Genomic DNA, 71347 nt, shown 5'->3' with positions numbered 1-71347 from the left:
AATAAGGTATAAAGAGATAACCTTCAGTTGAATCAGCTGGAAGTATCATTAGAGGTGGGTCTTTAAAGATGAGTTTGACTAGGACTTTGGAAATGGGGGCGGGGAGTATTCTAGGTGGAAGGAGGACAATTATACATTGTCCTCCATTTTCTATTCTTAGAGCAGAGGTTTTCAAAGGGTGGTATCACCTGGGAACTTATTAAAGACTAGAGGCCTGGTGCACCAGATTCATGCACTGGGAGGGGGTGGTCCCTCAGACTGGCTTGTGCCCTCTCGCAGTCCAGGACCCCTCGGGGAATGTCTGCCTGCTGGCTTAGGCCCGATACCCCAGGGGATTGGCCTAAGCTGGCAGTCAGACATCCCTCTCGCAGTCTGGGGCTCTTGCAGTTGACCCTCACTTACTACTGCCTGCCTGCAGAGGCTCCCACCACTGCTGCTGCACTCGCCAGCCAGTCGTGAGCCTGGCTCGCTGCTCCTTAGCACTGTCTCAAAGGCGGGATGCTGCTGTGAACCCAGCTTCTGACTGAGTGGCGCTTCCCCTGTGGGGACTCACTGATCACCAGGGGGTAGCTCCTGTGTTGTTTGTCCCCTGGTGGTCAGTGCACGTCATAGCGACCGGTCGTCCACCATTTAGTCTATTTGCATATTATGCTTTTATTATATAGGATACAAATTCTCAGATCTACAGTGGTTCTCAAACGTTAGCATACATGAGAATCACCTGGAGGTTTTGGCAAAACATTGCTGGGCCCCGCCCACAGATTTCTGACGCTGCTGGTCCAGGGACCACACTCTGAGACCCTTGTCTTGAAAAATCTCTGTTATATCTGCACACAGGGCATGATACTTAGCAGAGCACCAGCTTCATTCCATTTAGTGTAGGTGCTCAGAAAGGGACTTTGAGCCGTTGTAAACTGGTGATGACTTTTTTCTTTGGGGCAAGAGCCTGTTAGGCTCACCTACGGAGGCAGCAAGTCCCTGTGATGGCTGTATGGTTGGGAGGAGATTCCCTTCTGAGTCCTGGTTCCTGGCACACATTCTGTCTTGCTCCTGATATCTCCATACACATTCATTTATTCCTCCTCACTTGGATTCACTCTCATATATGAATTACTATGCCTTGTTCTGGTATATATTTTTGCCACTGCTACAAAATGGTCCCTCTGCATTATGCCAGGGACTACCTTCTTTAATTAGTGGAGACAAAAGACAGTGTTTCTATTTTACCTTTTGAATTAAATGACTTTTAAAAGTCAGATGTGGAGCTCAGAGAGGCTGAGTGGAGGAGGGGGTAGAAGAGAGAGAGGACACAGAGGAACCTCAGAGGAGGCTATAGGCAACCAGACACAGGAGGAGTCATTAATCTGGCAGACAATGAAGGGCAAAAGGCAATTAGCTTGCCGGGGGTTGTAGCAAGCCAATGAAGATGCAGTATGATAACTGAGGGTCTAGTGTAAAGGCAAGGTCATTACTAGGGAACTCAAAAGGAGGACAAGGTAAAGGAGGTTAGAGGTAGGAAAGCCATCTGGTCCAACAGGAAGGGAAAGGAAAGGGCTCCTGGTCGCATGGATATTAATGATCCAGTGGGAGTGTTCAGGTGTAGCTGTACACTTGTCAGGGTTCTACATACAATCTTGAAAACGAACTACTTCACCTCTCTCTTTCACTCTTGATCCCCCTGCCAAGTCTAACCAGGCAGAAAGTCTGAGGATCGGCTGGCTGAATAATAGAAGGACCACATGCCCAAACATTGGCAGTTTTCACAGACACAATTCTAAACTTCAGTTTGGGGGCTCCCTTCCACATTTCAAAGCATGCTTGTTTTCTCTGTCACACGCCTCATTCCCATGAGCATTCTCACATTCTATTCCTCTCAGGCACTCTGCAGGCATTCGAATGGATTCCTCTCTGCCTCTACATGTTCTCCAGACACATTTATTTATCCTCACTTGGGGTAATTCTCATATATTAAGCACTACCTCCTGCTTCTAAAAATCACTTCAAATGTCAAAGTTGCTTCCATAGCTTCTGTTCCTGCTGTCTGCAGGAACTGCTAGCTTTGTCATTCTTATAAAAAAGGAAAAGGTACCAATATTGGCTTGACTGCATAAAGAGCCCAACCCAAAGCAGATTGTCCTACCGTGGGATGCAGGTTTGTGGCTGTGGTGTCCCCGCCTTCAAGGCCATCCCATTTATCTCTTTTTGTTCCACTCCCTCTCTCTTCCTGCACAACGCTGCGATCACACACATACTCTGGGTTGGGGGAAAAAAAAAGGGCAGCCTAATTTCCTGATGATTATGTTGTTACCTAGCAACAGCCAATCAGAGACTGAGCTTTTTGCCTGCAGTATTTCATGCAAATAGTTTGGAGAAATTGCAGGGTAACCCAGACTGCTTACTCTGTCTTCCCAAGGGACATATTACCGAATAAAATCAACCCAAGAGGGGACTATTGGAGCCAGGCCCATGCCTCCGAAGCAGGCCATCTGATCCCTGTCCTCACCCCTCTGCCCTGTGCCTCCCTAACCAAAGCATGGAGCTCCACAGACACTCAGGGAGGCCAGAAAGTTATGAAGAGGCTCAGCAGCAGCCATTCTCTACCCTGATCTCTGTACTGATAACTGGAGCCCAGAGCAACCGCTGATCCTCTGGAAATCCTACCTTCCCGGGAAGGCAAAGAACCCTGCATTCTCAGTAGCTGTCAGTGGAGGACATGGAGGAGAATCCTCCACAGCCATTCTGTTCAGAAAGAAGCTAAACCCTGGCACTTCTAGCCTGATTCAAGAGCCTCATCTCTGCCCCTGCTGGCCGGTCTCACAAGGGGAAACCCATTGTTTACAACTGCATTCCTCCTGCAAATCCTAATTCTAATGGTTGAAAAATGAGAGAAGACCCCTTAAAGAGATGTTGTTTCCCAACAAGCACTGAGCATTTGATGTAACACACTGGCAGGAGCCACACATACCCACTCTCTGCAGGCCCAGGGGGCAGCTCACTCAGATCTGGACTGATACCATAAAAGGTAGACTCAGAAGACCAAGGGTTCAGGCCTGTCTCCTCTCTGGGCCTGGCCAGGCTTCCGATTGTAGGAATCAGATTTCAGTAGTTTGCTTTGTTGTTGTTGACTCCTTGCTCAGTAATCCAGCACGATGGCAAGAAAAACTGTGGCCTCAGCTGCTGGATAGCTCCTCACTGTTTCTTAATATGGACTCTAGCCAGCAGTTTTGCAAAGGTGTGTTTTGGCTACACAGGAACAGTGAATAGGCCCCTATCCTATTAACTTGTAATTTTTACATATTTGTAAGACAAGAAATAATTATAGGAAGGTGACAGCTCTTCAGCCTCTGACATTCACAGTTTAGCCATCCAGAGCCGAATTATGGAAACTAAGAAAGGAGCTGTCAATCTGCTTTGTTCAGAAAGGCGGAGCTAAGGAATTCCACCCATCTGGAGGGCTGCATGCCTCCATCCCCACCCTGGTCCTGTGGTAAATTCATAAAATTCATGGAGTTAGGCACTCTTTCCTCATAACCTTGGAATGCATATTATAAACCTCATTTTACAGAAGAGAAACTGGTGAGTGATGTGGCAAAGTGGCAAAACTGGGGTTAAAAAGCAAGTCTTTTCACTCTAAAGTCTGTATTGTGATGTCCAGATCATTCTAGATTGTGCCCAAGTCTTTTTTATTTTTTAAAATATATTTTATTGATTTTTTACAGAGAGGAAGGGAGAGAGATAGAGAGTTAGAAACATCGATGAGAAAGAAACATTGATCAGCTGCCTCCTGCACATCTCCTACTGGGGATGTGCCCGCAACCCAGGTACATGCCCTTGACCAGAATCGAACCTGGGACCCTTGAGTCCGCAGGCCTACGCTCCATCCACTGAGCCAAACCGGTTTCGGCTTTTATTGTGCCCAAGTCTTTAGAGCAGTAAAAACGAGACAACAGAAAGCCACTTTTACAGTTAAAAAAAAAAAAAATCAATCTTTTGCATTTATTATTGGTATCCAAAGATCGTTCATCTGTAGTTAAACGTTCAACCTTGAGTGGTGACTCTTACCTCTGGCCGCATATTAGAGCCACCAGACAAGCATGTCAGAAATATTCATGCTGAGTCCCACTCCAGACCAATTACTTAATTAGAAATTTCTGGGGGCAAGCAGAGAGGCAGTGCTTTTCTCCCCCACCCCTGCTATATTGTTCCTTTTTTTCTTTTCTAATACTCACCCAAGGACATTTTTCTTTTTTTGTTAATCCTCAGCCGAGGATATTTTCCATTGATTTTTAGAGAGAGTGGGAGAGAGAGGGATAGACAGAAAGAAATATCGATGTGAAAGAAACACGTTGGTTGGTTGCCTCCAGCATTCGCCTTGACCAGGGCCGGGGCTGGGGGGGAGCCTGCAACTGAAGCCTGCCCTTGACTGGAATCGAACCAGGGACCCTTCGGTCCACAGACCGACGCTCTATGCACTGAGCCAAACCAACTAGGGCAACATTTTTCTATTTTTTTAAAAATATGTCTTCATTGATTTTAGAGAGAGGGGAATGGTGAAGGAGAGATAGAAACATTGATGAGAGAGAAACATTGATTGGCTGCCTTCTGCACACTCCTCCTTCCCCAACTTCCCCAACCCCCCATTGGAACTGAGCCTGCAACCTGGGCATGTGCCCTGACTGGGAATCCAACCAGCGACCTTTTTGGTGCATGGGACGATGCTCAACCACCTGAGCTACACTGGCAAGGACAAAGAAGTGTTTTTAAAAGCTTCTGAGGCCTAGCCAGTTTGGCTCAGTGGATAGAGCATTGGCCTGAAGATCTAAGGGTCTCAGGTTTGATTCCAGTCAAGGGCCCTGGTCAGGGCTCGTGCAGAAGGCAACCAATGTGTTTCTCTCACATTGATATTTCTCTGTGTCTTTCCCTTTCTCTTCCACTCTAAAATTCAATGGAAAAAATATCCTAGGGTAAGGATTTAAAAAATAAAAAAATAAAGCTTCTGAGGAAGAACACAAGAACTTTCTTATAAAGCTAAACATACACCTACCCTAGAACTCAGAAATTTCACCCCTAGGAATTTCTTCAGGTGAAATGAAAACATAGGTCCATAAAAAGTCTTGTACAGCCCCAGCCGGTTTGGCTCAGTGTATAGAGTGTCAGCCTGCGGACTGAAAAGGTCCTGGGTTCAATTCCAGTCAAGGGCACATGCCCGGGTTGCAGGCTCGATCCCCAGTAGGGGGTGTGCAGAAGGCAGCCAATAGAGGATTCTTTCTCATCATTGATATTTCTCTCTCTCTCCCTCTCCCTTCCTCTTTGAAAAAAAAAGTCTAGAAAAAAAACCCACTGAAACCCTGGAATAAATGTCCATGCTGAAATAAAACTTCCTAGAGTCTGGCTAAATCTCATGGCCACACTGTGGCAGACGTCACACTGGATTTAAATAGGACCCATCGTTTGACATATGGTCTGATGGGACAAAATATTTGAAATCAGGACAGTTCTGGAAAATCTGGGCATTATGGTCATTATACAATAGTCTTCTCAGACTTTGTAATTTTCTTTAGCTCCATTTCCTCCTGGCAGACCACAAATCCACAAGGATAATGCAAGTCTCTAAATATGTAGAGAAAGAAGCTGGTGTGTGGTACCCCAAAGGATCTGAATGGACAATTGATTTCAAGGTGGTGGGGAAAGAGTGAGGGGAGGAGTGAAAGGGGGAAATAATGCAGTCAAGTGCAATATGGAGCCCCTATTCCCTGAGCTGCCCCATTTATTCTGCGTAATTGCTTCATTTCCACTGGCAGTGCATCTCAAAATGAATTTCATTACTGGTGCCTTGGATATCATATTGATTACCAGTTTCATCGATTCTTATCTTGCTAATTAGCATATAAATTAGCCATTTGGGGGAGGCATTAGGCAAAATTGAATTTTCTCCTTAATCTTCTTTCAGAAGGTAAATGAAAATGGATGTGGACTGTGAAGGCCCATGGCCTTCCTAGGACACAATCTAAGGGCTGTTCACAGCCAAGGAACCCTCTTGCCATTAGACTGGTGGCAGTTTTAGAGTCTGAAAATATCAAACATTGGGGAGGATTTGGAGCAATGGTCACTCTCATAAGAGACAGCAGAAGTGTAAATTTATATAACCACTTCAGAAGACAGTTTGGCACTTCACAATAAAGTTGAGCATATCCTTATTCTATGACCCAGCAATTCTATTCCTATGTATACACCCATCCTAGAAAAACTCTTACATAAGTTAATGAGGCAACTTATATGTTATGGTGGTATTGCTTGTTGAGCCAGAACCTGGAAATGTCCAAGTGACCATCCAAAGCAGAATGTAAAAATAAATGGTACTATAGTTCGATAGAATACTATACAGCAGTGAAAATGAATGATGTACAGTCACATGTATCACCACGGACAATTCTGAAAAACAGAATGTTGAGTAGCAGAAAGACCCAGGAGAACGAATTCAGTATGATTCCATTCATACAGAATTTAAAAAATCAAAACTGAAAAATATATTGTAAAAATAATAGTATATTGTTTACGGAATTACTTATATCTGGTAAAACTATAGAGAAAAGCAAGAGAGTACTTATCACAACAGAAGATACCTCTGGATGGGTGAAGAAGGTAGATGCAACTAGGGAGGTGATCAGTAAACATTGTTCACTTCATAATTATTCTTTAAGTTATATTCATACATATTATACATTCTTATGCATAAACACTTCACAGTAAAACCAACAAAAAAACATCTCAAGTGTCTACTGACACAAAGGCACTGTAGATGCCAAGCTGAGACTGGCTCATATCTATCCCTATTCTGCTAAAATGACTTACACTGAGGTCAAAGACTGTAATGTCACTAAATCTAACGCACATTTTAATTCCCCTTTTCCTTGACATCTCATCAGCAGCATTCAACACTGCTGACCATCCTCTCTCCTTGAGAAAGTGTTTTACTTCGGTTTTCATGAAACCATATTCTCCCGGCCATTCCTTCTCAATCCTCTCAAAGGATTGTCTCCTACACCTAACCATTAAATGTTGGAGTTTCTCAAGATTCATCCCAGAATCTGTTTTTTTTATCATATCCTATTCTCCCTCCTTAGACATTGACACCCATGCCCATGACTTCAATTACCATCTATACACCAAATATTAGGTCTCCTGCTCAGACCTCTCCTCTGAGCTCTAGGCTGATGTATACCATTATCTAGTCAAGATTTCTACTTGGATGTTTCAAAAGCCTCTAAATCTTAACCTGTTAAAAATGAAACTCATGATTTCCCTCCAAAATGGGTTTTCTGATATTCTCTCTCAGTGAATGGCACTACCAGCAGTCTTAGACAAATATTACTCCAAGCAAATAGCATCCCCCTCTTTTTTTACAGAATGAAAGAACTCACTCTCTTTTCTTCCTAGAAAAGGATTAAAAGCAAGGACAACTATTATGGTTATAGCTCTATGTAGGAATGAAACCTTATAAAATACCAACATTATCTGGCAATTTGGGCTTCTTACATAGAAGGAGCTCAATAAAGTTAGTTCCTTTCCCTCTAATAAAGAGTTTTGCTGAACCACAATACACTATTATATAATTACTAGAGGCCCAGTGGATTAAATTCGTGAATGGGTAGGGTCCCTAGGCTTGGCCGGTAATCAGGGCTGATCAGGGCATTCTGGCTGCTGGCCGGGGCCTTCCTTTGTTTTGCGCTGCCCCCTGGTGATCAGCGCACATCATAGCAAGTGATCAAACTCCCTATCTCCTGGTTGAACTCCCAAGGGGACACTTTGCATATTAGCCTTTTATATATATAGATATTCCTCTCATCTCCTTTTAACCCACTGTACACATTTTCTTTTCTCCCCCCCCCCTTTTAAAAAATATGTTTTATTGACTTTTTACAGAGAGGAAGGGAGAGAGATAGAGTTAGAAACATCAATGAGAGAGAAACATCAATCAGCTGCTTCCTACACACCCCCTACTGGGGATGCACCCACAACCAAGGTACATGCCCTTGACCGGAATCGAACCTGGGACCCTTCAGTCCGCAGGCCGACGCTCTATCCACTGAGCCAAACCAGCCAGGGCTCCCCCCTTTTTATATTATATTTTTTGTACACAATAGGTTTTTAAATAGTTTTATTTTTCTTCATTTTCTGTTTTTCTCCTTATTTCCATCACTTCACCTCTCCATGACTCACTCTGAAGATGGTATTTCAATCAACAAGTATTTATTGAGCACCACGGTGTGTACCCTGGGACAGAGTCTTGAGCAAGACAGAGTTCCCATTCTCATGTGAAGACAATAAAAAAGTCAGATAGTTGCCCTAGCCGGTTTGGCTCAGTGGATAGAGCGTCGGCCTGTGGACTGAGGGGTCCCAGGTTTGATTCTGGTCAAGGGCATGTACCTTGGTTGCAGGCACATCCCCAGTAGGAGGTGTGCAGGAGGCAGCTGATCGATGTTTCTCTCTCATCGATGTTTCTAACTCTCTATCCCTCTCCCTTCCTCTCTGTAAAAAATCAATAAAATATTTTTTAAAAGTCAGGTAGTCAAATATGCTAATTAGGGAATGAAAATTGGGAAAGTGATAGAGAATGACTGCTGGCTACTTTAGATTGGTGGTCAGGAAAGGCCTGCTGAGGATGCTATGGTTAAAATTGAGATCAAGCTACAAGGACACAGTCATTGCATCCCAGAAAAACAGAGTGAAAGGGAGGGAGGAGGGGGGATAGAGAGAAACATCCATGTGTGAAAGACACATCGATTGGTTGCTTCCTGCATGTGTCCTGACCTGCCCCAACCAGGACTGGGAATCAAACCTGCAACTGAGGTACATGCCGTTGACTGGGAATCAAACCTGAGACCCTTTGGTCCTTGGGACGATGCTCTAACCACTGAGTAAAACTGGCCAGCATGAAGTAACCCCTTTTATCTATAGAAATGTTTTCTGAATTAAGATAGTTCTGCCTATCATTCACATAGCTACACCAGCTTTCTTTTGGTGTGTATTTTCATGGTATTTCTTTTTTTTCACAATTTTTTTTAAAATTTCAGATATTCTGTTTGCTTATATCAGAGTTTCTCTACCTTGGCACTATTGACATTTTGGGCCAGATATTTCTCTGTTGTAAGGGGCAGTCCTGTGCATTGTAGTTTAGCAGCATCCCAGGCTCCCAGATGTCAATAGTACACCCCACACCCCAGGTTATGACAATCTAAAAATCTCCAGACACAGTCAAATGTTCCTTTGGGGGCAAAATCACCCCCAGTTGACAACCATTGGCTTATACTTTAGGTGTGTTTTCTGTAAATAGCAGACAAGTGAATTATTATGCATTGTGACAATCTTTGTCTTTTAATGGAAATATGAAATTCATTCACACTTTATATGACAAATTCTCTCAGTGTTTTCTTGCCTCAAAATGGCTTTCATTTCCCTTCTGGGATGTCCATCTAAGCTCAGTGTTCCTCTAACTGGGCACACTGATGGGAAGAACAGAAAGAAGGTAAAACTTCAAAACTAGAAGAGACACACTGAAGCCATCTTACTCTTTTCGACATAAATGTTCCAAGCTTGTCTGGTTATGTCAAGCAACTTAAAACAGGGCACCATCTCTGAGCAGATGCTGCTCCACGGGCCCATGTCTTTGCAAGTGGAAAAGATCTTTTGTGGGAATCAGAAAAAGGCGTGCTTTCTCTAGGTAGAAGCAGCCCTGAGCCAGTCATAGGTTCTGGCAACTGCACTAGGTTTGGGTTCCACTCACCCCTTGGCGGGAGGTCCTTGTAAAACAAATAATCAGCAGAAAAAAAAAATTGTGGAAGCCTTGATCTTTCAGTTTCCATTGTTGTTATTGAGAAGTTAGGCACCAGCCTGTGTGCTTCTTCTTTGAAGGTAACCTGTTCATTAAATATTTATCTGTCGTTTCACTATGATATGTGGATTTCTTTTCACTTACCATGTTGAGTCTGTGGATGTTTTTGTATGTTTGAAAAATTCTCAGCCATCATCTCTTCAAATATGCCTCAGTCATAAACTAATTCTCTCCACCTGCTGGGACTCTCATTAAAAGCATGCCAGGCCTTCTCTATCCTACATGTCTGCTATCCTGTCTTATAGATGTCCTATCATTTTAGCTCCTTGGCTGCATTCTGGACAATTTCCTTCAACTCGATCTTTCAGTTCAGCCATGTATAACCTGCTAATAAGTGTGTTCACTGAGTTCTTAAATTGGGTTATTGTATTTTTCAGTTTTAGAAGGCCTATTTGATTCTTTTAAAAATGTTACACTTTTTATAGATTTCTGTTCCTGCATATATTTTCAAGCTCATTAAAGAAAACCTCCTTAAATGTAGTCAGCACAGCGGTTTTATAGTCTGTCTAATAATTGCAATATGTGAAGTTTTTGTGGGACTCTGTGTTTTCTGCTGTGTCTGTTGGTTATTACTCAGGGTATCTTGTTATTTTGTAGAACTGGTTATCTTTGATTGATTCCTGTCTCCTTTGCTCTGTAAGGCCACCAGAAACTCAGTTTAATTTCACAGGCATTTCTTCTAGACTAGCAAATATCTTTAGAGAAAAAGGGGCTTTGGGTGCTCAGCTTACGCTCTGAGTTCTTGCTTTACCCTAGGTTTTGGCCCAGTACTATCTCACTGTTCTGTTAGCTCCTCAGCACATGTAAGAAAATTAAAAAGACTATGTCTCTCCACTTTTCTGGCTGTCCGCAATGGCCCTCATTAGCCCACTATCACCAGAGATAAAAGCTCCTAGATCAAGTGTGATGGGAAACCTATGACGACTTTGAAACAGGGGTGAGAAGTAATCAACTAGTCTATTTTGGCCACATTCTGCCAGACTCTGTTGACAAGTAAAGGGATAACCTTTAAAACAGTGACCAAAAAGAAAATAATAGTTTGAATTATGTGGATTTGTTTTGTGCATGTCTGCTTTACACAGATATGTGTTTGTTCTCTTGCTCTCTCCCTGATAGACAGTAAGCTCTTGAAGATTAGAGATCAAGAGATTAAAATGCCTGCCCTTGCTCAGTGGTTAGTGTGTCGGCCTACGGATGGAAGGGTAGCGGGTTTGATTCCTAGTCAAGGGCACGTACCTCCTACGTTGGTTGTAGGTTCACTGGGGACTCGTGTGGAGGCAACCAATGAATGTCTCTCTCGCATCAATATTTCTCTCTCCCCCACTCTTTCCTCTCTTCCTCTCTCTCGCTTTCTCTCTTAAAATCAATGGAGGAGATAGCCTCAGGTGAGGTTTTTAAAAAAAAGAAGAAGCTAGTCTTGCCGTGTTGGTCATCATCCTGGGGCGAACCAGTTCTCAGGAGTTCCACCCCTTCCCTCATGGTGGTATGGCACCGCCTGAACACCGAGAGCAAAGAAAACTACTCCACGTCAAGTTTGAGGATTTAATCAGAGTGCCAGGACCTACGGGCAGGTAAGCACAAATACAGAGTGCGATACTATTCAACAACATCCAGCTTAGGAGTCAAACGCTCCTCATCCACCCACTGCTGACAGACGTATGAATTGGGGGGAAATTAGAAAAGTATGCATCAAGAGCCATAGCAATTTATACACCTTTTGTTCTAGTAATATTTATGAATTTGTCTTAAAAGTAATCCTGGGTGCCCGCAAAGATTCAGCTACCTAAATGGTCATCATAAGAAGGAAAATTGAAAACTTAAATCCCATCAGAGGGGACTTGTGACTGTACCTTCATATAGAATACTGTAATTAATGATACAAAAATGTTCACAATATGGTGATAAAAGCAGTTTATAAAAGAATGTATGTGGCAAGATCCTTTAAAAAAAAAAAACCCCACACACCAACATATGTACTCATAAAAACTAGAAGAATCTAAAACAAAATGTTAGCAGCATTACTTTGAGGTGGTTGGATAATGTTTCCCCCCCCTTAGCTTTAATACTTCCTCACCACCAAATCTTCTATAATATATTATTTGTATAACAAGAAAAAATGGATTATTATAGAATAGTGGATATATCTGATCGGCCATCTCAGACCAGCCATTCTAGGTTCAATCCATCTATCACTGATTAGCAGAGAAGTCTATATTCTCCTAATTCCATTCTCCTCTCCACACTGGGTCCATACACAGCTTTTCTCAGTTTTTTTGGCCAGCTTGAATACAGTAACGTTCATCCATTAGCAGTATGAGTAGGAGGCTCATAATATATATTTGTTGAACTGAACTTATGGCTAAAAGCCAAAAATTTAATGGCAACAGAATGTTACATACTTAGAATGTGATTGTTTTCTGTTAGATAATCTCCATTTAAACTATCCTTATGGCATTACAGTATCTCTCACAACCAAACTAAATAAAAGTATTTTGAGAGAATACCCAAAGGGGAAGTTATTATTACTGACCCCATGTCTTTTCCGGGAAGGTCTGTCTGGTGTATATTTAGTAGTTCTGTACAGTGCTGGTCAATAAGGCTTAATTGCCTCTGCCTCTGAATTGTCTCTATTGCATGGAGAGAATCTAACCTGCCCCCACTCCTTTACACAAAAAAATAAATGCCTGGAATGAGCTGGAATTTCCAGGAAAAACATAGCTGCTCAATTGAAGTCCCTGTGGGATTACTGCACTGATGTCATTTTTAATATGCCTTACTCTTCCCTTCTGGCTGGCACGATTCGTCATCTGCTTCCTCACTGGTTCACTGCTTTTCCTTAGAGAGCAGGCTGTCTTTGTGAATGACTACCTCAGGGAGCATGTGCAGGACGAACCCAGAGCCTCACTCCATGGGATCGTGAGAGAAGATAAAAAACGGGCTGAGAGCGGCAGCTGAATGGGGCAGGTCATGCTGCTTCTCGAAGCTGAAAAGGGCAGCTCTGTAAAAGAGTAGATGAGAGCACCTAATTGGGTTTGGCCCCACAGGCTGTGTGTGCCCAGGGAGGGCTGGGAAATGCAGCTTTGCACTTGAGAAGGGTAGTGAGATTCCAGGACCGCTATTCAGACACACTTATTCACTCAGCTGCTTGATTCAATTTTATTTGTACAAAAGGTCTGTGGGGGCAACGGGCAGACTAAGCCTTGAGAGATCATGGGCTATGCAAATAGAACCTTAATGGAAGGTTAAATCGGCGGATGTTCCCGCAGCGCTGTTTCCATTTGTCGGGCTGGAACTGGCAATAGGGAGGATGAATCACTCTTACTATATTTACATGCTTCTTGACAAAAATGCAGTCACTATAATAAAACAGGCCCAGTAATGCTTAGTACTAACAATAAAAATACCTTCCTATAAAGAGAATGAATGTCATATTATGGTCATCATAATTATGGCTGAATAGCCAGCATGATAAACCAAGGCACCAACGACGGGATGCCTCCTTTTTTAATTTTTTTTCTTTTTCTTTTCTTTTTTTAATTTTTTGTTAAGGTATTACAAATGTGTCCTCATCCCCGCCTCCTTTTTTAAAATTTTTATCACCAGGGGAAGAACCAAGCCTTTCTTTACCTGGTAGCTTCTGCTTATTAGGATTACTACTCCAAAATAATTTCTAAACATGCAGTGAACAATTATGTATTACCTATTTAAATTAACTATCTAGTACATTCATTTCTTAAACATTAAGATCTCAAAAGAATTGATTATTTTTTTGTGTACTATGGAAAAAGTAAACGATAAGGAAGCTGAGCAGAGATCAGAGTGATGCAGCCACAGCAAAGGAATGTTGGCAGCCACCAGGACACAGATGAGTCCAGGAACGGATTCTAGAGGGAATGCAGCCTTGCTGACCCCAGCCCAGTGAAACTGATAGTGAACTTCTGGCCTCCAGGACTGTGAGAGAATAAATTTCTGCTGTTTCTAGCCATGAAGTTTGTGGTTATTTGTTATGCTAGCCACAGAGAATTAATACATTGAGCATAGTCATTTCTTATACTGCTTAGTTCATTTTGATGACAAGTATCATGACTTAATAAAGGTGACAACTAGTATGCCATGTATACCAGTAATAATAATTTCAGCGAGCACTTGTGTAGTGCTTACAATGTGCCAGGCACTAGGAAGCATTTGAAATGTATTTACTAATTCAGTCTTCATAATGAGGGAGTTCTATTATTATCTTCACTTGTAAGTGGGAACTTTGAAGCACAGAGAAGTTAGGTAACAGCCAAAGCCACATAACTAGTAAGTCGTGGGGCCAGGACCTGAACCCAGACAGCCTGGCTCCAAAAGTCAATGCTATTAAACACGATGCCACATAGGGCTTTGCACCTATGAGAGACTCAACAAAGAACACTGTGACAATGTCTAAAGTCCTTTCAAGCCTCTGGCCACTTCCTCTTCTCCATGTTTCCTGCTGTGTTCACTGTCTTCCAGTGAAAGTCACCATGCACAATACAAAATTCCAGTACATTAGAGCATACTAGTAAAAAGAGACACTGGCTGGTGGGTATCAGATGTGGGCCAATGTTACTCATTTCAATCCAGAGCATTTTACAGCCAAGATTTTATTTATTTTTTATTTTTTGTTAATCTTCACCGGTGGATAATTTCCCCACTGATTTTTAGGGAGAGTGGAAGAGAGAGGGAAAGATCGATGTGAGAAACACATCAATTGATTGCCTCCTGCATGAGCCCCGACCAGGGCCCGGGCTGGGAGGAGCCTGCAACCAAGGCATGTGCCCTTGATCTGAATCAAACCCAAGACCCCTTGATCCACAGGCTGATGCTCCATTTGCTGAGCCAGCTAGCTAGGGCTCAAGATTTTAGATCTCATATCATCCATCATTTATAGCTAAAATATGAAGGCTCTCTTATGATATCTCTGAAGTCAATAAAAATATATTAAAAAAAGAAAAAAGAAAGAGAACAGAGAAAAGGCAGGTTGCATTGTTTTCTTGGGTCTGTATAATTCCTGTGAGGTTCTCTCTTCTGTCAGGAAAAGTTTTCCTGGCAACCATATTTACAAACTCACTTAATTCTCTCCCTTCCTTTGATTTGCCGGTTGGTATAAAAATTAGTTTGCACTGAATTGCTGAAGCTTACAAGTTTATCAGTTTAAGACTCAAAATTTTAGAACTTGGTTTCTGGCCAAAATTCACTTCTTAAAGGGCCTGTCCCCTTTCTTTTGCAATTTGAATCTAATTCTCTTCAGTTAAAATGTTTTAAAGACACATTTCTTAGCTATAGGTAGAAAAAAGAATATTCTCCTAAGGGCATCTGGCCTTCTTAGTTAGGAAGATTAATAGCGAGGAGGTACCTTAGTTCTGAGCAAGCAAGGAGTGAAATTCCCCAAGATGAGCCATGAAAAAGCTAGAAGAGAAGAGTCAAAGACTAAGACAAAAAGTCTGGGCAGCATGAAATGATGAACTCAGGCTTAAGATTCTGGGTGGTCAGAGCTCAGGACCTGAATAACAGATATGGGACATGAATATCAAGAATGGAGTGTCTGCCCTAGCTGGTTTTCTCAGTGGTTAGAGCATTGGACAGCGGTCTGAAGGGTCGCAGGTTTGATTCTGGTCAAGAACACGTACCTTGGTTTCAGGCTTGATCCTCGGCCCCAGTTGGGGTGTGTGCAGGAGGCAACCAATCAATGTATCTCTCTCACATTGATGTTTCTCTCTTGTCTCTATTCCTCCCTTCCACTCTCTCTAAAATCAATGGGAAAAATATCCTTGGGTTAGGATTAACGAACAAAAAAGAATGGAGTGTCATTAATTAATTCACCAAATGTCTATTAAGCATTTAATGGCGCTTGGTGCTGGGATAATATGGCAGTGTATAAGACAGACCCAACTCCTCCCTTCATAAAGATTATAGTCAAATATTTAAATAGTGAACCAATGCTGGCTTTGTTATTGAACCATGTATCTTTGGGCTAGGGGCTCATTATATGATTTCCTACAAGAGCCAGAACTGGTTTCAGAGCACGGTGAAGCAGAGACTTATAGACAGAAACTAGTTCAGTAAGTCCTCTTTGAAGTAGGGCACATGGATCGATACTTTTCAGTATACATAAGTTTTCTAAAGTACAGAGTGTAAAATATGTAAAGGTATAGCTATTCTTAAGCATATTTACCAGAGAAAGGTCAGGTTACATTGCTTTCTTGGGTCTGTATAAATTAACTAGAGGCCCAGTGCACGAAATTCATGTACTGGTAGGGTCCCTAGTGGTTCCCTCCCTTCCTGTGGCCAGCAACGCCCTTTGGTCGAACTCCCAGATGGTAGAGGGAACAATTTGCATACTATGCTTTTATTATGTAGGATGAGCCTCCTATCTACTATGTTCAAGGAGTGGTTTGAGGAATTGAAGCTATGGATATAAAAAATACATGGTCTCTAGCAATTACAACAATGTTGTAAGTGCTATAATGAGATGTTAAAGTACAAAGGAAGGTCAGAGAGGAAATACACTAATTTATTAAAAGCAAGTTGGGAAATGCTTGAAGACAATCTTAAAAGATAGAGAAGTCTGTCGTTTCAAGCTGATACATTTGGGGGTAATTTATTATACAACAGACGATTGCTACAGTGCCTATGGAGACTATACTACCTACCAGCACAAACAGGCAGCCATGGAGAACGCCTGATCATTTAAACTTTGTTTCGTGACATGTACCACAGATTATGCTCTAAGTCTCTTCACATGTTTAATCTCAGGCATTCTTTGGCTCCCTTGGTCCATGTTGGGCGTGGAAAGTGAAAACAAGCATTCTGAATGGGAATGACACAGATATCGGAGGAAGCAACACAGTCCAGTCTTGTCCGATGTCCTCCACAAAGGAATCCAGGTTGGCTGGTGTTAGGACTTGATCAAATGGCCAACTAGTACCAAGTGGTGTCAGGACTTGGTTGTACCTGGTCAAAGGGTTACTCAGAGGGACGAGGAGGATGAGGAGCAAGAGGATGAGTAAAAGTTGTTTTTGAGAGAGCAGTAACCATGAAAACCAGAAAAACTTATATATATATATTTTTTGCCAGTTACACATAGTAATAATAAAGCCAAAAAATGAGACAACATAAAAAATTAAGTTTTTCTGGTTTTCATGATTCATACGGATAGATTAAGGAATAAAGCAGGAAACAAAGGCAAGAGTGGAATATGAGCATTCAAAGCAAATGTGATAAAGATGGCCACATGGTTCAAAGCTGCTGGATGGTCCCTGATATGGGGGTGAAGGGGTGGCATCAGCCTGCTAAAAAGGCATCAGAGCAGGGCAGACAAGATGTGTTATACCTGTTCAACCCCACGTTCTGTTTCAGCAGGTTGAAAATGGTCTCCGTAGCTTCCCATAAGCAAATGGGAATATATGACTACAAAAGGAATAAAAATGAAGTCATTTCTTATTTAAATTGGGAATAACAACAGATCAGGCCTGTAACTCTATCAATAATACGCTCAAGATATGATGCATGTGTTTCTGGAAGTCATTCTGGGTAAATAATTCCTTGCCCCAGCCCAGCTGGCATGATTCAGTAGTTGAGCATTGACTTATGAACCAGGGGACACGGTTCAATTCCCGGTCAGGGCACATGCCCAGGGTTGCAGGCTCAATCCTCAGTGTGGGAAATATAGGAGGTAGCCAATCAATGATTCTCTCACATCATTGATGTTTCTATCTCTCTCTCCTTCTCCCTTCCTCTCTGAAATCAATAAAGATATTTTAAAAAATAATAATTCCTTACCTCTTTATTCTCTTCATACTGGCTATCTACTTGATCTTCAAATTATCCCTCTTTTGCCCTTTATACCAGGAGTCCAAAATGAGAGGACTACAGGAAAATGTAACTGTGTACCATGACACAGCAAGGACATAAAGCTATGCAACCAAAACAAAGGATACAGCACTTTCCCAGCTTCAGGAGGCAGAACCAGTTCATATTTGCGGGGACCAGTGCAAAATGAAAATACAGATCCCTTGTTAAAAAATTATTCAGAATATCAAGACAGCAACAATGGAGCATTAAACCAAGTATGGGGCCCTCATATACGCAGGGCTCTGGAGATTGAACAGGTCACATGGCCCTGAAGCTGGTCCTGTTCTAGGGACAGTATAGCATGGTCCTTTAGAAGAGCTTTAGAATCAACTCTGGAGCTAAATCCCATCTTTGCCGCTCATTAATCATGTGATTTTGGGCAATTTACTTAGTCTCTCCATGCTTCTAAGAGGTTGTATGATTGTAATCCAGTATTGTGAGGATTAAGTGGGATAATGAATAGATGTATAGAAAGTGTTTAGCACAAGGTTAGCAATAAATGGAAGCTGTACTATTATTGTTCAATGAAATGCACAGGTAATTATCAAAGCAGTACGTTTAAGAACTGAATTGCTGAACTGCTACTCAGGATATGAAAGAATGAGAATGATATTTTAGGATAATTAAAATAATGAAGCAGGCAGGGAAGATCAAATCTTCCACCTTCTCTAACCACTTTCCTATTTCTTTTTTCTTTTATTGCCAAACATACAAAGGGTGACCTACATGCTATCTTCATTGCTTATCAGCATCTCCTGCCACAATCCTCTTTAATCAGGAGTTCAGTATCTCCACTGCCATCCCCTGCTGAATTTAAACTATTCTTTTCAAAAAGTTACAATGACTCCCTGTTTACTAAATATAATTAACCTCTCCCACTTTTTCTGTACAGTTTCATACTGCTGACCAATTCCTCCAGCTTGAAACCGTTTCTTCTTTTGACTGCAGAGGTACTACACCTTCATGGCTAACAGCATGTCTAACCAGGTACCCAAATGGTCATGAAGAGAATGCATTTGTTGGGTGAATAAATTATTCTATGGCTTCTCTGATTCCTTATTTTCTATCGTACTGACCCCATTCCTCCTCCCTACCTCGCTAAATAAATGTGGGAAATCTCCAAACTTCAGCCCTTGGTCCCCTATACTATTGGTTCTATTTCTATGCCGTTATCACTGTTGAACTAAGCTGATCATATGGCTTCAATGCTCACCTTCTGAATATAAGACCCCCTGACTTCTCTCCTTTGAACACTAGCCCCCACTTCCAAATACTTATGGGATGTGTCCACCTACAATTTCCTGTGTCACCTCAAGATATCTAGCACTTACTCCTCCACTTCTCCCCCAAATCGGCTTTCCTTTCTGTCTGTCCTATTTCTGTTAATCTTGTCACCCGTGTTCAAGGCTATATTTGATTCTTCCTTATTTCTTGTGCTCCATAACCAGTTAGTTACGCTTCCTTTATAATATTTGTTAAACCCATCCTTTTTTATTTTCACAGACATCACTCTAATTCAATTCCATATCCCCTCATACCAGACTATTTTAATAACTACTAACTGATTGTACAGTTCTCTTTCTATCTCTACTAAAGTTCATTCTCCACACTGTTGAGAATCTTCTTAAAATACTACTTCCATGACCTCACATTTTCCTAACCAATCATCTTTAGACTTCCCATCATACAGGATAAAGTCCTAACTCTTTAGTTTGGTAACAATGCCTATTAAAATCTGGCTTCAACCAACCCTTCCAATCCTACAACTACTTAAACTTTCTGATCTTGTCAGATTGGTCAGTCAGATCAATTGGCCTCTGAAAACTTTCTTCCACATCCTGGCCCTATGTTTTATGAGTGTTATTTTCCCTGTCTGAAATCCCATCCACATTCATTCTCTTTATATAACAAAATTCACCATGTTGGTAGAAAAAGTCTTCCTTGAGAATCAGAGACCATAATGACCTTTCTCTTTTTACAACTCCTATAATACCACAGTTAGCACTTTGAAAATGTACTTCGTTTCTGCTTTACCTGTGTGGTTTCATTCAATCTTCACAACTATATGAAAGGTAGGTAGCATTAGTACATATGAAAAAATGAAGTCCAATAACTTGCCCAAGTCACATAGCAGGTAACGGGTAGAACTGGGATCTGAATCCTCATTTAGCTCTCTCATTTTCCTGTCTCTTCCAGAGCAGGGATACGGCACAGTATTTGCACACAAGCAGGAACTTGGTAAATAAGTTGATTGAGAAGACTGTTTAAATAGCAATGCTGGTGACAGAATTGTCCATCTTAGCAGTGCACATTAGGTGTTACTGCCCCAAGGTCACCTTCTTTATACGGCTTGATCTGTAGTATAGTTCAAGACAGGGATTTGCCAAAAATTCACCACAATCCATTCTAAAAATAAATTTTGGTTTGAGCAAAGCTAAAAAAGTCCTTGATCTGATTCAAACAGGTGAGTTTGGGGGATGAGGTCCACTTTACTACCTCTGGATCCATCCATGTTGTTTGCAAATGATCAGAAAGTAAAAACAGGCCGGCTAGTTGATGGCTTAGAGGGTAAAATGGACCACTTATAGTTCTAGAGGTGGATACTAAGACAGTAGAACAGGATTTTCTTGGCTCAGATGGCGAAAGACCTCAGTAAAACAAGCTCAATAAAAGTGAATCATGGGTGGAAACAGATCAAAAGAGGGTAACAGTAAGGAGGGAGAGAGAACAGAAGAGAGAAGTACTGAAAATACTCCTAGAGATGGTGCTGTCCTTTTCCACAGTTGCCGGAAGCTGTCAGAGCCAGCCCGGCCCTGCGCGGCTGGTGCCATGTAACAGCAGGCTCTATCATTTCTGCCTGGTTCCTGGTGTCAGTTCTCAGCTGCTTGCCCTGACCCACATCACAGTCCAGACCTTCTCTTGCCTCAGATCCTTTTAGCTTCTGATCTAATCACTCATTTCCCCAGGTCTCACAATTTGACCAAATGCAGATTTCACATTCAGCACTGCCTCCCTAGTCATGACCTTTATTTTCCTCTTACTGTATGAGTTAGACTGCCCTCCCAGATGATGCCTGTAATGCCACACATGCTGCCCAGTTCTCAAGCGCTCTTCCTTGGAGCTACTGCACACTGTCCCTTGCCCATGCCCATATGTTGGCTCCTTACTTGGGAAGATAGGAGAGAGGCTCAGAAAAACTGATGAGGGGGAAGAGCAATAAGAAGGAAAACACCACTGGAAAACTGTGATGGGAATTAGAAGTTCTAGGTTACTTTTGGAAAGTTACTTTATCAAGAAAGGAGGTGCTCTTCTGAATAATAAATGTAATTAGGTAAATTAAAAAAAAAAAGAAAAAAAAAGAAAGGAAAAGGGCCGTGGCTGCAATTTAATGCCATTGCCTAGAGATACCACACTTTTTAAGTCTCTGAAAGGCAAACTCCTATTCATCCTGCAACACCTTGTTTAATCGTGTTCTTCTCTGGAAAGCCTTCCTGGACCCTCTCCGACAGCTACATGTTCCTTCCTCTCTGCTCCCACAGCTCTTCACACACACACATCTATATTCTGCTGTCATTACTTTTGCAGGCAATTGTACTTGTCTCTCCCACGATTTCTTTGAAGACAAGGACCGATTATCTTGTTCATCTTTGCATCCCCAAGCCATAGAGTGCCTGGCATTTACGTAGTGGTGGTTGTGTGATCACAGAGCGACATGAAAGTGCAATTTGCACTTCACCTGCAAAACTCAAATTGGTTCCTGGTCCTTTTCATGTGTGACCACGTTTTTCCTTGATTTAGACGAAATGGCTTCAGACTCAGAGAAAAGTCTATTGATATCGCTGGCACATTAGCCAGGTTTTCATCTGCACTTGTGATAGAAACATCTCCCCCCCCCCCCCCCCCCCACACACACTTCGGAGAGGCTCTCAGAGCAAGCTTAGTATTAGTGGCACACGGCGCCTAAAGCTGCCACCAGGCTCCGTGAGCTGGTGATGGTGGTGGCAGCCGTGGTGTGCAGAGGGGGCATAATTAAAACAACACACTTCCGTAGCAGACCCAAGAGGAAAGCAAGGGAGGAAGGTGAATTTAAACCTTCCTTTATTTAAAAAACAAACAAAAAAACAACTGTTAGAAACTCACGCAAAACAGATGCTTCCTCTGGACATGACAGCCCCGATCCACGTGTCCAGCAGTGACTTTCCCCCATGAGTGTCAGGTCCGCACCCAGCACGGAACAGAGGCCAGAGCCTTTGGGGGGCATATTCCTGCCCAAACCGGGCACACCTCGGGGCCTGCTTCTCCTTCAGGGGACTGTCCTCTCCTTCCAGCAACGACAAACCCCAGTTCCCTGGGCTGATACCCCCCCTCCCCCCACTCCCACCCCAGCACCAGCCCTGCCTCCTCCCACGGGGGCCCCAGCGTGACTCCGGGTCAAAAGTGCCAGCGGCTGCGGGTCAGACCCGATCCCCGGGCTCCTCGCGCTCTGCGGGGCGAGCGGAGAGGCGCAGGCCGCGCAGGCCACGGGCGGCTGAGGCGCGGGCCTCTGCGAGACGGGGGCTCGGTGCCCCCGGGGGAGCTGTGCGAGTAGCGGTACTGCAGCCGGTTCCCCGCAGCCCCCCGCACGCAAGTCTCGGCCCCGTCGCCAACCCCGATCCCCCGTCGCCACCGGGTCCCCGCCCGGGCGCAGCGCGGCCAGTCGGACCGCCGGCCAGGACTGCACGGTCCCCGCGCGGGCTGCAAGCCAAGGCCCCCGGGTCCGGCCGCCCGCTCCCTGCTTGCCGGTGTCTACGGCAAAGTCCCGCCCCGCGCGGCCCGGCGGGGTCATCCAGCCCGGCCCGGCCGTGACAGCTGGGTGCCTAAAGGGTTAAGCCGGCAGCGCGGCGGCCCGAGGGCCCCGCACGCAGCCGGGAGCGCCGCGAGCCTGCCCCAGCGCGCACGCGCCCGCCCGTTACCTGCGGCCGCGTTCGCGCTCCTCCTCCACCTGGCCGCTCTCTCCCGGGGGCCGCCCCTCAGCCCGCCCCTCGGCTCGGCGCCGCGCACCCTGCTGGCTACTCGGACACTGCCCGGGGGGGAGGGGCGTTGGACAATTAGCATATATTAGCATACCAGGGAGTGTCACGTGGCTTCTCCAGCCAATGGTCACTCTGGAGAGGCGGGGCTTGGTCTGAACACGCCTAGGTGCTGCTCCGAGCCTGAACCGGTGGCCATGGCAACGGTTGAGGGTGCGGGGGAGTGGGGAGGCACTGAGGCCGCGTGGAGCATCTCCCCTACCTGACTGAGCTCCACGCGGAGACACCGCGGGCTTTTCCCATCCGTGGAAGATGAGGGACTGAGCTCAGAAAGATTCAGATTCAGCAAACACTTATTGAGCGCTCCACGTACCTAACACTTTTCTGCACAATATGATTCTCTGGATAACCCAGTGATGTCGGAACTGTTAACCCCATTTGATAGAAGGGGAAGTGGAGGCGCAGAGAGGTTAGGTCACTCACCCAAAGTCACACAGCCACGCTAAAGGGCAATGTGGAAATCTGCGCCCATTTCTGAGTTCTGGCTCAGGACTCCCCTGAGTTATTTTCTCCAGCAGGGGTCTCCAAGCACCTCCCCACCATTCCAGGTGTACCAAGCAGCTGAGAAAATCTTCATGCAAACTTTGTGCTGTGCTGTAGTGTTTCTTTACAACGACCTTTGTGATTAGTAGGCAGAAAAGTTATGCAGGTGAGGAGAAATGAGGCTCAGAGAAATGATGTGACCTGCTTTAGGTCAAATAGCTACTAAGAGCTAGTGCTTAATAACTATAATTTACATATATTCAAGCTTGCTACTTTATAAACTTTTAAAATTAATCTTCTCAACATGGTGGTATTGATATGACCATTTTACAGATTAAGAAACCAAGGCTTTGGGAACTTAAGCAAATTGTCCAGTTATACAGCTAGTAAGTAGCAGATTTAGGGTTCAAATCCAGGTTTATCTGGCTCCAAAGCTAGTCTCATGGCATCTCGTTGTACCAGGTTCATTTAATTTAGACTTGGAATATAGGACCCCTTCTCTAACAGGAATTTCTCTCCTCCTCTCTTAAGATGTAAATATGTTTTCTCTTAATTCAGCAAAATACCACATGACAAAGTGATATGTGTTAAAGTGACGGAGGCTAACTACTAAAAGGAGAATAGTCATCCCTGCAGGTGGGTAAGAGTATCTTATAATTCTCTGCCCCTTTATTTCACTTCTTAGGGATTTGATAGTTCTCTTGGAGGTAGAGTAGTTTAAAAGCATAAGCATCTGCATATGGGCTTTCCTTCTGCTCTTTTCTTTAGTTTAGCTCAGTGGTTCTCTAATTATTGGACAAGACCATATGCCTCAAACCAAATGTACTAAGATTTTTAGGTATTTTAAGGGATTATCAAAGATAATTTTGAATATATGTACATTTTAATGTACTGGGTTGATTTAAAATCCTGTTTCCACCTAAGCTCTGTTTGGTGTTCAAGATTACAAACATGGAGGCAGAACTACTTGGGTTAAAATCCTGACTTGACTACTCACTACTGTGTGACCTTGGGCAAGTTAACTTCTCTGTGCCTCAATTTCCTCATTTGTAAAATCGGATAGGAATGGTGTGAGAATAAAATTAACATATACAAAGCATTTAACACAAGCCCTGGCTCAGAGGTAAAACCTCCTTAACGGGTAGCTGTTATTGGCCAGGGAGCTTTCATAGGAACAGACAACTTACAGGTTCAGAATCTCTCAAGAGTTCCTAGCTGGCTTTGGAATTCTGAAGCTGCCTCCCATCCCTCGTGGCATATTAAACAGCCTGTTGTGCTGGTGAAGGCTTGTTATCTCTCTAAATGACATTCACTCTTCTTAGGATCATAAATAATTCCTGGACTCAAAGGAGTTGGTTTCCCCTGCATGTCTCCTCGCACCAAATTACCAGAGTGCCTCCTTGCAGAAGGGCATCTTGACAAACAGAGGAGCCATAATTCAGGCTCCTTGAAACACTTTTATGAGCGTCTTAATGAGGGAGATGAGCTGTTATCAGGAACTCCTCCCGTCCTTCCCGGCCACAGGAAATGAGCTCTTTGTGCTCAAAGAGTTTCCAAAGCTGAGGCGCAAAGAGTTTTCAGGAAGTGGCCCGGGGATGAGAGGCTGTTGACTCAGAGACTCCCAGGCCTAAACAGCCCCTATCCTGCCATTCTCCTTATAGGGTCGAATTCTTCATAGTCTTATTGCAGCAATTGCACCAAAGGGTGGCTTGCATGTGGGGTAGTAACCCTCTTTCCTTCCCCTATGCATACATGTCAGCAGTGCCTCCCCCCCACCCAAGATAATGCTGTATAGAACAGTGGCTAAGAGTGTTGTCTATGGAGCCGAGTAAGCAAGTGTGAATCCTGCTTCCACTACTATCTGTGACCTTGGGAAAGTTGCTTAACCTAGCTGTGTCGCAATTTCCACATCTGTGAAATGGGAATAATACAGTGTCCATCTTATAGACTCCTGTGAAGATAAATGAGTTGCTAACATAAAGTGCTTAGAACACCCTATAGTAAGCACTAGATATGCATTAAACAAACACATAAGTCCAATACAGTGTACTTCCTATAGAGGTAACCACAGCCTTAAGAGAAATGCTTTAGGCCCCCTCCTAATCATATGCTGCTCCCAGCCCACTCTGACTTACAAATACTGTAAGCATTGCCCAGAAATAGGAAGAATGCATGCTTGGGAGCTCTAGTTTGAACGCTGCCTCTCACAAGGGTTCTGAGAGCTTGGCCAAGTTATTTTACACCCCTGAACCACACTTACATTATTCGCAAAATGAGACTAGTTTCCTCCTGGAGTTGTTCTAAGCATTTCATCAGTGTCCAGCAAGAGGTGTTGAGGGCCTGAACTAGACAGAGGTCCTGTTTGATCAAAATCATCTTGCTCTTTTACTGAGCTGTTTCTGGTGAACATTAATGAAAATAACATTTATTGAGCACTTACTCTGGCCCTGTGCTGAATACTAGTACATCATCTTATCTAAATACTCGCGATAAGATGAAGGCTCAGAGGGATTAGGTAACTTTTCCAAGATCACAGTGGAAGTCCGTGTCAGAGCCAGGATTTAAACCAGGACGGTCTGATTCCCAAGTCCATCCTAATTGACCCACCATGCCACAGGGCTCCACCTCCAGCTTGGTTCATACAACTCAGGGAATGTGTGTTTTATTTCCTTAGCATTTCTCCCCCATCCATATACCCACGCTCTCCACCAGCACCCAGCAGCGCCCAGCACAGTAAATGTGGCACATGTATTTACTGAATGAGTGAAAGTAAGAGATGGTGATAGCCTATCAGAGTGATGAAAGCCCCCTTTTTTTCTTGGGCTGTCCCCAGTTGGGAATTAAAGCAGCTGGTCACCCTCCTCCCCACCCTCCTAGCATCCTCTTCCTGCTAAATGACCACGTGGAAGGCCTTCCTCCTTTCCCGATGGGAGAGTCAGGCTACTTCGTTTCAGAGATCCGCAATGAGCACAGCAATGACTCAGCCTCAGTGAACATTTGGGGAGATGTCAGGGGCACTGGTGCTGTGTAGGGCTCTGTTAACCTGCATCAGTGGGGTGATTTCCCAATAATGGCCTTGGATAGGTATGCAGTTGACTCTTCAACAATGCGGTTTGAACAGTGCCAATCCACTCTTTCCATGTGTAAGTTCAAAGGTCAACTGTATTTTCCATCCTCTGTTGGGAATCCGCACAGGTAGATGGCTGACTTGTGTTATTTGTGGATTTTCAACTGTGCGGGTGATCAGTGCCCTTAACCCCCACACTGTTCAAGATTCACTTGTATTAGTTTCATGGGGCTGCTATAACAAAATACCACAAACGGGGGGGCTTAAAACGACACAGATTTATTCTCTCATAATTCAGGGGGCCTGACATCCAAAATCAAGGTGTCGGGAAGGTTGGTTCCTTCTTGGGGGCTCAGAGAGGAAATCTGTTCAGTGCCTCTCTCCTCGCTTCCCGTGGTTGCCAGCAGTGTTTGGCACTCCTTGGCTGTGGCAGCATCACTCTAGTCTCTGCCTCCCTCATCCCATGGCATCCTCCTTGTGTGTATGTGCTCAGATTCCCCTCTTCTGAGAGGGACAGGAGTCCTGATAGAGTGGGGCTCACTCTAATCCAGTAGGACCTCTTCTTAACTTGAGTCCATCTCCAGAGACCCTATTTCCAAATAAGATCACATCCACAAGTCCTGGAGGTTAGGACTTGAACATATCTTTCCTGGGGGGACACAATGCAACCCATAATAATATGTTTGGGGTAGAAGGGAGTGCAGAGGAGATGGAAAACGAAGCAAGGGGTTGAGAGAAAGGAGAGGTGATCCATAAGGGGCAGATCATACTTGCATAGTAGAGTGTGACGCAGGGTCCCGTGGGAGTGGGACTAAACCTTTTCTTTCTGTCCAATCCCATTCTTTCCCAAAGATGTTTCGGGCTCACAGACTCACACTATCAGACCTAGAAGGGACTTCAGAGGTTCATTCACTCATTCAACAAACATTTATCAAACACTCTTTGAGGAGCTGAGCATTCAAAAGGAAAAAAAAAAATGGTCTGAGGAAACTGAGGCCCAGAGAGGGAAGGTAAATTATCTAAAATGATACACCAAATGAGAATATAGGCAGAGACAAAATGGGGAATGGGATATCCCAACCCTGAGCCCTTTCGATGCCTGCCAGGAAGGCTCGGGCCTGAATTTCTGGTGCACAGACAGATCTAGGTGTGTGTGTGTGTGTTTTTTAAGGTGTTTGTGTCCCAAGGCTCATTACCAGCTCCCCCAACCTTCCATAGACCAGTCCAGGATTTGAGGGACTTTGGAACCTCAGACAAAGCTAGAATCATCTCCCCTCTGAAAATGCAATCCTGCAGCCCCTCTTCTCTGTGGTCCAATTCATTGGCTAATCTTTGAAGCATCTTCTTCCAGGTGCCAGAGCAGCACTGGGCGTGAGGGAACTCCTCAGGGCAGAGACAACGTCTTGTTCATCTTTTTTGCCCTCGATGCTAACACAGAAACCATCATGGCATCAGGCTATTTATTTCTCACTGTTTCTAAATCCCACATTCTGGGATGCTTGCAGAGCTGGTTTCAGATACCTGAACTCTACTCTGGAAGTCACAGGTCTTTTGACACGTCCATTTGTCACTACATTATTAGAAGAGATGTCTTGCTCCCATTATCACGGGCTGATCCCAATACTGTCCTGCCTGGAGCTGTCATCATGTGAGATATCAGCCTGGAGCAGTGAGGCTGAAAACTGGGGCAGGCTGGGGTCAGAGATGGGGTCAACCCAGCAGGAGTTGCCAGATCAGAGCAGGGGTGAGAAGGAGGTCAGATGGGAGATCAAAGTCCAGGAAGTAAGCAGGTACACAGTCCAGGCTCTCCCCAGAACAGTGGCCTGCGGCAGGACTCCCGTAGGCGAATGTCTGAGGCAGGTCCCCTGAGCTGGCCCTCTGCTAGCAGGTCCCCAGAGGGTTCTTTGTAACTGATCTGAGTTTGAATTTCCTCCTCACAAAGAGGATACAATTAGTCAATATTATTTGGGAGGCCTTACGTTTACACGATCAGATCAATTTTAAAATCCTGGAAGCAGCCTTATTCTAGTAGCCCCAGGCTTACCGCTACTTTTCAGACTCCCAGTTTTAGGTCTAGTTCTGGCTGTGCATCAGAATCACCTGTAAAACTTGTTCATATACAGACTCCAGGGTCCCACCCCCAGAGATTCCAATTCTCTTAAGTCAGCATGGGCTGCCGATGACAGAGGCTGTCTGGTGCAGTGGTCGAGTGTGGGCGCCTTAGAGCCAGGCTGCTTAGATTTGCAATAGTTTTGCCACTAACCCAGTGAACTTGGGCAACATTTTTAACTTTTCTGTGCTTCAGTATCTTACCTATAAAAGGCAATAGTAATATTCAGTACATTGATTTGATTAGCGATTTAATACATACAAAATCTTAGAATACTAAGTGCTCAATAAATGTTACTTATCGTTATCTTTCTTTTTACCAAACCCTATAAGGGACTTAGAAGCATATTCATTCATTCATTCATTCATTCATTCATTCATTCATTCATTCAATAATTACCAGGTACTCCATTTTCCCAGACCCATACTTAGACACAGATAGTCCTCCCAACTTGCAGTCCAGGGTCATGGAGATAGGATGTGATTGGCTCAGCTTGGGTCAGGTGCCTGCCCTGACCAATCATCTGTGGCATAGGGGTGGGGGGAGTTACTGGTGTGTTGGGCTCTTGTCCTGGCCCTGTGGATACAAGGGGGACAGGGCCATCTCTAGAACTGAGATACTGGACTGGCAGTAAAGAGAAGATATCTCCTATATGTGATTTGTCCAGTGTCACCCAGCTAGAAAATGGCATGCCAAGTCCAATGACTCCTGTGTTTTTTCCGTTTTGCTCCATTTCAGGATCATAAAATTGTGGTCATTGTGTTAGACTCTAGCAAGCATGTCAAATTCAAAGGCTAACATGGACCAAATAAATGAGGCATGCGGCCCGTGGGCCATGAGTTTGACATGCTTGTGTTAGAGGGACACTAGAGGTGCAGCCCAGAGCCTCCGACTCCAGTGAGCATTGGAAGAGCTGAAGGCAGTGAGTAGAACAATGTTTCCCAATCCTGGCTTCACTGCTAGACTGTAAGCCTGTGTGAGCCACCAAGGAATGATGCCTTTTCCCTTTCACTAATCAGAAGTCCCCTGTGCATTTCATCATGGCACATGGCCACCTGGCTAGAAACTACTTTCCCAGCCTCCTGTTTTAGCTATGGCCTCCTGTTTTAGATCTGGTCAATGGACTGTGAGTGGTGTGGGCAAGGTCTCTGCACAACCTGAAAAGGAACACTGGCTGTCCCTCCTCTCTCTCCTCCTTCCTGCAGGCTAGGATGTGGACATGGTGCAGACGAGGACACCACAGAGGAGAGCAGGAGCAACAAATTGGAAGGAACCTAGACTTTTGGGCAAGCTCATGGAGCTGAACTGCCTAACACCCTGGATCCGCCACTTGCCTCTGCACAGTTTTCTGAGAGTGTATCTTCTTTAAGACTTTTATTTTGGAACCTCTTTATTATGGCAGCTTCCCCTGACCACTAACTAACGCTTAGCCCTAAGATGACCTGGGATTTGATGCATTTTGTGGATATCCTTACCACAAAACCCATCCTCCCCTTCAAGGTGTCCCAAATGAGTCTGTCTATATCATCAGCAGAAGATTATTAGTCAGCATAGGCCAGCAGAAATCACTCCTATAATCTCAACAGCTGCCAACACGCCAACAACAAAGGTTTATTTCTCACTCATGTTAAATGGCAGCTGCAGGTCACTTGAGGCTCTGTTCTGTCTTCTCGGTCTATCTCAGACTGAAGGAGCAGCCCTTGTGTCATTCTAGAGACGGAAGGAAAAATGGTTGAACCTTGCAATGACTCCTAAAACTTCTGCTGGGTTGTGGCATAGGTCACTTACATTGACATTCCATTGGCCAAAGGGAAACAATGACCTAGGCCCGTGGTCGGCAAACTGCGGCTCGCGCGCCACATTCGGCTCTGTGGCCCCTTGAGTGTGGCTCTTCCACAAAATACCACATGCGGGCGCGCGTACAGTGCGATTGAAACTTCGTGGCCCATGCGCAGAAGTCGGTTTTCGGCCTGGGCGAGTCTATTTTGAAGAAGTACTGTTTATATTTGGCTCTGTTGACTAATGAGTTTGCTGACCACTGACCTAGGGGAGTTTTGCTCATGACACCATTACCAAGATGAGTCCCTTTATACTCTTAATATGTCATTACCCCAAAACTTAAAAACGAGACATTCCCAGCCTCCAAAAGGGCCCCCAATGCCTCCTGAGTAGATATGCCATTCCGAACAGGGCTGACCTATGTAACCAATAGGACTGTGTGAAAATGATGGAGAGACACTTCTGAAGCCAGATCATAAGACATTGTTGCTACCTTGCTTGTCTTGGATAGTTTGCTCTGGAGGAAGCCAGCTACTCATGCAGCCCTGGGGAGAGGTGTGTGTGGTAAGGGCCGAGTCCTCCAACCAACAGCCAGCATTCACTTGCCGTGTATATTACTCACCCATCTGGGAAACACATTCTCTAACCCCCTCAGATAACTGCAGCCATGGCCAACAGTTTGACCTTTTGAGACACCCCACCTCAAAATTAAGCAGTTCCTTCCTACTCAAAAATACAAAGATCACTAAGCTGCTCCCAAGTTCCTGATCCACAGACACTGTGAGATAATAAACATTGACTGTCATGTTAAGCCTCTAAATTTGGGGTTAATTTGTTATGTTAATAGATAACTAATAAGGAATGGTCCTGTTAGCCCACCTCCCTGAATGGAAATCATATCAGCATCTAATCTTCAAGCCTACAGCTCCTAGAACAGTGATGGCAAACCTTTTGAGCTCTGTGTGTCAGCATTTTGAAAAACCCTAACTTAACTCTGGTGCTGTGTCACATATAGAAATTTTTTGATATTTGCAACCATAGTAAAACAAAGATTTATATTTTTGATATTTATCTTATATATTTAAATGCCATTTAACAAAGAAAAATCAACCAAAAAAATGAGTTCGCGTGTCACCTCTGACACGCGTGTCATAGGTTCGCCATCACTGTCCTATAACCTCCACTCAGGTGACCACACCATTTTGCTTGGATTGAACTGTTTATGACTTCATCTCATCCTGAATATTCCTATCCTATCTGTTTGGTCCACAGTGATACAGAAAACTTCAGGGTATATCTAAATCTGTGTGTCGTAAGCCTATTCCTGACTCTACTATCCCAACTTCAAGGAGGTGCATCTGCCGCCACCTTGCATCACAGCACTGAGAGCTCATATTTTGACAATAAAAGTTGGAAGCATCTTTTCTGAAAATGTATAGCTAAGGTGTCCACAAAGTCTGATAAACGCTCAGTCTTACCATGGATAGCAAAGAACTCTCGACTTTTCTCTCCCAGCCTCCTCTTCCCCGTCTTCCATGGTTCCACAAAGGACATTGCCACCCATCCAGTGCCGGTACCAAACCTCAGCATCATTCTGATTTCTCTCTCCTTCTCACACGACCAACAACCTTAGACTCCACCTCCAGAGCATACTATGTATTTGTTAACTACTCATCTCCATTCCCATCAGCCAGGACATTGCAAATAGCCTCCTGACTGTAACCCCTGTTGCCTCTCTCTGTAAACATTCACATACAGGTCTTCGTGTGACATATTTCATTTCTTCTGGGTAAACACGTAGAAGTGAGCTTGCTGAGTTACATGGTAAGTACCTGTTTAATTTTATAAGAAACTGCCAAGCTATTTTCCACGTTGCACTCCCACCAGCAATCCACAAGAGTTCCACTGGTTCCACACCCTCTTCAGCACTTGGGTATTGGGTTTTGCTTTTAAAGCCATTCTAGTAGGTGTGTGGCAGTCTTTTTGTTTTGTTTTGTTTTTTAATTGAGACAAACTTCACATAACCATGAAATGTACAGATCCTAGGTGTACAATTCAGCGAGTTTTGGTAAATGTGCACAGCCATGTAAAACATGTTTGTTACCCTAATATATTCCCTAGGAACCCCCTTCCAGTAAGTTGCTACCCTAAAGGCGGCCACTTCTGGTTGCTGTAACTATAGATAAGTCCTCCTTTTCCTTAAACCTCTAAAGCAGCTGTTCTCAACCACTTTGGGGGTCGAACAGCCCTTTCACAGGGGTCGCCTAAGACCATCCGAAAACGCATATATAATTACATATTGCTTTTGTGATTAATCACTATGCTTCAATTATGTTCAATTTGTAACAATGAAAATACATCCTGCATATTAGATATTTATATTACGATTCATAACGGTAGCAAAATTACAGTTATGAAGTAGCAAAGAAAATAATTTTATGGTTGGGGGTCACCACAACATGAGGAACTATATTAAAGGGTTGCAGCATTAGGAAGGTTGAGAACCACTGCTCTAAAGGAATAGCATAGTATATACTATTCTTTGTCTGGCTGGTAGCCCTAGCCCTGGCCCTGGCCCTGGCCCTAGCCAAGAAGAGACAACAGTTCTGAAACTTAAGACAAAAATGGCTGATAAAGAAAACGTTCATAGACCTACATGGAGCAAAAATAGTGTAACAATGGGGAAAAATTGTATTCCATTAAAACCTTCTAATGAATTAACCAATTCAACTATAGCCACTGATACGTATAACTCGAAGATAATAACCAAACTCTGCAGTTGTTACCAATTACAAATGATCGCCAAGGTCAACATATGACATTAAGCCAAGCATTTCACATTAAAAACAATAAAAAAAAAGAAACAAGTGACTACAGAAAAACCAAAGCAAGATGCTAACGTGCTCAAGAAACCTGTGCTTGGATCTTATCGTGGCCAAATTGTTCAATCTAAGGTTAATTCATTTAGAAAACCTGTACAAGTCAAAGATGAGCATTCTGTAATAACAAAGAAACTTTCCACTCCTATCTCTAAGGCCACAAAACCTCAGCCTATAAACACCAGCAGTGTAACAGCAAAAAGTCACAGAGCCTCAAATTTGATGACTAGGACTAAATTTGTGAGGGCTACATCGCAGAAGGAACGTGTTTTACGTCCTCCTATTAGAAGTCACCACAGTAATACTCGTCATACCCAGGACTCCCTGAAACAAGGCATTGCCAATGTTACAGTTTGGAAAGGGTCTCATGAGAAAGAATTACTACAATTAAATACAGTTTTATCTAGTGTCAAAACCATTTCTTCTCAGGAAGTAAAAAGAAATAAGACAGTATCAAGAAGCATCACATCTGAAATGATAGCCAGGCCTGCTTCATCTTCTAATATCAAACAGAGAGAAAAGTCAAAAACCATTGACCAGTGCAGGCATACTATAGCGAAAGCAACTATTAACAATAGAAGGGCTCAGCCCAAAGGAACCATAGAATAAAGAAAAGCTTGTCTTGTTACAGAAAAACCGGAGAAGAACCAAGCAACGCTCTGAGAGTTTGGAGTTACATTTTATTCACCACAGTGGGCTTAGGGAAACGAATCCAAATTCTAAGCAAAGCTACGAGCAGAACTTCCCTTTTTATGGAAGAGCCAGCCCTTTGTGCACTTAGTGGTTATCTTGCTGGCGGCCTTGAAAACTATACAGTTCTCAGTTCTCATGGCATTGGGCGTATCTAGTCTCTGGACTACAAGGTCAGACAGCTAAGTTTATCTTCCTCATTATTCAAGCAGGCTAAAGCGGGCTGGAAAGCAAAGTTATTTTTTCAGAATAAGAGGCCATCTAAAGAATAGCAGAGAATTCCAAACAGTAGTTTTACAAAATAGGGGTTTGCCTTCTCAGTCTGAGTGAGTGGAGAGCTAGCAAAGGAAAAATGTTGAAAAGGCCTCCTAGCTCAGTAATAACCCAGCCTGAACCTGAAGGACAGAATGAAAAACCAGTTGGGTCATTTTGGACTACCATGGCAGAAGAAGATGAACAAAGATTATTTACTGAAAAAGTAAACAAGACATTTTCTGAATGCCTAAACCTGATTAATGACAGATGCCCCAAAGAAGAAGTATTAAACACACTGAATAGTCATTTGATTAATAGTCAAAAATAGTCATTGATTAAAAATATTCCAGATGCCAAAATACTTGTTAAGTATTGGATAGGCCTTGCACGTGTCAAACCACTCACAAGTTCTATTGAAAATATTATCTCAACAGGGACAGATCCAAAGACAGAGAAACAGCAATCAGACTATTAATCCCCAGAGGGAAAGTAGGGGAGGGAGGGGGTAAGGGGAAGAGATCAACCAAAGGATTTGTATGCATGCATATAAGCCAAACCAATGCACATGGACAACAGGGGGATGAGAGCATGGGTGGAGGGGGGCGGGCGGGGGAGGAGGATGGGGGTTAATGGGGGGGGGGATGAGGACACATTTGTAATTCCTTAACTAATAAAGAATTTAAAGATTAAAAAAAAAAAGTCCTCAAAAAAAAAAAAAGAAAGAAAATATTATCTCAGTCTTTGAGAAGGCCATTCTGGCAGGAAGGAGCTCAGCCTATTGAAGAGATGCGACATGAAATTGCAGATATTCTAACAATGAAGAGTCAAGAAAAAGTTAAATTTGGAGAAAACCTTGAGGAGGCTTGTGCAACCAAGGAAAAAATCCAAGAAGTCATCATTGAAGATATTGGTGTTAATCGAGAGTCAGGAAAACCTGAAATGGAAAATAAACATGTGGTATTTCAAGATTGTAAAAAAGAGCAAGTACACAAAACAAAAGAGCAAACCAATGATGTTAAAACCCCCAACACAGAAACTAGGGAGGGTTGCTTAATTAAATATAATGTGTCTACTACACCATACTTGCAAAGTGTAAAAAAGAAAATGCAGTTTGATGAAATAAATTCTACATTTAAAGAGCTCAAACCATTGCAACAAAAAAATAAAGATACATAAGAATAAACTTAACTAAGGAGGTAAAAGACCTGTACTTAGAAAACTATAGGACATTGAAAAAAGATATAGAAAAAAAAAATAAAGAGCTCAAGTTTCTAATACCAGTTAGACGTTCTCAGCGACTTCAAGACAAGACTTCTAAATTGCCCGATACGTTAAAAGACCATTATCCTTGTGTGTCTTCATGGGAACAGTTAACAGAGTTGTGGGATGACACTGATGCTTTTACATGCCGCCCTAATGCAGCACTGTGCCGGATGTATTTGGAGACGGGAACAACAGGAGAGAAATAAAGCTATGATAAGAAATAAGGATTTTATTATTCCTGGGGTATTTGTTTGTTGTGGCGTCATATGTCTTAGTTCAGGAGTTGGCTAAGTTACCTAAGTATTCATGGGAGTAAACTCTTTTACAATATTCACATAATAGATGTTGCCTTCTGCTTGTCAGAAAGCTAGATCCTATATTGCCTATCTCAACAGAGTAAGATTTTCTCTAAGGTAGCTCAATTTTGACAACTAGGTTACTATGTTCTTTTAGTATAATTAATGTCAATCTATTTTCAGTGGTATTTCTAAAATAATAATACTTAAACTTGTTTTGTAATATAAAAGCTTAACTGTTAAATAATGTCCCCTGAAACATGATAGTTACATACAATAAACAGTTCTCTTCTTCCCACACACACGAATATCATAATAAAATTATGTCTTTGAACTGATATTTAAATAGCATTTATCCTCTACCAGGTCCATGTTTTCAAATCAGTAATTGGCCATTGTAAGAGCTTAGATGATTTTAAAACTGTAACATGAATGTGGTTGAAAATCACATGCTTGGGCCCAAACCGGTTTGGCTCAGTGGATAGAGCGTCGGCCTGTGGACTGAAAGGTCCCAGGTTCGATTCCGGTCAAGGGCATGTACCTAGGTTGCGTGCACATCCCCAGTAGGGGGTGTGCAGGAGGCAGCTGGTCGGTTTCTCTCTCATCGATGTTTCTAACTGTCTATCCCTCTCCCTTCCTCTCTGTAAAAAATCAATAAAATATATATATATATAAAAAATCACATGCTTGGGCTCATTTATGTTCATATATTCCATTTGTATAACAGTACCTTCCATTGTCTTCTCATGTTCTAGAGAGCAGGATTTTTATTCTTTTATAAACTGCCTAATATGTAAACAATAAATTAACATATCTACATAAAAAAAAAAAGTCCTAACCCTAAGCCCTAAGCCCTAAGCCATAAGCCCTAGCCCTAGCCTTAGCTCTGTGATCGGCAAACTGCGGCTCTCCAGCCACATGCGGCTCTGTGGCCCCTTGAGTGTGGCTCTTCCACAAAATACCACGTGCGGGCGCACACGTACAGTGGGATTGTAACTTCGTGGCCCATGCGCAGAAGTCGGTATTTTGTGGAAGAGCCACACTTAAGGGGCCAAAGAGCCACATGTGGTTCGCAAGCCGCAGTTTGCCGACCACTGCTAGCCCTAGCCCGTGCCCGAGCCCTAAGTAGAAATAACTGAGTTTCTTAGCATTTGCTTGCTGCTTTTGCTTTAGGTCAGTGGTCGGCAAACTGAGGCTCGAGAGTCCATGCGGCTCTTTGGCCCCTTGAGTGTGGCTCTTCCACAAAGTACCAACTTCTGTGCATCGGCCACGAAGTTTCAATCGCACTGTCCGTGCACGCCCGCACGTGGCATTTTGTGGTATTTTGTGGAAGAGCCACACTCAAGGGGCCAAAGAGCCGCATGTGGCTCTTGAGCTGCAGTTTGCTGACCACAGCTTTAGGGCATAAGATAGTTCATTTCACAGTTTTCCTACTTCAAAGCTTGCTTTCAAACATGTTCTACACGTGTTTCTGAGGAAAATACATATTTTCACACAGTGAACCAGTATACACAAATATATACATATCTGAAACAAAATTTTACAAAATAGTATTGACTGGCCACAACACATGAATCATGCTAACATTTCCAGTCTATTTCTTTTGTTTTTATGCCAGTAAAAACCCACTAAATTTATTTCACAATCTAACGGGTCAGGACCCACAGTTGAAAATCTCTGTTCTAGGGTAGATGTAAAATTCTACAAATCCATGAGAACCACCCCTCAAAAGAAATAAGTTAGGTTCCTCTTACCTTAAACTTTCGAAGACAGAGCAAGGAGAAAAAACTGTACTTATTCGGTAGGCAGCCCAGGTTCCAACAACCCACACAGCGCCAGGAAATGTGTTTAAGTACCTAGTCTGAGCCACGTATATAACTTCCACCTGTGCCTGCCCTGGCCTTGGTGGAAACAGAAAAGCTGTGGCCAATTTCATGATCCAGATCAGCTCTGACCAATGGAACTTCTATCAAGAATGGAAGTGTTTGTACCTGTGCTGTTCAATGCAATCACCATCAACCTCCTGGGATTACTGGTCATTTAAAACAGTGGTTCTCAACCTTGGCTGCACATTAGAATCACCTGGGAATCTTGTTAAAATCCTGATTCCCGGGCCTCATCTTCCAGAAATTCTGTTTCTTTGTTACTAATGACGAGGCCAGAAATCAGGATTTAAACAAGATTCCCAGGTTACTCCCTCTGCCTGGGATCTCTTCCCTGACTCTGCCTAGTGGTGCACAGGCCAAATCTCAGATCACTGTCTCTTTTTAAAGAGTCCTTCCCTATGTCCTGATCCAAATTAGGTCCACCCCTACTATACGCACACAATAGTTCAGTCTCCTATTGACACATTAAAATGTATGGAGTGCCCAGCCGGCATGGCTCAGTGATTGAGGGTCGACCTGTGAACCAGGAGGTCACAGCTCAATTCCCGGTCAGGGCACATGCTCAATCCCCAGTGTAGGTTGTGCAGGAGGCAGCCGATCAGTGATTCTCTCTCATCATTGATGTTTCTATCCCTCTCTCCCTCTCCCTTCCTCTCTGAAATTAATAAAAATACATATTTTTTAAAAATGTGTGGAGTTGTTTAATGTCTATTAGATGGGGGCATTGTATTTTATGTGCATCTATTTTATGTGCATTGTATACCAAGAATGTAGCATCGCTCCTGGCTCAGCACAGTGAGTGACACGTGGTTTGGAGAATCAATGAATGGCTGTCCTGAAGAGAGCTACCAGGTTATTTACTGCAACAGCCAGAGCTGAAAGAGTAAAGGTAACTTCTGATCAAAATCGCCTCACAATGAGAAGCAGATTATTAAAGGTACCTAAGACCAATTGAATTAGAGGCAAGTGGTAGGTTAGCAGAGTATCTTCTCCTTCTGGCCAAGGAACTGAGTTAAAGGGCCACTGGCTTAAAAAGCGAGGAAGAACTTTGAGGAAAATAAGGTTAACTTTTCAAAACAAGGAAGCCTCTAATCAGAAGTCTCCTGGGGAAGCTGGCCACTCAGATACCTAGTCATACAGTCACTTGTGGAAACGCAGAATTTAAAGTGGACACTTGAAAGGGAAGCAGCTGGCCCCTGCAGCCCCTTGCTCACACGGTGTCGTGTTTTCCAGTGTTATCCTGAGAAGCGCAGCTGTTCCCATAACTCAAGGCATCTTTCAGTCATTCCTTTGGTTTTCTACTGATTATCAGATATTCTCATAAAGGCATTGCATGTCAAGCCATGGCCATTTACGAAAGCCAGGACACTTCCAGGGAAGAGTAGACAGAGAAACCCGTGACTCATGTCTGTCTCCCTCCCCTGAACCAGCACTGGCAGCATCTTCAAGGCAGAAACTGGATGCTGCGTGTCCTGTTTTCCTGGAGCCCAGAGCAGAGCTGAGCACAGAGCTAATGAGCAACCAAGGCATTGAATGTACACATGAGTAATGGGTGGATGAGAGTGTGTAACCTCGCCAAGCCTCGGTTTCCTTATTGCCAAGTGATTCATGGAGTTTTCTTTTCACTAAAATGAAGTTGTCCCTCCAGGTCAGGGGTCCTCAAACTTTTTAAACAGGGGGCCAGTTCACTGTCCCTCAGACCGTTGGAGGGCGGGGCTATAGTTTAAAAAAAAAACTATGAACAAATTCCTATGCACACTGCACATATCTTATTTTGAAGTAAAAAAACAAAATGGGAACAAATACAATATTTGTATTTGCATGTGGCCCACAGGCCGTAGTTTGAGGACCCCTGCTCCAGACATTCATTTAAGAAGATACTGTGCTTTTAACCAGACACACCTGTGCTCAGAACCTATGAGGACATTCCTTACAATCACCAGAGCCCGCTCTCTCTCTTTTTTTCTTTTTAATTCTCACCTGAGGATATTTTTCCATTGATTTTTGGCTCAGTGAATAGAGCGTCGGCCTGCGGACTGAAGGGTCCCAGGTTCGATTCCAGTCAAGGGCATGTACTCTAGGAGAGTCTTTCTAATTACCTTTTCCTGCCTGTGTGAGGTACCCTCCCCTGGGGCCCAGTGCTATCCTGTGCTTATCTCTGTCATGGTTCTAGTCATATTGGATGGAAATAATCACTCTGATCCTCTTTTCTAATCAGATTGTGGACTCCTCAAGGACAGGAAGGTCTCTTACTCAATTTTTTAAAAATATATTTTTTATTGATTTCAGAGAGGAAGGGAGAGAGAGAGATATATAGGAACATCAGTGATAAGAATCACCGATTGGCTGCCTCCTGCATGCCCTCTACTGGGGATCGAGCCTGCAACCCAGGCATGTGGGTTTCACTCCCCTATCTACTCGTAAGCACCTTTAATATTTTAAATATATTTTTTTCTTATTCAAATATAAGAGAAGTTGGCCCTGGCTGGTGTGGCTCAGTTGGTTGGGAATCATCCCATGCACCTAAAGGTTGATGGTTCAATTCCCTGTCAGGGCACATGCCCCTGTTGCGGGTTCAATCCCTGGTTGGGGGTGTGCAGGAGGCAGTTGATCGATGTTTCACTGCCACATCAATGTCTCTCTCTCTCTCTCTCTCTCTCTCTCCCTTTCATGCTAAAAATCAATAAAACATCGTGTGTTTTTTTTAAAAAAGAGAAGTTGCAAAAACTTTAGATCAAGCATCCCTAACATGAGAGCATCCCTAACATGAGTTTCAGGGAGTGCTAGTTCTGCAAGTTGCCTTGGGATAAAAGTTTACAGTTCAAGTTTGGGAAGCCTGAATTTCTTTATCACCTCTTGAAGAGCCATGATCAACATTAGCATATTAAAACTCTTAAATTCCTGTAACAAAGAAAACATGTTTAACTACAGTTAAATGAAGATTTTCCAAATTTATTTTATCATATATTTTAGTTTTTCTCTCAAAGGTGACCTAAGATAAGGACTTGAGTACAGTTAGTTTGTTGAGAAACAATTTCAGAAAACGAAAGTGAGGGGGTGGGAAAAGTGAGGCAAGTTAGGAAAGAAAGACAATCCAGAGGTATTAATGAACTCATTACCGCTATAAACAATCGGGGTTTAGTTTTGCTAAGAACTCTCTAACGATTCATGTAGAATGCACCACAGAGTTGTCGAGCTTGAGGATAAGAAAGATTCAGCATTCATCCACTGAATCGCATCCCTTATTGTTTGCGAGTTGCTCTAAAGCAGTGGTCGGCAAACCGCGGCTCGAGAGCCACATATGGCTCTTTGGCCCCTTGAGTGTGGCTCTGCCACAAAATACCACGTGTGGGCGCGCACGTACAGTGCGATTGAAACTTCGTGGCCCATGCGCAGAAGTCAGTTTTCGGCCTGGGCGAGTCTATTTTGAAGAAGTGGCGTTAGAAGAAGTGGGGGTTGTCCGTCGGTCGGGCAGGCGGCCGCGGGATACACAGCGCGGGGGAGGTACACTGTTTTGAGGTACATTTGTTGAGGTCAACCCCTTCCAACGCTCCCATCCACACTCGTCTGTCTGAAGCAAGTATACAAGACGAGTGTGGATGGGAGCGTTGGAAGGGGTCGACCTCAGCGAACGTACCTCAATCAGACTGAGGACGTTTTTAGCAAAGGCCAGCTTAGGAGTACCCTAATTAAGTTAATAACAATGTACCTACCTATATAGTTTAAGTTTAAAAAATTTGGCTCTCAAAAGAAATTTCAATTGTTGTACTGTTGATATTTGGCTCTGTTGACTAATGAGTTTGCCGACCACTGACCTAAGCCAGTGGTCAGCAAACTCATTAGTTAACAGAGCCAAATATCAACAGTACTTCTTCAAAATAGACTCTCCCAGGCTGAAAACCGACTTCTGCGCACGGGCCATGAAGTTTCAATCGCACTGTACGTGCGCGACCGCACGTGGTATTTTGTGGAAGAGCCACACTCAAGGGGCCACAGAGCCGCATGTGGCTCGCGAGCCACAGTTTGCCGACCACAGACCTAGGCTGACACCAAGCGGGCAGTGAGGTGCCCTCCCCCCTCCCTTCCCAGAGAGGCACTGCCATTCTCAATGCAATGGGCAGAGATGAGAAGCTCAGCAAATGGTTGGAATAATAATACCAGCTACCACAAGAGCCTAAAGAGAAAAACAGGTATCATGTTAGGGCAGGTGCTATTATTGCTCTAATTTTGCTGATGAGGAAATTGAGGCTTAGAGAGATAAGGACCACACAGTCATATATTCTACATTTGCTCTTAGAACTGGAAATTTGAGACGCTGACTCAGTTTTTCTTTGAATCATGTTGTTGTTAATAAAACTTTATCCCTGACCGGTTTGGCTCAGTGGATAGAGCATCGGCTTGTGGGCTGAAGGGTCCCAGGTTCGATTCCAGTCAAGGGCATGTACCTTGGTGGCGGGCACATCCCCAGTAGGGGGTGTGCAGGAGGCAGCTGATTGATGTTTCTCTCTCATCGATGTTTCTAACTCTCTATCCCTCTCCCTTCCTCTCTGTAAAAAAAAAAAAAAAAATCAGTAAAATATATTTAAAGACAAAACAAAACAAAAATTTTATAGATAGTCTAGAATACCCTCTGCCTGCTATAGTCTATTTTTAGAGGCCAAGCTCGGGAATCTGCGAGGAGCTTGCTTAAGCTCAGCATGTACAGGGAGAGGAAAAGGCTCCAGACTAGAATGTTAGGAGGTTTGGAGGCCAGTCCAGAGGCTCTGCCACTAAATCACTGTTCAACTTCAGAAAGTTATCTAACCTCTTTCCGTCTAAGTCATCTAAGACTCTGAGAGATCAGAGTCTGCGATTAATATGGTTATTCTGGCTCTAAGATGCTAACATCTAACTTTACTATTCCCAGTGGAACTTGAGGTGTCCCTCTTAGAAGCCCTGTTCTTTGTTTAAAAATTTCCCTGAAAGAGACCCATTTATGTTCATTTACATATTCATTCATTCATCCATTCATTCATCAAAGTTTTATGGAACGCCCTTGGCACCAGGCTCTGCTCTAGACATCGGAGGTGCGGAGATGAATCAGGCCCACTGTTTGGTCTCTAAGTTCATGATCTATTGGAGGAGACAGACCGAGACGCAGATAATGATAAAACCTGTGGGAAGTTGTCCCAATTACAAAACAGGGTGTACAAAGGAGGTATACAAAGATGCTGCACCAGGCCAGGGAGGAAGTGGCAGAGAAGAGAGAACAGCATGAGTTCAGCTGCGGGCCTCTGGGGTATGCAGGAGGAAGCATCCAGGAGCCCACTGGGTAGCGGGGTCTGAGGCTGGGGGAGCTGTAGGTTCAGGATGTGGGTTGGGGTCATTCACAGCAGATGATCACTGAAGCCCGGAGCACACATGCTATTGTGATTTCCCTTCCTACGCTGTCCCCGAACCCGTGGCCTGACCGCACTGGGTGGTCACACACACTCACCTTTCCCAGGAAGGGTCCTGCGGGGATTGACCTAAGCTGGGTGCAACAGTGAACATGTGCGCTCGATAGGGACAAACGTGCCGCACCAATTCCGTTTTATGGCCTTGTCTGCTGCGGGAACACGTAGCGAGGGCACCGGGTCATCCTCGGTGCAGCCGGGACATAAATCAGCCAGCCGCCTGCTTCCTGAGGCCCCGCCGAGGAGGACGGGGCCTGCCCAGCCCTAACTGGGATCAATCACAGGCCGTTCCCCTGCCGGCCCGAGTTTCCTTCCACGGACTCATGCAGGCCTGGCCCCAGGAGACCCTGCAGAGCAGCAGCTCTTGGGTTGTGTCTGTGACAAGATGCAGAGCTCTGACCTGGACAGGGCGAAGGAGAGATTGCTATTTGGAGAAGGTAATGCTGATGGTAATGAAGCAGCATCTTCCTTTATTGGATGCACCGGGCCAGGCACTGTGATGAGCGCTTATGCACGTTCTTTCATTTTAACCTCCCAATAACTTTCTGAGGTAGGGTCTATTGCCGACCTCATTTTACAGATTAGGAAAACAAGGCTCAGGAGATGGAGTGATTTGCTCACGGCCACCCACCGAGGAAGCGTTGGGGCCCTGAATTCAAACCCAAGTCTGTCTGTCCCAAAAGATGAGTTCTAAAGAATGGCAAAGAGACAGCCTGTTCTTTAGAGTCAAACAGGCTTGGATTCAAATTTTGGCTCCGCTGTGTCCTCACTATGTGATCTGAAGCCTTGGTTTTCTCATCTGTGAAATGGGGAAAACAGAATACACCTTGTGACAAATTAGGAATAATATATAGAGAGTATCTATAAGGCTCACCGAGTGGTAGTGTTATTATCATTGCCTTTGTCTCTGACCTTTGCTCACCACATTCAAGCAGACGGAGGAGTGTGTGCACAGGCTCACTGAGGCAGCACATTTTGAGGCCTGAAAGTGATCTGATACGGTTGAAAGTGAAGTGAGGGGCAAAATAACTGAGAATTGAGGTTCAAAAAGCAGACAGAGGCGGGAGCATGCAGGGTTGCCTTGGAAACCATTATAAAGATTTAGGGCTTTATTCTGAGATCAATTAGAAGCCATCTATAATAATAATAATTAAAGCCTAATATTCGAATTAGACAGGACAGCTGAACGACCTTCCGGACATCATTCAGATGTCCTTCCGGATGAAGCCATGGTGGTGGGGGCCAAGGCAGAGGTTAGGGGTGATCAGGCAGGCAGGCAAAGTGGTTAGGGGCGATCAGGCAGGCAGGCAGGTGAGTGGTTAGATTGTGAGAGGGATGTCCCGGATTTCAAGAGGGTGCAGGCCGGACCGGGCCTCTAGTTGAATAATAATAAAAAGGTAGAGGAGTGATATATTTGATTTTTGCTTCTCAGAGAGATGCTTTAGGCTGCCCATCTTTTTTCCCCCCCAGTACCCCAGGGTATACAACTGGGCCTAGGACATGGGTGTTCAAAAAATATTTGTGGAATAGGTTTGCCCAAAGTTACTGTTTTATCCAGGCCTGCCTGATTATGGGAAACACCTCTTGCTAGCCCAGGTAAAGAGGATGCATTTTAGGGATAATTGGAGGTGCTGTCTATAGAAAGCCAAGAACAGAGGCTAGAACAGGAGATAATTCTAGATCCAGATGGCCTCATGTCTCCATCAGCTGCAATGCACAGGTGCAATCTGCCTGCATCTCACGTACCCACTTCTTTCCTACCTGCTGGTCTCTCTCATTCTTAGTTTTGGTTTCCCAAGCATGTTGGTTTCCAACATGGTCCATTGTCGTCTCACTGTATCTTTCTAGATTGTGAACTTTCCATCTTAGCTCCTTTTGATAAATGGCCAATTACTTGTTTCTTAGTTCAAAATATAAGAGAGAGACTCTGATCGGCCTAAGCTTATCTTTTTTACAGGATGAATCTGAATAAAATGCATGAATACCTGAGTAAAATCAGGATCCTGTGCAATAAAAAGAAAGGAGGAGAGTTGTTGGGTAGGCAGTCAATAATGGCCACTGCATTACACAAATACTTGTTTAGTCACAAGTTATGATACGTGCTTTGAAGGAGAAGTACAGGGGTTAAGAGAGTGTAACAGGAGGGTCAGGGTTGAGCGTAGGGTAAATTTTAAAGGGCCTATGAATTACCTGTGCTTGAGTCAATGATATAATACTTAGAGTACAGGTTAAACTGCCATAACGAAAAGTCCCAAAATACAAAAGCTTATACGAGTTATGTTGACTTTTTTCTCACATGAAAAGCCCACGTGTGAGGAGTCCATACCTAGCAGGATCAGCTCTGTTCCAAGGAGCTGTCTGGGTCCCAAATTGGTGGGCTGATGTTACTGTCTTCAAACGAGCTTCCCATTTTTAGGTCCACAGCACCAAGGGTAAGACCAAAAAGTTGCTACATCATTTCTGTTCACATCCTATTGGCAAGAACTCACTGTGCCACACCTAGTTGCAGGGGAGGCTGGGGAAAGGGGAGTCCAGCGGGGCAGTCCCGTTTTCTGTTACAACTCTGGAGGGTGTTAAAGGAAGAAAGAGGGAAAGGAGCTCACGGAGGGCAAGTCAAAGGCCCTGCTTCGGGTGCAGAGAGCGTGGGTGCAGAGTGCGTGGGTGCAGAGTGCGTGGGTGCAGAGATGCAGGACTTGGGGGAAGAGATGCAGGACAGAAGTGGGGCTAGGTAGTTCGATGCAGCAGGGAAATCCAGTAAGAGGAGGACAAAAGGTGCCTGTTGGATTTGGCATTTTAAGAGTTCCTGTGGTCCCAGAAGGGCAGGAGTCAAATTGTGGGTTGAGGACTACAAGTGAGGATATGGAGCCAGACTGGAAGACAACACTTTTGAGTGACTTGGAGGAGAAGGGAACGAAAGAGGAAGAGCTAGCCAAATCTAGAACAAAAGAGTTGGCTATGTTTCAGTTGGTAGAACTTTGAGGATATATACAGGAAGGAGGACTCTTTTAGTAGAGGAGAGTTTGAGGATGTGGGAAAGAGGAATTAGTACCCAGTACTAGGGAGAGACAGCTCTCAGGGGGGATGGGTGTGGGGACCAAGAGCAAAGATGCTCTTGAGATGAACCTTGAACAGAAAGGGAAACACCACTTCTGAGTGAGAGAAAGGCTGTAAGGATGAATGGTGAAGTGGTTATATTTGTGGGCGTGGGATGGGGTGAGGAGTCAAGCAGTTCCTGTCCGATGGCTCAGGAAACCTGGGGAAAGGGTTCCTGGCGCGAAGAGGGATGGGCAAATCAGAAAAGAAGGCGTCTCTGCACCCACGTTTAGATTAAGCCAGGTTCTGGGTCACTTGGCTCGTTCCAGTACAGCCACCTGGAGCCACCTGGCCTTTCCTCTCACAGGCCAGGCACACTCTCTCCTGGGGCCTTTGCGCTTGGTCTTCCTCCTGCCTGAGTGCTCTTCTCCAGAGCTGCAGCGTCTCTCGCATGCTCTCCAGGCTTCTGCTCACATGTCACCTCGTTAGAAAGGTCTTCCGGGACCACCCTACTTAAAATTGCAACTCCATCCCCACTCCTTGTTCTTTGCAATCTCATTCATTATTTTCTCCATAGAACTCATTATCATAAGACATATTACATATTCACTTACAATTGTCTTTTCTCTCTCATTAAAATTAAGTTCCACAGCTCAGAGATTTTATATTTTGTTTACTGCTCATTCCCTACCACTCGCAAGCATGTCAAACTTGTGGTTGGCGTGTGGCCCGTCGGCCACGAGTTTGACATGCTTGAACAATGCCTGGGCATAGTAGGCTATCGTTTGTTAGGCAAATAAATGAAAACTTCCATTGCTTTTGTGCTTTGTAGCTCTGGTAATATAGCTTGTATTATTTCAGCTTGGTGCTTACTTTAACTTAATGATTTAGTCTTAAATTCTATTTTGTTTTCTTCTTTTCTTCCTCTTCTTTTTCCTCTTCTTCTTAACAATGCTATGGTCTTTTTTTTTTTTTTTTTTTTGCATTGTTGGAAAAACTGCAAAGTGTTTTGTTTTGTTTTAGGTTCAAAATCATATTATCTTCTAAGAAAAGAGGATGGGAGAGCAGACCCTCTAAATGGCCTAGGATAATTGTTTGTGTCAGGCAGAAAGTTCCTAAAGTGGTGACCCATCTGCAAAGCCATCAGTTTTGTAGCACATTAACTCATGATTAACAAAAAGACAGGCACACACATATCTACAAAACAAACAACCTCCCAACACATAGACACACACACACATACACACAAAGAGGAGAATCAGGAGTGCCTTTCAGGTTTGTAGAGTGAGCGACTAAGTGGATAAGTGTCATGCTATGTACTGCAATGTCCCCTGATACTGAGAAGCTGGAGGGGAGTGGGTTGGGGTGGGTATAGCAGGGCACAAAATTAGGAGTTTGTTTGGTCTCATGTAGGGAGTGGCTATGGGGTCAAGCCTCAGACTGACCAGTGGCAGAGCCACATATAAGTCCCAGCTTGGAGGGCAGAGCCCTCCTAAGCACAATTAAGCTTGACTTTATAGTCCTCCCTTGTTTCTAGGTAGCTAAGATATATGGGCTGTGGGAGGTGCAGCAAGTGCTGCCAAAACAAAGCAGAGAATGGCAACAATAGGAAAGAAGGGGATTTGAAATTTGCAAGAACATTGTAAACATCTTGCCCTTGTTTTGCTTTGTGTGATCTGACTATAAATAAAGTTTCGGCTTACAGCTGTGTCACTGTTTCCTCATCCAGGCACAGTGATCCTACCTGGCCCCAACTGTATTCTCTTGTCTGTCGTCTTTAATCCTTCACCGCCCCTCCTCAGGTTCACCCCTGGCTGTGCTGGACATGGTTCGGTCTCAGTTAAGTTTCAATTGCCGGTTTGGCCTCCACATGAGGACAACAAATAGGCAGTTGGATATAAGTGTGGAGCTTAGGGGAGAAGTCAGTGGTGGAGATATTGATTTGTAAAGCCATTGGCAGACGGGTGGTATGTAAAAGCCATGTGACCAATGAGGTCACCCAGGGCGGGAATGCAGAGGAGAGACGGGAGCCCGGGGTTCCCTGGGAACATGGCTGTGTTAAACAGAGTTGAATGAGAGGGAGTCTGGGGGGAGGCCCTGTCGAGGTCCACACCAGGGATCCAGTAGGGCAGACAGAGGAGACAAGTGACAACCACAGATAGGAAGAACGTGTAAGAATTCTCAGAGATCCTTGGGTAAAGGAAACCTGGTAAGAGGATTTCCTGAAGTCTTGGAGACTGAGGGTTCAGATTAGGGCTGCATATGCATTAAAGGGAAGTGTGGTCTGCTAGCAGGAGGAACAAGGCACATCCGGGTCACTCCTCTTTTCATGGGTTTGTTTCCCCCACCTCCCACCAGCCTCCCAAGGGCAGCAACTGCCTCCTTGGCCTTGGTATCCTGTGCAGCTCGGAATAACTGTGCATGAGCGAGGGAATAGAGCGAGTATCTAATAGGCCTTGTACACATTGTTAAAAAAAAAAAAGAGTCTAGATAATACAATCTGCAGGCCAAAAGGAAAGGGAACACTGAGAAACCAGGACCAAATGGCTCCTAACAGCCCAACCTGCAAGCCTTTTTAGGGGATATAACAGCTGCTACGCTGAGCAAGAGAACATTTTGCTTCTCTCCCTGATCTGTGGAGAAAGCCATTCGTCCCCAAGCAGAGCATCCCAGCAAGGTCACGACATAGACGGGAACCATATGGAAAGGGATTTCTCAGAAGTCCCCAAGGAGGGAAGATGCTGGCTTCTCCTTCCCCCTGAGCTCCCTGGTGGGGGCGGAGAAAGAGCATCAAAGCCAGCAGGGAAGGAGGGACCTACAGCAGATGCGGTGGGTGGTAGGAGCGGGTGGAAGAGGGTACACGTGATTAGAGCAGGGAGGGAGGGATCTTCTGCACCCCTCCTCCCCCCAAAGCTGGCCTGGTGCTCCCTTGGGATGGGGTGGCCATCATCAGCCATGAGAACATAGAAGCAGAGATGGCGGTTCGGGGGGAAAGCTGAAGCAGAGGTGGGAGACAGGAGCGACTGGCAGGTCTCTGATGCTCCACTCCTCAGTCCTTCCCCAGGCCCAGCTGACGGAGGATTCCAGGAGATTCCTCCCAACAGATAGTACCTGGGGGAGTCTGAGTTGATTTCTGTTCCTCATCACAGACACAGCCTCAGCGAAGACAATGGAGAAGCCGGGGCCACTGTTGGGGCCACCTCTTTCACTTCCCCAGAAGGGCTCCTGCTGCTGCTGCAGGACGACCGGGAGCTCCTCCCAGAGAGCTCTGCCCGGCCGCCCGGGCTGGATTCCCATCTGTTCTGTGCATCAGGGAAAACATGTCCACACCCTGTGGCCCTTGTTCAGACTCCTCTCACACAGCACTGAGGGTTCACACATCTCTTGCCCTAACACATCACAAGGGCGTCCGTTACGCAGGCTGCCTGCGAATTACACCTGAAACACAGAGGCAATAACAAGGAAGAAACAGTCAAACCCCAACTGTCTCCTGGAAACCCAATGGGGAAGTAACAGCTGGGGCATTTCACCTTCTACAGAGGAAAAAACGAGTGACCTCGGGGACACACTCGCTGAACCTCCTGGGCCACAGCTCTCCATTTGGGGAATGTGTGTGTGGTGAGGGGGACTGAGGGTTCGGATTAGGGCTGCATATGCATTAAAGGAAGTGTGGTCTGCTAGCAGGAGGAACAAGGCACATCCGGGTCACTCCTCTTTTCATGGGTTTGTTTCCCCCACCTCCCACCTCCCTCAAACTGGGTTGTTAGAGTGAAAAGAGCATATGACTGGCACATAGTAGGTTCTCAATTGTTAGGTATTTTATTACCAGAGGCCCAGTGCACGAATTCGTGCATGGGTGAGGCCCCGCCTCCTGGTCCCCGTCAAACTCCCAGTGGAGGGGACAATTTGCATATTAGCCTTTTATTATATAAGATTAAAAAGGATTCTGGGAAATAAAACATTTCTGGGCTTACATTGTTTAAAGTGCTTCTCAGGATGCCTAGTATATACGAAGGTGTAAGAAATGAGAGTTAGCGCTAACTGGTTTGGCTCAGTGGATAGAGCGTTGTCCTGCGGACTGAAGGGTTCCGGGTTCGATTCTGGTCAAGGGCATGTACCTTGGTTGCGGGCGCATCCCCAGTAGGGGGTGTGCAGGAGGCAGCTGATCGATGTTTCTCTCTCATTGATGTTTCTAACTCTCTATCCCTCTCCCTTCTTCTCTGTGAAAAATCAATAAAAAATATATATTAAAAAAAGATATGGGGGTTACATGAAAAATGTTTAAAGCTGGGATAACAACGGAAGTTAACTTAGGCAACCAAAGCCATTGCTTTTGTTGTTGGTAGAGCTGTGGGTCAAATGTTTCTACTTTTTATTGAGAATTTCTAGTGTCGTTACCTGAATACCATTACGTGATGAAATCACCGATACCTTGTTTGATTAAAGATTATTATTTGATGACCAGTTAAGAACTCACAGACAAGGTGATCACGGGGTTTGGGGAGGGAAGAAGGTGGTGGAGACAGAAAGAACCTCAATGAAGGTGCTTTTCTTCGGCGTTTATTATTGTTTAAAATCATGATCAGATATTGAATAGTTTATGCATTGAGATCATCAAAGAGCACCTTGCTTTTTCTCTTTCTGCTCTCCCCTGGGGTCCTGGGTCCTGGCTCCATCCGGTAGGGCATGTCAAGGTCGAGGCCACAGACAGCATTCTTCCTAGCCCCAGCCTGGAAGGGCAGGAATGGGGCCCTAGACTCCTCTTGGGTAAATCTTGGGCTTTTTGGAACATTCCATGTGGAGCATTACAAGATGTCCATGAAGGCATCACATTGATGAACTATTTTGCTTGTAAAACATCTGCTTTTCAAAAATCCTGATTTGCTCAAGACCTCCTTTCCAAAGTGAGCAGAGGAAGTAGTAAAGGGGCTGCTGAGAGAACCCTCATTCTGACACTTAAATGTAATTCGCAGCAATCCTATGGAGCAGGAATCCGTATGCTCAGCTTACAGATGAGAAAGCTGAAGCCGAGAGAGGTGCAGTGCCCGGCTCAGGCCCGTGGCAGAGTGGGATCCTGGGCTTTGGGCCCCAAATCTTGTGCTCAGAAATGCTCGCTTCCTCACAACAGAGAAGTGAGACCCGGGCCCTTCCTCTCACGAGAGCACTTCTGCCTTCCCTGACCCTTGGATCCTCTGAGCTAAGTGTCTCTCGGTCTGGCCCAGCCCTCCCAGCAGTTCTACAATCTGGAAGCACTGCGGCCCTCAGTCCCTGCTTCCAGACCCTCCTGGTACAGGGCGCGGTGTACCCTGCCGGTGCTGTGAGTACGGGTATGTGTGTGTAAAGGGGAGGAAGGGGTCTGGGTTCCTCTCTGGGAAAGAGAGGGGAGCAGACAGTCAGGTTCTGATTCCGCTTGTCTGTAGAGCAGACGTGGTGCTGAGATGGGCGGACGTTTGCTGCTGCCCGGTCTGCTCCTGCTCCCTCCTCTGATCTCAGGCTGGACCATCCCCAACTGCTTAGTGGCCGAAGGCTCCAGGCTGCACCTGGTCTCCCGTTTCTTCCTCTGCGGCTTGGACTCCAGGCTGCCCCTCCTTGTGGTGTGCTCCGGGGTGACCAACGTGACAAAGGCCTTGGAGGCTGTGCCACAGGGTGTGGAGGGGCTCTGTCTCCGTGGTTCCCCTCCGGTTCTGCCCGCGGACGCCTTCTCCCGCTTCCCTGGCCTCAAGGCCCTGGGGCTGACCCTGTCTCTCACACAGATCCTGCCCGGAGCCTTCCGGGGCCTGGGACAGCTGCAGCGGCTGTCTTTCATACACCTCCCCGTGAAGGACCTCTTCCTACCCCCTGATGCCTTTGGCAACCTGAGCTCCCTCCAGTACTTAGCTTTCTCGGGCGTTTGCCTGGATGGGAACTCGGGTGTCCGGTTGCCTCCCAACCTACGGCGGCTGTCGGTCACTTTGAGTTGCCTTGAGGATGTGGGGCAGCTGGCCGACATCTTCCCAGACCTGGTGCTTGGCTCCTCCTCCGGCGATGCCTGGACTCTGGAGACGCTGGACTTGAGGTCAAACAGTCGGCTGAAGATGGCCAGTCCTGGGGGCCTCCAGGGCCTCAAGCTGGGGACTCTGAATCTGGACCACACGAAGATGAAGGCAGCTGCAGTGATGGGACTGGGGCTGCGGAGGCTGGACGCCCTGTCTGTGACATACACCGACACGGCCGAGCTGCCCGCCGGGACAGTTGCCCACTTCGAGCTGCAAGAGCTGAATCTGGGGCGGATGCGGATAGAGCACATAGCTCCGGAGGCCCTGGCTTCCTGCGAGAGCCTGAAGAGCTTGAGTCTTAAGGGAAGTGGGCTAATGGACCTGCCACCAGGTTTCCTGGCTGCCCTGCCCAGGCTTCAGAGACTGAACCTATCAGGCAACAAGCTACGCAGCGCCGTGCTGTGCCCGAATGAGACGGGAGCCGTGCCAGGGCTGCGGGCCCTGGGCCTGTCCAGCAATGAGCTGCGTAGCCTGGCCCCTCACACCTTCTCCTGTCTGTCCCACTTGCGGGAGCTGCTACTGCAGATGAACCAGCTGGTTTGGCTGGAGGGCCAGGTATTCCAGGGCTTAGGGAGGCTGGAGGTGTTGGACTTGAGTAACAATCCACTGGAGGCCCTGGGCAGGGGCTGGTTGGCTCCTCTGCCTGCGCTCACCACCCTCAACCTGCTGAAGACCCACATCGTGCTGAGCCCAGCCTGGGACTTCTGGGGCCTGGAGAGTCTGCGTGACCTGAGACTGCCGCTCCGCTCTGGCCCTTCTGGGACAGCGCTGTCCCTGCCCACGAGGCTGACCAGCTTGGAGCTTCACGCGGTGCCAGGCGGGGAGCTTTGGGAGCTGGCTTCTCCTGTCTTTCCAGCCTTACAGAACTTGACTCTAAATGGTTGGGGGCTACAGCTGGGGACCCAGAAGGTCCCCAAGATCTTCCCTGCCCTTCGCCAACTCTCCCTGTTTGGCAGTAGCTTGGAGGGCCTCTGTTCCCCCGACAACCCCAGCGTCTTCCTCTGGCAGCTCCCCAGGCTCCAGTATCTGAGGGTAGAGGGGGATGGGCGCGGCCCCAGGCCCTGCTGCATCACCGGGCTGCCCAGTCTACAGGAGCTGACGCTGAAGAGACTGCTGTCCCGAGCGCAGCCCCGCCGCGTGCAGCTGGAGGAGCTGGTGGGGGACCTGCCCAGGCTCCAGGTACTGCATGTGGCCCAAACGGGGCTGGAGACACTGTCCGCGGTTGCTTTCCAGGGCCTGGGGAGTCTCCAGGTCTTGGTGCTAGACTGGGAGGCAGGCCTCGTGCTGGATGGCAGCCTCCAGGAGCACAGTCCCCAGATGCCACAGTACGTGTATGTTCTGGGTTCGTCCTTGGCCTGCCAGTGTGCCAATGCCTGGGCGGAGCCCTGGCTGGAGCGGTCCCCCAGAACATATGTGCACATAGCGTCAGTCCAGCTGTGCCAGCCAGAGGCCGGGGTCCACCCCAAGCAACCCCTCTTCCCCTTTCTCTGGAGTCACTGCCCCAGGACTCTAGAGTTGGGACTCTTTTTGGGCAGCTCTGCCCTGCTGCTTCTGCTGATCTCGCTGCCCCTCCTGCAAGAAGCCAGGAACTCCTGGCTCCTCTATCTGCAGGCCTTATTCAGGGCTTGGCTTCAGGATCTGAGGGGGCCGAAGGGTGAGGGCAAGAGGTTCCTCTATGACGTCTTTGTGTCCCACTGTAGGCAAGACCAGGCCTGGGTGGTGCAGGAGCTAATGCCCGCCTTGGAGGGCCGCCGGGGACTCCGCCTCTGCCTCCCTGAGCGGGATTTCGAGCCAGGCAAGGACGTGGCTGATAACGTGGTGGAGAGCATGGCCAGCAGCCAGGTCACGCTCTGCGTGCTGAGTGGCCAGGCTCTGCATACCCCCCGCTGCCGCCTGGAGCTCCGCCTGGCCACCTCCCTCCTGCTGGCCGCCCCCCGCCCCCCGCTGCTGCTGCTGGTCTTCCTGGAGCGCGTCTCCCGCCACCAGCTCCCCCGCTACCATAGACTGGCCCGGCTGCTCCGCAGGGGAGACTACTGCGTGTGGCCCAAGGAAGAGGAGAGCAAGGGCGACTTCTGGGCGTGGTTGGGGAGCAGGCTGGAGCAAGCCAGGCTGGGCTAGAGTGAGTGCATGTGGGTCGGAGGGTGGGATAGGAAGGAAAGCCATCCTGGCAGGGAGAGCGTGGGTCTGTGTCGGTGAGCGAGACTGAATGGAGCTTCTGGGAGGCGGGCGCTGTGTATAGGGAGGATCGACGGATGGCGATGGGAACACAGGGCTTTGGAAGGCTCTGGAGGGGCGGCAGGTAGCCATGAGGTATGTGATGTGACCTCAAGAGGTCCAGATCCTCAGCAAACTTACTAAATGCATGAAATGAATGGCTTAATTGGTCTTTTCGTTTTTTGATGGAAACTCACATGAGAAAGAGGGTGCAGGGGGTGGGGTCACGGAAACTGTAGCCTGAAGGAAATAAAGGGGGGATTCAGGGAGAGTATGGGAAAGAAAGGAAGGGTCAGAGGACTCCTAAGCTCTGGAATGGGGTCCAGGCCAAGTTCAACCAGCTCTTCAAGGGGCAGAGCAGCCCCTTCCGCCATCTGGGTTCTAGGGGAACTGGCAGCCGAGGACCAAAAAGCTGGGATGCTGCCCAGGAGGCAGCAGGCTGATTGTCTATTCCCTCCATGCGGACATGAAGGCATGGTCATATCTGTCACCTTGTCTGAACCTCATAGCAGCACTGGGAGGGGAGCCCACCTCCTTGGCACTCGTGCTGCAGCCGTGCTAATCTGCTTGCAGCTCCCAGGACACCGTGACCTCCTGCCTCTGGGCCTTTGCATGTGCTATTCCTGCCTCCCAATTTATTTCTTCTGGGGAACTGCTGTGCATCCTTTGAGGCTCAATTCAGCCATCGCTTTCTCCAAAAGCCATTCCTGACCTCCCAGCCTCTGGGTTCCCACAACTTCCTGCACTTCCCTTCCTCAAAGTACTGACCACACTGTACCAGCCCTCACAGGTCTGGGAGTCCCCAGAGCAGTGGTCTCCAAGGGGGGATGGTGGTGCACAAGATGAGCCACTGGGGCTGAGGAAGGAACTTTTAAAACTTCTATTGGTATTTTTTCATATATCACTTTATTCTGAAGCTAGTCTGCCTGCTTTTTAGTCTCATGGCTTTGTTATGCTACTGAACCTCTGCACCTCAGTGTCCTCTTCTGTAGTATGGGATAGTATTACACCTTCCCTCAAAGGGCTTTCCGAGGATTAAGTGAGTTCATATGTATAAAGCACGGAAAGCAGGACCTAATAATGCATTGTAAGTGTTCAATAAAAGTTAGCTTGTCATGCAATTATATATGTACTACATGCATATAATTTATAAGTAAGTGCACATATGTTGGGCCCTAGCTGGTTTGGCTTAGTGGATAGAGTGTTGATCTGTGAACCAAAGGGTCCCGGGTTCGATTCTGGTCAAGGGCATGTACTTTGGTTGCAGGCTCCTCCCCGGCCCGGGCCCTGGTTGGGGTTTGTGCAGGAGGCAACCAGTTGATATGTCTCTCTCTCATCAATGTTTCTCTTTCCCTCTCTCTTCCACTCCCTCTAAAAATCAATGGGAAAATATCCTCCACTGAGGATTAAAAAAAAAAAATACACAGACGTTGGGAGTGTGTACTAAAACATGTCTTACTAGTAGGAAACATTACTAATTTACTAATAGAACACGACGAGGAAAGTTTGGAGATCAAATCCTGGGGGCAGGGACCCTGTGTGATTCGTCTCTGCATCCTCAGAGCCTAGTGCTGCCCCAGCTCGGAGAGAGCCTCAACAGACAACTATGAACAGGAAACCATCTTGATGGATGCTGAAGCGGAGAACTGCGGTCTGATTCAGGCTCTGTTGTTTAATTCTATACGACACTGGGCCAGGGAACTCGACTCTGGGGGCTTTAATTTTCCTCTTCTGTACAATGCCAGGCTTTACAGACAAAGGCTAAAGGAAACCGTAGACCAGCTCTGGGCTGGATTTAGGGTGTGGGGTGCCCTCTAGTGGTCTAGTGGTGTCTTTCGCCCGGTGTATTCTCACCTCCACTCCTCTGCAGGGTACATGATCCTGAAATGAATGTCCTTACCTGACCCTGCCAAGCTGCCTTTCCAACTTCAGGTCTGGACACTCCCTCAAACGGCTCCAGCCCTCCCAGCACCCCACACTGAAGACCTGTCTCTCTCCCCACTCACTCCATCCCTCCATCTTTCCCGGATGCAGTGTGGGGCTGAGAAGGAACCGTTAGAGTCACAGGTCCCAGTTCAAATCCCATGCCTGGCATTGACTGGCTAGATGATCTTGAGTAGGTTCAAGCCCCCGTTTCCTCCTTGTAACTGGGGTAATAATACCCACCTCACAGGGCTGTGAAGACTTCAACAGCAAGGAGTGCTGATAGGTTGCTACTCCTTTCGCCGTGTAAAACCACGTGAGTACTATCAATCAGCTGGAACTTGTTTCATAGAGAAGGATTTTGAACTAGGTCTAAAAAACTAAGATACACAATTCCCCAAATTTTAACATGTATTGAGCACTTGGCCATATGCTAGGCATTGTCAATTCCCCCAACTTCTCATAACCATTAGTAAAAATAAGAATAGCTAATATAATTATTAAACTCCTTCTGCTAGCCATGTGCCAGGCTCTTTACAAATTGTTCTCCACTTATTTCTCACAAACCCTATCAGGTGGATGCCATTATTCCAATTCCCATTTTACAGATGAGGAAACTGAAGCATGAAGAGGTGAAACAATTTGCTCAACGTTTCACAAGTAGTGAGTGGCAAGGCCTCCATCCTGCATTTGAAAATAGGAAGTTTCAGACACAAGTAGCTTGACTCCAGCGTCCATGCTCTGCCTGAATTATCTAATTTAATCTTCACACCTGCCAAGCTCTACACTAACGGATTTACATAACAATAGGTGACATTCGCTGTGTATTTGTAGAATCCAGGCCCTGAATGAATCGTTTTGAGCGTATTATTCGTTGAAACCTCACAAAAGCTTGTAGACTCAGATGCTATTATTATCCTGGTTTTATGGGTTTGAATAAAGCGAGGTTCACAATTGATTCAAAGTCACGCATTTTAACGGTGAGCTGTAAATTACACCTACAATTGTCCAACTCTCTTCTGCCCACCAGCCTGGTCATCTCTAGCCACACCCTCCTTATTTTTCTGCTTTGATCTCTCTGGGCCTCTGGCTCTCGCTTCGCCCTTAAACAGGCCCCGCCCCTTCAGCTTGAGTCCCCGCCTACTGGGCGGTGCCGTTTCCGAGCCTGTGGAAAGGCCCGGGGTTGCAGCTGGTCCCGCCCTCACCCTTAGAACCTATTCTGATTTGTTCCGGTGCCGGGGACCGGGAGAAGGTGACACATCTATTGGCTGACGGCATCTTCAGGGCAGTAAACGGAAAAGGCCGCCTACCGGCTTTCGCACGGTTTCTTCTGGGAGTTGTAGTCTCCGACGCTCCATTCCCGGGGTGGCGCCGGTCGGACTCCGCGTCCCAGCATTCCCTGCGCGAACCCTGGAGCACTTCCGCCCCGTTGTGAAGTGGGTGTCTCGGTGGGTGAGTCCGGGTGGCGGGGCGGGGGCATCGGAGACTTAGGCTCTGGGCTGGAGACTTAGGAGGATGGTGTCACAGGGGCCGGGGGCGGTGTGAGCGGAGAAAGAAGCTTTTATGTGTGGGTGGTGGGGTGAGGGGCGGTCAGAGCATGAAGCGTCCGGAGGTGGGAAGGGTCATCGAGGGGTTGGGGATGAGGAGGGAACCAGAGGGCTCTGGGAGAGAGGACGGGCTCAGGGCTGTGGGTGAGGACACGGAGAGAGGTTCTGGAGGTGGGAGAGCCTAGAGGGGCCAGGGGACCACAGAGGGCAGGAGAGGGGGGTCGGGGGCCCAGGCAAGAAGTGGAGATAAGCGGGCCTGAGCTTGCAGCCCAACCTTACAAATAACGTACCAGCCCCTACCTGCCCTGACACTTGGTCTGATGGTTGTGACTTCTGGAGCCCGGTGGGCGGGGCCAGCTATTGTGTTCTGTCCCACAGGGCACTTCTCATGCCCGATGGACGCGAATGGCACCGACCTCCAGGCGCCCAGGCGCCCTCCGGGTTCTCTTGCTTTCTTCCACTCCAGGGATCCTCAGATCCTTCCGTTTCCTTCACGTGTCTGGAACCTGCCCTTTCCTTGTCGGGTTTTGGCCGAAGCCTCCATCTTTCACCTCTCAGCCTGGACAAACGCAATGTGACCTGTTTAACCCCCAAATCTGATGATGCCTTCTGCTTTAAAAGCCTCCATTGGCACTCATGACGGATAGAATTAAGTCCAAACATCGCAGCCCGATACTCGGGGTCCTTCCTAAACGACTTTGCAGCCTAGTCTTTTCGTGCCCCACACTCCAGAGCTACCAAGCGTTTCCCATTTTGGGGGGGAGGCTGTTTGGTTTCCCACCTTTGTACATGCTGTTCTGACACACTCCCTCCCCTTTCTCTGCCAAGAGAACGATTCTTTCTTCAGGAACCAACTCAGATGTCACTTTGTTCAATTGCCTTAAGCAGTTAAAGTCGCCCCCCCCCCCCAACTCTTTACTGCACTTTCCACATTTGATCATCATCATCATCATCATCATCTGTGATTCCTTTTCTCTCTTCCACTAGACTGTAAGCATCTCCAGGACAGGAACAGTTTCTGAGTCACCCCTGTTTCCCAATAAATACTTGGTGAATGTGCGAATCAAGACCATCCAGGGTGAGCTTTGCTACCTCAGGCTGAAAGGTGCTACTTCCGGTGGATTTCCCGGGGCGTGAGTTTAGTCTTCTTCCTCTCATGGCTGTTTTTGCTGGAAGCTGATTCAGGGCCTACAGGGGTTTAAGCCAGGCCCCGGATTCCCCTTCCTGTGCCTGGCAGACATAGCTAATTGGCCACAGCACGTATTCACATGGGAGTCAGAGTCCTTAACACAGTTGAATGACGTTGGTGCTTTAAATGAATCCTATCTGCCTGCTTTCTCTGCTTTATGCCCTGAAGTGTAAGGTCAGGCTGCTTAAGCAATAGCTTGGACCATCAGCCAAATGAGCTAGAAAGCTTTCGGGAACTCCCAGTTTTTTTCTCTTTGGAGGTCACAGACCAGCCTTGGCTTTCCCATGGGACTGGGGCCCATCTTTTCCATCCCACTGCTTTCTGGGTGGGTTCTTCATGTCCACGTCCATACTCACTGCCCCAGGAGCCAGGATGCCTCCCCGCTCCCCTGGGTTTATAGAGGGATCTTGATTTCGACAGCAGCCAGCACCTAGCCCTCATAACTTAGGGGAATCTGTACTCTTTCTAGGTTTTCCAGGAGATTGGAAGGGACCTTTGAGATCGCTCAGCTAAAAGGTGGCGAAGTGACAGCCCATGCTGAATGAAGCCCGTCGTCTCACTCTGCTTAACCCTCAGGGTGTTGGAAACAATTGTGAGTAGGTGGCCAACATTTAAAAACCTAGAATTCTGACTTCTCTTAGAAAAATTAGAAGGCCTGTGGACACTGGGCCATGGCCCGTTGGTCCTCTGTAGTGGCCACAGTCCCCACTCCACTCATATTCTCATTGACACTGCCAAGCCTCTCGCCACTTACATTTGTGGCCGCTGATTTCAGTCTCCTTGTCCTTTTGCTCTACTCCCATCGTGCTAACGGGGGAGCCTGGCGTAACTGAGTAGGGTCAGGCTGTAAGCTGCAACCTGGAGAGGCTGCAGGAGCCACTTGACCTGTCCCAAGTCACACAGCTGATAAATGGCAGGAGTGGAACCAGCACCCCGATGTGCTCACTCCTGCCTCAGTGTTCCTCCCACTCTCCTCCATACCATCTTCCCAGGACTTGGGATGACTGGCAGACCTAGAGCAGGCTGTGTGGTGTGGCTAAAGAAATGACTGGAGGAAACGAACCTGGGCTTAGAGCAGTGATGGCGAATCTTTTGAGCTCGGCGTGTCAGCATTTTGAAAAACCCTAACTTAACTCTGGTGCCGTGTCACATATAGAAATTTTTTGATATTTGAAACCATAGTAAAACAAAGACTTATATTTTTGATATTTATTTTATATATTTAAATACCATTTAACAAAGAAAAATCAACCAAAAAAGTGAGTTCGTGTGTCACCTCTGACACGCGTGTCATAGGTTCGCCATCACTAGCTTAGAGTCCAACTCTACCACTTGCTGGTTGTGTAACCTTAAGTGCATCTTTTTTTATAGAAACTCAGTCCCCTCCCTGTGTATAGACTGAAGATATAGTGGAGTCATACCTCCCAGGATCATGGTTTTCTACAGGCAGCATGGAAAGTGATCATCATATTTAGCCAAAACCACAGTCATCTCTCCGGCAAGGAGCCATTAGAAACCAGCACGCTCTCTCTCAGTAAGCTGCCCGGCACAGCTGGGTTTTCCTGAACACGAGGTGGAGGAGTTGGCCTGTGCCTAGGGACCATGCTGAAGCAAGACACTGCCCACACTCAGTGGGAGAGGGGCCCGAGGGAACTGAGACCAACCCGGGACCAGCAGAGTCCCGGGAGTCATCACCACATGCTCTCTCGGGAACAGACACGTAGTGGGTGGAACTGGTGCACTGTTTAAATCATGTCTGTCCTTCCTTGTTTGTATGGAGTTTCATACGTGTACGTTACAGATCAGGGTCAGGCAGCTCAGCACTCATGGCACTTCACTGGCTTGCCTGGAAGACTCGGTGAAGATGATGAATGTCGAGCACTCAGCCGGGCCTGGCACCAGGGGCACACTCTGAGGTTGCTGATTCGAGAGAGGACCTAGGGGTTCCTGGTGGTCTCAGGGCTGAGGGGTGCCCTTGTCCATGTCTTTCCTGTCATCTCTGTGTGAAGTCACTCGGCTGTTGGCTGGCTGTGTTGACCTCCCTCTGGATAGGCTGCTATTTGTATGTCAGCAGCAGAAAATCTGCAGGTTTGTATTTAAAAACAACCTTTGGGACTTGCAAGTCTTCCCAGAAGAAAATACCTGTTACCTGAGACTCTGGGCTTTGGGCCTGGGAGGCAGCTAACTGCCTGTTTGTTGTAGTGTTCCTTCTGTGCAGGAGCACACACTTTGCTCAGTGATTGTCTCTTAGTAGACTAACCTTTGTGAGGGTAGAGATTGTTGATCCTAGTTCCTGTCGGTTCTCTAGCTCCCAGTACAGTGCAGGGGACATAGTGGGGTTCTGCAGATGACTGGTGAATCAGTCCTCGTTTGAGAGAGAGACACAAATGTGTTTGGACTAGTGCATGATTAAAGCTATGGTTTAAAAAAAAAATCATGAAAGGTTAATTCTTTAGCGTGCTATAAATTATGGATCTTCCATAGCCCCTTAGGTTTTTAATGTACCAGCTTAACTGTTTTAATAAAAGTCAACAAAAGTCCAGTGGCCCTGCTGGGTTGGGCCATTGGAAGACACTGGGCTGGGCACTGTGGATACAGAAATGAGTAAGATTCAGCACTGGCCCTAGTAATGCAATGGAATGGGGAGCTGTCAGATCCACGAGCAGTAACTACAGTAACGCAGGATAACAGAGGTTAGAGGTTTGTGCCAATTGCTTGGGGAGCACAGAGTGGGGAGGCGATTCTTGGAGAGCAGTGGTGGGGGCAGGGCATGATAGCACGTCAAGGAAGTCTTAACAGGGAAGGTGACAGTGAGCCGATAGCTGAAGGACGAGCAGGAAGTTGTGCTCCTAGCCTCTCCCTAACTATGTGGCGGTCTGTAGGGCACACCTTGCCTGTTTCTAGACAGTCCAGTCAGATGACCTAAAATCAAAATGCCACCCTCCCTCCAGTCTCCATTCAGCCATGTCGTTCCCACGTGGAAGCAACTGGTAGCCTCCTCTGAGTGGCATTTTTATGTCATCTAGATTTGTTGGGAGCGACACAAAGGGCTCATTTTCCCAGATAACCCAGCCTGAGTGTGGTCAGAGTCTTCATTGTGTAAAAGCAGCAGCTTCAGACGTTCACTCAGAAAGCATTTGCTGAGAGCCTCCTGTGTTTAGTGCATCCTGCTTATTGTGGGTGTGGGGGAGTTAAGGGTGTGACAAAAAAGAGAACTAAGCTATATTCCCTGCCACCGGTGTGGCTGTAATCTCTCTGGGGACACACATGTACACTCGCCCCTCTGATACAACCTAGACAGTGGCAAGGGTCACAGTGATGGAATAAAGAGAAGAGAATTCCTTCTGGCATGAGGAAGGCCATTCCTTCTTTATCTAGTTTGCACAGGAAGGGCTTAACGTAATCCTTGCTTCATGGCACATCCCCATCATTAGTTGACCATTATTTCACTGTGTATGGAGTGCTTCCTGTGTGTGCTGAGCTGTGATTGGTCCCTCTGGAAGCCTGTGATCTAGTGGGTAGATAATTAGAAGGTCTGATGTGGGTAACGATACAGGAAACATGAGGTGGCGCGGAAGCTTGCGGCTGAGGACTGAATCTTGGGAAAGGACAATTTAAGCTGAGCCCTAAGTAGGTGAGGAAAGGGAAGAGGCTGTTCCCAAAGGAGACGCCAGCACGTGGGAGGGTGCAGAGGGCAGCACGATGTCGGAGCTGCAAGCTGGAGCCACCATGACTGGTGGGAGCGCGGTGAGGAAAGGAGGTTTGTATTTGATCCTGAGGGAAATGAGAGGTCACTGCAGGGTGTTTAGGAGGGAAGCGACATGGTCAGAGTTTGATCTAGTCTGGTTGTGCAAAGAATGGGTCAAGGGTGAGAGGAGTGAAGGCAGGGACATGAGATAAAATGCTGATCAGGTGATAAATGTGATGATTTCTCTGGACCAAGGTGGTGGCCTTGGGGATGTAGATGGTTAGAAGACCAAGTGGACACAGTCTGGTGATGAGTTGGATGTGGGGGATCTTAGAGAAAGGTGATGACCAGGTTCCTGGTATAGGTGAGTTGATGGAAGTCGTGTCTTTTTGTTGTTAATCCTCAGCCGAGGGTATTTCCCCTTGATCTTTAGGGAAGGGAAGGGGAGAGACAGAGAGAGAGAAACATTGATGTGAGAGAGACACATCAATCGGTTGCCTTCTGCATGCGCCCTGACCAGGATTGGGGGTTGAGCCTACAACTGAGGTATGTGCCCTTGACCAGAATTGAACCTGGGACCCTTCAGTCTGTGGGCTGCTGCTCTATCCACTGAGCCAAACCAGCTAGGGCTGGTGCCTTTTTGGATGGAGAGCTCCAGAGAGACAGACCTTCAGGAGAAAATGATAAGTTCAGTTTTTGACCCATTGAGTTTGAGGTGCCTAAGAGACAGCCAAGTGGAAATGTCTTACAGGTGGTTGGATTTGGGGGTCTTGAGACAGGTCCTGGCTGCAGTGTTGGGAGTCACAGAGATGGTGAGAAATGACAAACAAGTACAAAGTGAGAGAGGGATTTTGCAAGGGGAGCACCTTTAGGGGAAGACTAAGGCTTGAAGGCCCAGAAGAAAGGCCTTCTGGAGGGGTGATGTTTATCCCGACGCGAGGGAAGGCCTGACTTTGGACATGGGTAGAGGGGGGAAGGCTATGCCGGGACCAGATCACAGAGGCTCTGACGCCAGGCTCAGGCGTTTGGCGTGTCCCAGCGGGTTTAACACTGTGCTGTCTTCCTTTGTTGTGCTGGCTGCTGGTTGCTGGTGCCAGATTGTGGTCCAGCTTCCTGCTTATGGCACAGGGGCATCACTCGGCACTCCACCCATCCAGGGGCAGTGGTGGGTGTGAGGAAGGGAGAAGGTGAGGCTCCTGGTCCTCTGCTCACTGTCCTTTATCTTTCTGCCTTCAGAGCCTTGGAAAGCATTTCCTCTCCCAGGAGCCCCGAGAAGGACACACCGTAGATGCAGGAAGACGTCGGATGAGGACAGCCCAGCTGAAGTGAGGCGTCCAGGACAGAGCATGGCTGTAGCCCTGCAGGCCCAGGCCCAGGCGTCTCCCCCACCAGAGCTTGAAGAACTCCTGGTTGTGAAACTGGAGGAGGACGCGTGGAGATCAGAGTCCAGGCCTCGGGAGAAGGACCATGGCCCTGGCCCCGGCCCCGAGGCCTCCCGCCAGCGCTTCAGACAGTTCCAGTACAGGGACGCGTCGGGACCGCACGAGGCCTTCAGCCAGCTCTGGGCGCTCTGCTGTCGCTGGCTGAGGCCAGAGGTCCGCCTCAAAGAGCAGATCCTGGAGCTGCTGGTGCTGGAGCAGTTCCTGACCATCTTACCCAGGGAGGTCCAGGCCTGGGTGCAGGCGCGCCACCCTGAGAGCGGCGAGGAGGCGGTGGCCCTGGTGGAGGATTGGCACCGAGAGGCCCGGGCTGCAGGGCAACGGGTGAGGCAAATAGCCGGCCTCCCTGACGTGGTCAGGCAGGCAGCGGGCTGTGACTGGCTTAGTAATTTCCACAATAATAATTATTATTGTTATGGAGCAGCTGACTTCTATTGAGCATGACCATGTACCAGGAATGTTCTAAGTCAGCAGTTCTCAACCTGTGGGTCGCGACCCCTTTGGGGGTCGAACGACCCTTTCACAGGGGTCGCCTAAGACCATCGGAAAACACATATATAATTACATATTGTTTTTGTGATTAATCACTATGCTTTAATTATGTTCAATTTGTAACAGTGAAACTGGGGGTCACCACAACATGAGGAACTGTATTAAAGGGTCGCGGCATTGGGAAGGTTGAGAACCACTGTTCTAAGTGCTTCCCATGTATTAGCTCATTTAATCCTGTCAACAATTTAATGAGATAGGTCCTATTATCCTAGTTTTGCCAGTATGGAAACTGAGGTGGAGCAAAGACGGTAATTGGCCGTGAGGTAGAGGCAGGGTGTGAACTGAGACAGTCTGACTCTAAAGCCAGCATTCACAGCCACTGCTCTGAACCCTCCCCGTGCTGTGTTCACAGAATTTGTATGGTTTTATACTTAATAGAGTCTTTTCACATATGCGATTGCTTTGGATGCTGATAGCAGTAATGTCAGTATAAGAAATAGCATTATTGTCCCTGTAATTTATAAATTCAACCAAGTCCCTAAGAGTCAGGTGGCTCAGAAAGCTCGTCCCTGTGAACCACAGCCTGAACCCAGGTCCTCAGGTCCCCGGGTCATCATTCTACCCCCTCAGACGCCTCATCAGGAACCTAGGAATGAAAACACCTCTGAGGCATGAGGCTCACACAAAACAGTGACTGACATTTATTGAACATGCCCTGTGTGCCAGACACTGTTCTAAGGCTTCTGCGTATGTTGCTTATCTAGTCCACCCTGCACCCCAATAAGGTAGGTACTGTTACCATCACCATTTTTCAAATGGTGGACAGAGACTCGGGTAAGTAACTTGTCCAGATGTACACTGAGAGGAAAATATTGCGGATTTAACGCATAGTCTCAGCAGTTTGCAGCCTGAGGGCTTGTTGTCATACGTGAGCCGTCTTCGGGTCTTAAAAAGGGCCTGTTAATCCCTAGATCACCACTGTCCCCTAAAGAACACTTTCTGCCCTACCAAGACTGGTCTTATGGGGCTGACAATTGGGAACGTTGCCCGTCTGTGTGTAGGAACTGGAACTGTGTGGAGAAGAGACCCGGTTCTGGAAGGCAACGCGGGAATCTCAGAGCTTTCAGCGGCAATCAGCCCAGCACTGGCCCGAGAGGTCGCCCCAGAGGCCGTGGGTGAGGAATCTGGGCCCGGACCTTCCCACGCATCTCGACTCCAAGATGGTGCCCCAGGCCCTGAAGGAGAGTGGTGAGTACAAAACTCAAGGAACGTCAAGGAAGGCGGGTGAGGGTGGTGAGGAAGGGTGCATGGGGAGGAGGGATGTATGAATTCCAGGCAAGGGGCAGAGCAGTGTCTGATGGACTCTGAGAAGCAAGGCAAGTACGCAAGCACCGCAGAAGAAGGCGAAGTTCCCAGTGACGGCTCGTCCCCTCCAGACGAGTCAGCAGCTTCAGGCTGGCCGGGGAGGTGGTGACCCTCGGAGTTCTGGGCTGGCATCTCCCACAAGGCACCTCACTCCAGGCAGCTTAGGAGCCAGGACTCTCGGAGGGAAGGAAAGGGAGACTTGCACCGACTGGGGAGAGTCTCAGCTTGCCCCGAGCACGGCTTTGGAAAGCTGGACCCAAGCGGGTGGTCTGTGGAGACCAGAGCTTGGGTTTCAGGGACTCTTTCTTCTTCTCAGCTGTCCTCACTCCCCGAGTCCCTACTCTCCCAAGGACGGGGAGCGTTGGAGATTGGGCGGTGACAGCTGAGTCCCAGGTAAGCCGCTCTCTGTTCTCCCCTTCCTGTCATTACTGCCCCTTCGCTCCACTTCTTCCTCTATGGCCTCCCCTCCGCAGAAGGCCACAGGCCTGGGTGTCAGATCTTGCCCCTTTTCCCCGGTCTCTGGGCTTCTCCTTGGTCATGCTGCTCCTTACGATGCTAGACTCACCCCGTATCCCCGTGCTTCCATGACCTTTTCTGGGGCCCACAGGGTTTCCCAGGCTGTTTTCCAGGGTCAATGGCATCTGAGGTCCCTCTTTTGTCCACCTCTCAGGAAGCCCGGGGCCCTGGCAGGCGTGCCGAGAAGGAGTCTCACAAGGAGCCCCCCGGAGACAACCGTGGGAACGGCGTGCCCCTGGGTAAGGAACTGGTGCCCTCGGAAGAAGGTGCCGGGCCCCCAAACCCTCAGTTCCCAGAGCGTTCCGTCACTCCCTAAGTCTCGTGCCTCTGTGAAGTCAGTGGATTGCAGACATAGGAAGAAGACAAGCTTTTCGTAGCCAACACTGTGGTGGCAGGGGTGGAGCGTGGGGAGGAGTCGGCCGGGATGGAGGCTGGCAGGTTGGCTTCCAGAAGCCTCGCCTCTCAGGGCTCCTTCCCTTCATTTCCCAGTAAATTCACCACAGTGCAGGGCTGGGCCCTGCCTGCGGTCACAGAAACCCAGGCTTCCAGCATCAAACCGGACCCAGCACGCAGGGCGGGCTGACCCAAGCCCGTGAGGCTGAGGCTCTCAGCCACAGTGAGGAGTGCATCTCACAGGGCTCAGGAGGCTGGAAGCCCCTGTGATCGAGGCTGGAAGCCCCTGTGATCGGGGCTGGAAGCCCCTGTGATCGGGGCTGGAAGCCCCTGTGATCGAGGCTGGAAGCCCCTGTGATCAAGGCTGGAAGCCCCTGTGATCTGGGCAGACTCCTTTCTCTGTAGCCACATCTGCACGGGAAGCCAAATAGTAACGAACTGCTTCCTGTTGGGTACAGACACGTGAGGGAAGAGCAGAAGGGGCAGGGATAGGTCTGACTCACTCCTGTCAGTGAGGCGAGGCACCAGAAGCTTGTTGGCTGCTCGCTTGACAGTGTGACCCCCTTTACACGTGGTGTCTGGTGAACGTGGTGCCCAGAGGCACTAACTGGGAAACGCTGAGCTAGATAATCCTTAGGCCTCTTCTAGTGTTAAACCCTATTTCTAGTTTTGTTCAAATACTTATTTAATTAAAGGCTTTCTATTCGTTAGGGTTGGGAGTGGTTGGAACAGCAGTCCTTTAGCTAAGTGTTATAAAAAGTAAGGACATTTATTTTCTCACATAATGGGAAGTCCAGAGGAGGGCATGCTCCAGCCACGGTACAGAGGGCTCAGCAACATCACCTCTCTGCTCTGCACCCTCAGTCTCAGCTTCACATGAAAGCTATTGTGTGTCAGAGTCAAGAGATGGATGCCAATGACAATTGAGGCCACATATTTCCTAGTAAGACAGACAGATACACACACACACACACACACACACACACACACACACACGGAGGGAGACGGAATGAGAGACCTGTCCTCCGACCATCGGGTTCATTCTGATTGGGCCAGTTTAAATCACATGCCCATTTGAGGACCAATGACAGTTACTTTTTGTATGATCTGTTTCATTACAACAAAGAGAGCAAATGAACAAAGCTAACAGGTCAATGACCATTTCTGGTGAAGTGATCCTGTTACCTCTACTTCCCTCTCTAACCCCCCAGACATGTGTTGGGCTTAGCCTGGGAGGTTCTCATTAGCCTCTCGTAGGGAAATATGGTGGACAAGCACTCTGCTCAGTAAATAATTTCTGTCATTTCTCTTCTTTTTGTATAGGAGTTTTAATTTCAAAACCAAATATCATCACCCAGCAAGAGCAAGGACCAGAATTCTGGGGTCCGAGTCGTATAAATTCCGGAAAAAGGCGCATTGCAGATTACAGCCTGGATAATGAGCAAATAAAACCAGCCCCAGCCCTGGTCTGGAGGGACTCTCAGGCCTGGGAAGAACAGTACCAATGGGACGCGGAGGACATGAAGGTGTCGGGCGTGCACTGGGGCTATGAAGAGACCAAGACCTTCCTGGCAATTTTGAGTGAGTCTCCTTTCTCTGAAAAGCTCCGGACTTGTCACCAGAACCGACAGGTGTATCGGGCCATTGCAGAGCGGCTGAGGGCACGAGGCTTCCTGCGGACACTGGAGCAGTGTCGCTACAGGGTCAAAAACCTCCTACGGAACTACCGGAAAGCCAAGAGCAGCCACCCACCGGGGACCTGTCCCTTCTACGAGGAGCTGGAGGCCCTGGTGAGGGCTCGGACAGCCATCAGAGCCACAGACGGCCCAGGAGTGGCTGTGGCCCTGCCCAGGCTGGGGGACAGTGATGCAGAGATGGAGGAACAAGAGGATGGGAACTGGGAGCCAGAGGAAACGGCAGAAGACTGTAATGGTGATGACCTGGCCACTGGCGAGTCCGTCCAGGGGCCCAGGATTGCAAGGGGTCCGGCTCTATTCCAGAGTCGTATTGGTAAGAACACAGGCATTTAATTGGATCCAGTATCCAACCCTCCTACTAGTCAAACCTCTGCTCCCCAAGCTCAGGGCACAGAAGTCTGGATTGATGCTACTGGAATGAGGCACTAAGTTCCTCCAGTCATCCTCAGACTCCTACTCTTCTCCTGTGATCAGATCTCATTGTGCAAGTTTTCTTAGCTATAGAAACAGTCCTGAGGGACTTTAAAGAGCAAATTCAGTATTTCCCAAAGTGTGTATGGGGATGATCACAAGTTGCACGAGTAAACTTTTAATTTTAATGTGTATGAACACATCAACTATGGTTTCACAGACAGTAAAATTAGATAAAGATATTGAGTGAAATATTTAACAGATAGAGCAGAAATCAAGACAGTATATAGTTGAGTAATCAGTGTTTGGGAAATAGCCAAGTCACTGTAAAAGTGGGAACACGCCCAGCCGGTGTGGCTCAGTGGTTGAGCATTGACCCATGAACCAAGAGGTCACCGGTTCCATTCCCAGTCAGGGCACATGCCCAGGTTGCGGGCTTGATCCCTAGTAGGGGGCGTGCAGGAGGCAGCCGATCGATGTGGTTTCTCTCTCATCAGTGTTTCTATCTCTCTAGCCCTCTCTCTTCCTCTCTCCCTAAAGTCAATAAAAACATATTTTTAAAAAAGTGGGAGCACTGAAGCCTAAGAGATGAAGTGTCTTATCTCAGGATCTAAGTGAGGCAGGGGCAGAGTCAGGGTTAGAGCCCAGGACTCCAGCCTCCTTTTATGTGGTGTTTCTCCCTGGCTGCATCATGACCACTTCCTTTTCCTTCTTCCACTAAAGAGGAAAGAGCAACCTCAGTTGGCCTCTAATGCAAGATTATTTGACCTCCATTCATGTCTTTAAGGATTCTCAGTTTCCATATTTGTTAAAAGGAAAATTCATGAAAGTAAGCAGAGGACATGTATTGAATTGATATAGAGAGAGTCTCTTGTATCCCAATTGCAGGCCTTTCCCTGAACCAATCAGCTGAAGCCAGGGGGTAGGGTCACCTGGTATAATATGGCCACCTAAGTCCTTCCCTATAGCCAAGGCTCGTAGGTGTTAATAAATCTCTTAGAAGGGATTGGGGTGGGAAGCTCTGGCACAGCCCTGAGAGGCAAGGGTATGGTTGGTGCCCAGGTACCTGGACAATTTCTGAGGGGCAGGTGACCCTGATCCCTGATGACCTAGGCAAGTCTTATTAAATCTCACAATTCTGACCTCTTCACTCCTGACAGCAGGTGTGCACTGGGGCTACGAGGAGACCAAGGCCTTCCTGACCATTCTCAGTGAGTCCCCATTCTCTGAAAAGCTTCGCACCTGTCACCAGAACAGTCAGGTGTACCGGGCCATCGCAGAGCGGCTGTGTGCACAGGGCTTCCTGCGGACACTGGAGCAGTGTCGCTACAGATTTAAGAACCTCCTTCGAAGCTACCGGAAAGCCAAGAGCAGCCACCCACCAGGGACATGCCCCTTTTATGAGGAGCTGGACTCACTGGTGAGGGCGCGGACTGCAGTCAGAGCCATGGGGAACATCAGAGAGGGAGCAGGCCTTCCTACATCTGGGTGGAGCAGCACAGAGGCTGACGACCAGGAGGCCTGGGATGAGATGGCAGATGAAAATGTCATCAAACCTCCAACCCCACGTCCTAAAACCCCACACACTGGTAAGCATGGGATAGTTGGATGCCCACAAAATCTGCCGGCGTGCAGATAGAGTGAGGGAGCCTGGCTCCTTATCTTGTTTCTGGATTAAAACAATGGAATTGAGTAGAAGGATCTGTGCTTTGCTCAGATTATGTCTAGTTTAGTGTAATCCCCTAAATGAGATAAGCAGTCAGGTCTAGATTTTACTGCGATTTCGTTGAGCACTTATAGAGTTTATTCAATCTCATAGGACATAGGACATAGTGATTTTTCTAGAAGAAGGTGTTCATTATCAAATAGTGGAATAAAGGAATTGGCCAGGGAGACTGGCTGGCTGTTTGGTTGGGGCTCATGGCTCCCTTGGTGGGGTCACCAGGTCTCAGACTCCTTCCCTCAGCTTTGCAGGTCACAAATGCATGTATGCACCCAAACTTGATCAATTTCATGTTAGCCAAATTCATAAGACACAGGATATAGATATGTAAATAGACACCAACTAATGAATGAAAAACCACATTTCTTCCCATTTTTTCAGGTTTTGAGATGAGTCATGAGGATGAAGGCCAGAGTTCAGAGCAGGATATTTTTGAGGATTTGCCTGGAGTGTTATCAAAATGTCCTCCAGAAGTTGTTTGCCACCCTCACGATTGGGAGGAAGGCAGTGAACATGAAAATGAAGTTGAAGAGCAGGCAGGAAATCCACCGCAGGAACTGTGGGAAGAATGTTCTTCTGAAGAAGACTTAGAAAAACTTATTGACCATCAAGGCCTGTACCTTGCAGAGAAACCCTACAAGTGTGACACATATGTGAAAAGCTTCAGTCGGACCTCCCACTTCATCGCTCGCCAGCAGACGCA

The 71347-nt window shown here is 46.8% G+C and overlaps 2 protein-coding genes and 1 pseudogene across 14 annotated transcripts in view; all 3 read left to right on the top strand.

The window, feature by feature from the left end:
- Nucleotides 1–11377: 11377 nt before the first annotated feature.
- LOC132229785 (cytoskeleton-associated protein 2-like) lies at nt 11378–33791 on the top strand (annotated as a pseudogene).
- A 17280-nt stretch (nt 33792–51071) lies between these two features.
- LOC132231342 (toll-like receptor 12) lies at nt 51072–55374 on the top strand. Its single transcript, XM_059690297.1, has 2 exons — nt 51072–51329; nt 51438–55374. The coding sequence occupies exon 2, from the start codon at nt 51451–51453 to the stop codon at nt 54163–54165; it is 2715 nt and encodes a 904-aa protein (XP_059546280.1). The 5' UTR covers nt 51072–51329; nt 51438–51450; the 3' UTR covers nt 54166–55374.
- A 2158-nt stretch (nt 55375–57532) lies between these two features.
- The window catches only part of ZSCAN20 (zinc finger and SCAN domain containing 20), a 14923-nt gene continuing 1108 nt past the window's right edge, over nt 57533–71347 (top strand). Inside the window, exons 1-10 of one of the 13 annotated variants that reach the window (XM_059690286.1) lie at nt 57554–57636; nt 59390–59512; nt 62864–62972; nt 63845–64371; nt 65601–65787; nt 66221–66297; nt 66575–66659; nt 68137–68823; nt 70082–70510; nt 71026–71347. The exon at nt 71026–71347 is cut by the window's right edge and continues 1108 nt beyond it. In XM_059690286.1, coding sequence (XP_059546269.1) covers nt 62885–62972; nt 63845–64371; nt 65601–65787; nt 66221–66297; nt 66575–66659; nt 68137–68823; nt 70082–70510; nt 71026–71347 — 2402 coding nt within the window. In that variant the 5' untranslated portion in view covers nt 57554–57636; nt 59390–59512; nt 62864–62884. The other 12 variants (XM_059690285.1, XM_059690283.1, XM_059690288.1 and 9 more) reach the window with 12 other exon arrangements.

Source organism: Myotis daubentonii, chromosome 3 (genome assembly GCF_963259705.1).
Source record: "Myotis daubentonii chromosome 3, mMyoDau2.1, whole genome shotgun sequence".
Taxonomy (NCBI): Eukaryota; Metazoa; Chordata; class Mammalia; order Chiroptera; family Vespertilionidae; genus Myotis; species Myotis daubentonii.
Note: the sequence above shows the minus strand (reverse complement) of the source record. Positions and strands in the feature narration are given on the sequence as shown.

Bases quoted from the DNA above. Each gene is read 5' to 3' on its own strand.
- LOC132231342 (XM_059690297.1), top strand. From the start codon at position 51,451: ATGGGCGGACGTTTGCTGCTGCCCGGTCTGCTCCTGCTCCCTCCTCTG.